This window comes from Canis lupus, chromosome 29, assembly GCF_011100685.1.
Source record: "Canis lupus familiaris isolate Mischka breed German Shepherd chromosome 29, alternate assembly UU_Cfam_GSD_1.0, whole genome shotgun sequence".
In the NCBI taxonomy this organism is placed as follows: domain Eukaryota; kingdom Metazoa; phylum Chordata; class Mammalia; order Carnivora; family Canidae; genus Canis; species Canis lupus.
The window spans coordinates 26420395-26492483 of record NC_049250.1 but is presented as its reverse complement, the minus strand read 5'-3'; the positions used below and the strand labels follow the sequence as shown (position 1 = coordinate 26492483).

Below are 72089 nucleotides of genomic sequence, written 5' to 3'. Positions count from 1 at the left end.
TTCTCTAAGCCTCAGTTTGAAAAATTTAAATTAGGAGTGCTTTTCAGGATTGTTTTGAAACTCGAATTACATAATATATGTTAAAATGAATGCAGTTCACTTTCGCTGTTACAAAGGTTACTAGGAAAATCAATCTAATAAACATCTATAATTTTCCTATAAAGAAAAAGAATGCAATCTAGAAATATTCTCCCTTATTTTGTGTATCCATTTCATTGGAAGTCATGGGCTCCTTCTTGCCATTTACCCAGAGACACATGAGCTTACCCACTCAATCATACTGGCATAAAGGACAAAGGATAGTCCTGGATAAACACAGAGGGAGATACGGGTATAGCGCTCCTTTATTTCCTCATTGCTATTGGCTTCACCTTTAAGGTAACATAGTACATTATAGGAACAGGCCAGATTCAAATTTAAAAACTCTTATCAAGTCTTGTGCTTTTTGTCTACAGTAGAGTTTTGCTTGATTTGAGGTGGACTAGGCCAAATAAATCCAAGGTCATAATTTCAATGAGTAAAAGTGGGCTCTAATGAATTGTCTAAGGCGGATCTCCACTGCACCAAAGAAAAGGAGATTTCTTCATGTCTCCTGACATCAGAGTCAGTTTGGATAAAGACTCATTTCTTAGAGTAGGCCATGAAAGAAAGGAAAAAGAAGAAGGACCCATAATTTCCATTATTATTACTGATGGTGGGAGCAAGGCTAAAAAGACTGGAAGGTAATAGTGTTTCTAGAGCCCTGGGCAAAGCACTGCTGTATGGGTAGCTGAAGAACTGAGGAGCAAGGCTACGGAAACAGAATTCTCTCTCACTTTGCGTCCATTTTGATCCCACCCTTTTAATTCTCTCTTCACTAGGAATTTGCCATCAGTCCTTAGAGGAAGTGTAGAAGGCCCTGTAGGATTCTGTCTAAATACCTTCTTTAAGGGCTGACTCAGCCTTCCACCAGAGGGTGGGTAAATTGATTGCTGATGTCTCACAGCTGCATCCTTCACGGGGCTTTGCCATGGGGGACAGAGAACTATATTGCTCAAGGTTATGCCCCTTGAGTGGCTGATGATAGAAAATATAGACCCATTGCCCTAAGTTGGTATAATTCAGAAGCATCATCTCAGATCTTCATAATACTGAGTCCTCCACTGTACCAAACTGAGGGTCAGCTTCTTCCCTCTCCATTCCTGTCTTCCTCATTTCCTAACCAGTGTATCTGCCAGTAGCATTTCCCAATAAACCTTTCAAATGTAACTTTCTGGGTCTGTTTCTGAAGAATCCAATCTATGATAGGTGTGCTGATAGCGTCAGTAATGGTAGAGGGGGCTGTGTTCGATTTTGGTTGCTTCCCAAAATATGAGCAAATAAGTTTATTCCTCTAAACTCAAGGGTTCAGGGGCACCTGGGTGGCTCAGTGGTTGACTGTCTGCCTTTGGCTCAGGTGTGATCCCAGGGTTCCGGGATCAAGTCCCACATTGGGCTCCTCACGGGGAGCCTGCTTCTTCTCCCTCTGCCTATGTCTCTGCTCTCTCTTGGAGTCTCTCATGAATAAATAAAATCTTTCAATAAAAAATTTTTAAAAAATAAACTCAAAGTTTTGATCTATAGGATCACTCTCATTTATTCTCTGGCCTCAGTTATTCAGTTATTCCAAGGTGGTATTTTCTAGATTAGACTATAATCTTCAAGCTTGGAGGAGTTTATGAAACTCTCAGAATAATTTCTACAAAAGAACATTGTTCTTCAGGTAACTGCTCATGGTTTCTAGGCTGAACCTAATTTAAGTAAGTTATCTTTGAGTGTTTTCTTAAACTTTGATGATATTCCAGAACAGCATCAACCCCATGTTTCTAATATTTTCTGCAGATTTGAGGTCAATACCCGATTAAGTCATTTATGGAAAATTTGCCTTTAGTATCTGATTTACATCATTAGAAAGATAAGAGTTACATTCTTCTTCTTTTTTTTAATTTGGATTTATTCTATGCAGAATTTACTTCAGGGCCATAAGGTTTTGTTTCTTCAGGTTCTTCTGGGATATCTTTTTCTTCTATGCAAGTCCTTTTCTGGTTTAGGAACAATCTGCTTTTTTTCAGTAAGAATCATCTCGATGTGGCAGGGAAAGCTCATGTATGGGGTAATCTGGCCATGAGCCCTGTAGGTTCTACATCATATCTTTGGGGCTTTGTTCACTTGGATGTGCTCAATGACCAGAGAATCTACATCTAAACCCTTAAGTTCAGCATTACTCTCCTCATTTTTAAGCATGTGCAGTAAAAATTCAGCACTCTTCTTGGGCCACTGACCCTGTGTCCAGCCCCACTGTTTGGCCTGTGCACACCCACCAACTCCACCATTGTAGTGATGGAATGGCACACACTGCTTCTGCAAAGTGACATCCTTCAGATACTTGGTGGCTTTTCGGATATGCATACCCTTGTGGCCTGGGCATTTTCACGCATGTTCTTAAAGTGAACACAAAGTCTGGTCCAGTGAGTAGCAAACCATCTCTGGAGGTCACCTCAGGCCGCTTGGGGGAAGAGCAGGAGTTATATTCTTATGGCTACAACTAAGGAACCTAAAATGATATTAGTGATACTTATTTCCTTTTCTGAATCGTAGCGGACTTATAACCCTTCTTTTTTACTAGATCAAATTCCACAGTATACCAAGAACCTTTTCTGACAAGACCATCCTCTTCATGATTGCCTTCAGTTTGAAATTCTGGTAGTCTATTAAATTATTATGACTCAGCAACTGCTAATATATGGACTTAATTTCCTTTACTGTTTCCATATCTCCCAAATTAGATTGAAGAATTTTTAGGCATTTTTACATTACTCTTGCATTCATTAGAATATCTAGCATTGCAGTTATTAAACTTAACAACAATCAATCAATTGTAACAATGACATGATGTTAATCTGTAAAAAACTAAGGCTAAAGAGGTACTAGTTATAAGCTTCTACTCTATAGAAAGGGATAACAGGGCTGTGGTTAGGAAGGGGCACTTTAACAACAAACGAGTTCAAATTGAAGGACCGCAAGATTCCATTTGGTGACTTTGGCAAATCACTTATTATCCTTGAACTTTAATTTTCCTTCGGTTAAATTTAGGGTGGTAAGATTTCTTATCTCCAAGTTGCTGGAAGTTTTATTGGCTCATTTAATAAATAAAAAGCTTTTACTGCATTTATTAATGAATGTTTTTTATTGTTAATTATTTAAAAGTAATAATAGGGCATAATGTTGGATTCACTGTTACAAAGAGGAGTGCACAGTATTGTATTAAAATGACATTAAACATCTTTCTATTTAACATTCTTCTATTTTTAAATTTGCATTCTAATTTTAAATCACTTGAGTCCACCAATAAATGGAATATTTTTAGGGACAGGACTGATGTCATAAAGTGATCATGAGAACCTTCCTTCTGGAGCTTCATTATCTAGGATATTCTTATCAAAAGAATTAAAATGTGTTTTCCCCCTATTTTGTTATGCTGAGTCTTCACCCTCTGATTGTGCCCATCTGACTTCATTTTGCCATTATTTATGATGTGCTATGAACTCCCTTAAAGACATTGTTTCATCTTCAATGTGTTTTACACTACACTTGACCCAAGACATCTCATCTCTCCATCCTCTAGCTTTAACTTTTCCTTCCCAAGTAAGGCTGGTGAAAGAGCTAAAGGAGATCCACTCTATCCATTACCTACTGCTGTGTTAGAAATCGCCACACATTTAGCAGCTTAAAACAGCAAACATTTTACTATCTCGTAGTTTCCCTGGGTCAACTATCTGGGCATGACTTAGTTGTCATGGTACCTTAGGTACCTCTGGGTAAGGGTTTCTTAGGAATGTTGTAGTCAGGTTGTCAGAGATCTCATCTAAAGGCTTTACTGAGGGAAATCGGCTTTCAAACTAGTGTAGTTGTTGTCAGGGTGTGGTTCCTTTTGGGTTATTACACTGAGGGTCTCAGATGCTTTCTGAATGTTGGCTGAAGTCCTCTTTCTTGTCATGTGGATGTCTCCGGAGAGCAGCTCACAACATAACAGATGTGGCATTCCATCACTTCTGCTGCCTTCTCACTAGAAGCAAGTCATAAAATCCAACTTTCACTCAAGGTAGGAGATTGCAGAAGGGCATGAACACCAGAAGGCAAGGATCATTTTGGTCATTGAAGAAGTTACCAACCACACCGGCTCATGATTGTGAAGCACTTTGTTCACCATTCTGTGCCTTTGGAAACACAGCAAATAGGATGCTGCCTATATATACATACATATATATATGTATATATATATACATATATATATATAAATGGTTAAACTTTTTAATGACGTATTTTTTATGATGTCTATTTCTAATTATTTTCTGAGGCTCCCTCATTTATATAAACTGAGTCAAACTTTCAGCATTTTAAAGATTGTCTGGGGCATTGTGATTCATAATGTGGACTGGAAATGAAAGGACTTGTTTATTTTTATCCTGGATGCATCATGCACTTACTGTTGACTCTCACTTAGAGAGTTGCTAAATAGCTGTCTCTTTTTTCATCTATAAAAAGGAGGCAACAATTTTAGTGTACAAATGGTGAGACTATAAAAACATCTTTTGAGAGTTCCATATAGTAGTGCTTTGAAATCATCTAAGTGGTCTTAATACCAGTAAATTTTAAACAACAAAAACAACAAAAGCCAACAAAAACAACTCTTGCACTTGAAGTTCACAGATATATTTTAAGTTGTGTAATAACAGTTTCCTGGCAGTAACTTCTTGATTCATCTTTCCTGATTTTCATGTATTTTTACAATAACTTTGTGAATTCCTATTAGAAAAAAGCACTTCATTTATAAAGGGGAAGAGTGCTAACAGAACAACTGATCAACTCAATAAAAACCTGATCAGAGAACTGGATTTTTAAGCCACTTACTTTATACCCTACAATGCCATTTTCTTGTCTTAAATATGAGTTTTGTGGACATTTGATGACAACTATCTCAACTCGAAAATGCGATGCCAATATTTCTTGAAATAAAAACAGACTCTTCAAGTCATATTTTGGCATTACAAAGTTAAAATTAGATCCCACTTCAAACAGGCTTCTTTAATTAGGAAGTATCCCAAACAAAAGACCTCACTTCCCAAGGAACATTGGACTATTATGCTAATTGGAATGGCCACTGTATAAGTCTTGGGTGGATCTGAAGAAAGTAGTTGTTATTCTGGCCTGAGTTTCCAACCACACTCATTTTGCTAAATTGCATTTCTTGAGGAGAGCAGCCTGATAGGCTACAAGTGTTACTAATTCTATTAAATACTCCCTTTCATTATTCTTTCATACTTAATGATCAAAAACCTTAACCACTGTCTATTTTTAAATGATATAGTTCCATAAACAGATTGAAATACTTCAGTAATCCCTTCATGATAATTTGGTTTTCCTGAGTGACCACCCTGTTCTTAATTTTCCCAAGCTGCAATTCTAAATTATGCAAATCATAAAATTGTATTTTGAAAAATATGTAATTTTATAGTTGGTTTGGATGATTTAATTTGCAGATTGACAGAAATGATATATATCTTTATAGACAATAGGTTCAACTCTAAACAGCCCTATAACAACGTGTTAAATAGTATTCTCTCTGTCTCCCCATTCTACCTTGTCTCCTGCTTTCTAAGTGTTTATGATCCAGAAAGATCTGTCCTTGTCACTGTTCTTCCGAGGGAGCATTTCTTTTTTTTTTTTTTTAAGATTATTTATTTATTTATTTATTCATGAGACACAGAGTGAGACACAGAGGGGGAGAGAGAGAGGGGCAGAGACACAGGCAGAGGGAGAAGCAGGCTCCATGCAGGGAGCCCAACGTGGGACTCATCCAAGGTCCCCAGGATCAGGCCCTGGGCTGAAAGTGGCGATAAACCCCTGAGCCACCCGGGCTGCCTGTGAGGGAGCATTTCAAGCAAGGTAAAGCCATGTCAGATAATCAGAAGTTAATTTAAAAACCATAAATTATTTTTAAACATGCCAAAAGAGAAGCAAAAGTAAATCATAAATTTTAAAAGCTTAATGAACCTAATTTTAATCTACTGGTGGACCCATTTCCAATATCTATACATTTGCTTATGTGTCAATGTGTCAATGTGAAATATTCGCCAATATTATAAACAGTCTAAAAGGGAAATTTTAACTGGATCATTTTGCATTTCTAATCAGAAATTTCCAGTGTTTTCTTTCCTTGCATAATTATGCTTCTTTGTACCCTTTTCCCATCTTTCCCCTAATTCCTTCTCTTTGTTTTACTTGACTTAATTCTTAATCCACATTTAGCACTTTGTTGTTGTTGTTCAAATGTTTTCTCCAAAGAGTCTCCATTTCTTCAACAGGACACATCAATTAGAGAGAGTTTATAAATTCTGTAAATGTGATTTTAAAAGAAACACATAGCATAGCAACAATAAATGTCTTAATTTCACATTTTTAAAAACTTGTCTTTTTTCTATTCTTCTATGTCTTTTTTCCCATGTAACATCATTTCATGTTCTTGTCATTCTTGTCACTTTATTATCTTTTCTCACTTGCATAAATCCATATCTGGCCACAAGTAACTAGAAGTCTTGAAGCAATTTTCTTCTTTCAATGAGTTTTTGTTTTGTTTTGAGTTTTTATTGAGTTACTTTCTTTATTCATGTCTTTATAAAGTAAAAACTGAGACAAAGACCATGGTTGAAAGGTACTCTTTCATCCTTTATTCTTTTTTTATTCTCCAGAACATCAAAATAAAAAATGCTGTGTATACAAGATTCTTAATCAAATGTTTCTTTATACTGTCCATTGAATTAAAAATGCAATAGTTAATGATTTATGAACACACATGTATACATAATTATAAATATATGTAATTCTATAAAAAATATATATACATATATATTCCAGAAATGACACCAATAAGAACTTGGTTTCCATCTTTTAAATATTTTTTATGATCATATAGCTCTTTATTTGTACATGTATACATTTTTAATGTGTGCATTTGGTATTTTATTTAAAAATTGGCTTGTGACCTACAAAATATTTTGCACATTATTTTCACTTAACAAGTTATTTTTATGCCCATATTTATAAGAAAGAGAGTATGAACTTTATTTTTCTAATCCTGAACTATGTGGTTGTGCCATAATTTATGTAATCAGTCCTCTGCTGATGGACATTTAGATTACTCCTAATGTTTTTTGTCTTTTTGTTTTGTTTTGTTTTTTTTTTTTGTTTTTTTGTTTTTTTGTTTTTCCTCTTATAAACAATATTGCAGTAGCAATACATCTTTGAAAATCTCTCTCTCTCTCTCTCTCTCTTTTTTTTTTTACCATGGGAGTATTCCTACATGATGGTGGGAATGTGAACTGGTGCAGCCACTCTGGAAAACTGTGTGGAGGTTCCTCAAAGAGTTAAAAATATACCTGCCCTATGACCCAGCAATTGCACTGTTGAGGATTTACCCCAAAGATACAAATTTCTAAATTAAAATTGTTGTGTCAAGTAGTCATACTAATTTCCCTTCCAAAATATTGTACTCATTTATGTCTGTTAATATAATGTGTGCGATCACCATCATTCTAATTTTGCTGACCTAAATCAAGTAAAGTAATATTTTGGCTTTAGTTTCTGGTCTTCGAGTTTTGATCCTTAGCAAAAGTGAACCTATTTTCACACATTTATTATTATTTTGTGTAATTTCTCTAAATATCTATTTCTTTTGTCCAATTTATTGTATTTTTGTTTTTTTCCCTATTGCTTTATATTAGATGCATATTTAAGATTTATTTTTGGTATATATTGCAGTGGTTCTCTTCCACATTCTTGCCTTTATAACTGGTGTAGGATTCCTTTTGGGGAACATCACCATTTAAAAATGAAGGGATTGAACAATCCCTTACAAACTAACATCTCTGATCTAATTGTTGAGTTACTCCTGAAATTTGTCCCTAACACTTACATTCCTGACTTATAGCATAGTCTGATGGGAAAGAAAGAAAGACAAAAGACAGAGACAGAAATATCAAGTACATATACATGATAGATTTCAAAGCAAGATCATTCACATAACATCGACCAGAATTTGTTTTATCTTGATGCATCTATTTTAGAATGGTTCATTGCACATTGTAGGGATTGAAAATATCTTTAAGTTCTCTACAAGGAACAGCTCAGATATATAACAGCATATTGATAAGCACACAACACACCAAAGAAAATCTATTAAATCATGCAAAAGAAAACAACAGTTACCATAAAGTCTTAGATCCAACAATGACTATTTTTAAATGACATTTTTACATACTGGGAATTTTTTAAATGAAAAATTTAAAATTTAAGTGACTCCATCAAACCCAAGTAGACTGGCTTCTGCAGGTAAGATTGTGCTCTTTCTGGAAAGGGTGTTTGTGATTTGTGTGCTTTTGTCTTCAATTTGTCAAGTATGCTATGAAAATTACAGTGTTTCACTCTTGGTATGTACTTGTCAGACTTCCTAGTTCTTGGAGTTTGGGACATGTTGACTTCCACAGCTGCTACTGCTGCTGCTGCTTTTCAACTCTCTCCCCTTCATCCTCTTTCCTTGTTGTTCTCCTTCCTCCCCCTTCAGCTATTTTAATTGATAGCTGTGCCAGGGTAATATACAGGTTATGAAGGTGCTGCTTGTAGTAAAACGTTAACATGTTTACTGTTCCTTGTCACACCTTGTTATTCTGTTTGTGTTGAAAATTTTTAGAAAAAAGTGGGATGAAGTTGGTCATGTGTACTTAGGTATAATAAAATATTCAGGGAATCTCTGCTCCTTTCTGGTCATTTTATTTTTTACTCAACAAGCACCTTCCAGAGGGCTGTGAAACCTGGGCCCATCTAACAAGTTTTCCTTTTTTCCCCTTTATCTTTATATAAAACTCAGAAAGTGAGAAAGTTGAAGATTCATTGTATGACAAAGGCCTTTTCTGTATTTCAGGGGTTTTGGTAATAAATTGTGTGTGTGCTCATGATAATAAATACTTCTCTCCTGTACAGTAAGTTTTGCATTTTGCAGAGTCAGTTATAAGAAGTTATCATAATGGGTACATGAGACATGGGTATATAGGAAGCTAGCCTGGAATTCTTCTGGCTTATCAGTTTAGAGTTGAGAATTGCTTTTCTGTCTTTACCCACTTATCCGTATCCATCATGCAATATACACATGCCCAAGAAAAACCTCCAGTTGTCTCTAACACTAAATAAATTTACTAACACTAAATACAATGGAAGCTTATAAAAATACTGCTGCCTAAAAGTTAAACATTTCTTAGAACTCTCATTACTTAATGCCTAGCATATATTGGTCAGTTCAGGTAAGGGTTATTTTTAAATAGACACACTTCTAGACTTTCTGAAAATTCCACTAGGTATGATCATTAGGAAAGGACAGAAATCTTGAAACTTAAATTCTTTTATTAAGCAACTTAATATTTAATAAAATATAATGATACATCAACAATAAATGTAAAATGTGCTATGCTCTTTAATGTTATGAAGATAGCATTAGATTGTATTTCATTACCCTAGAGATACAATCCATGGAAAACATTTCCCCAAGAACTATAGTAACCACAGTTGAGAATACATTGAAAGAGACACATCTGAGGAAAAACAAAACATTTTAATACTAATAATTTTGACATCTTTAAGGTCAGTGTAATATAATGAAAGTGTGCATGTGCGTGCATGTGTGTGTTGCTGTGTTTCTCTTAACTTGAACTGTAGTACTTGCTCATTTAACTTCTGTTTCCAACAGAGAGTAAAATATACTGAATGGGGGATTTATTCATCTCACTGTCAATGTGCTCATTAGTAGTATTTTTCATTCCTTACTTTGTCATTCCTGAATTTCAGGTAACACTCAGGTAAATCTCGCAGTCTGTCTCTTTCAAGAAAGATATTTAGTTTGATATGACTAACTTCCTCAAGAAGCCAGGGTGAGAAATGAACAGTAACTAGATGAATGTAAGAGAAATTCTCAATTTTGTGAAGACAATATATGAGTACCAAAGAAAACCAGGCCATGTGTTTCACATTAAAATAAAATTCCATATATAGTAAGGATTGAAAAAATGAGGATTGGATTCAGAATTTAATCTCATGCTATTTTTCAAAATGTTAACACTACACGAATATAGTGTATTACTAAATTACACTAATTTGAACATTCTCATGGATTTCTGTCTTGAAATATTTTGCTTTCTTTAAAAGAAAATATGATTGCTTTAAATCTAAATATCAATTTTTCATTGCTTTTTTATCCACATTTCTTTAGATGTTTTCATTGGATTTCTTAATTTTTTATATTATTTCCTGAGAATTTGTATTCATCCGCTAGGACTATTGTAAAAGATTGATAATGTCATTGTTTAGAGTCCCCTGCATTTATTGTCACATCAGAGTCTGGAAAACATATTTTCAAATATATCTTAAATACCTTAATTGTATTTCTTGGCAATATCTTTTACATTTATTTTATAATATACCTTCTCTTATTTTCTTAAAATTCACAACTTCTTGATATTATATTTTAAAATTAAATAAAGATGATTTCATGCCCCTACCCTATGGGAAAGCACTTCTTGTGCCAGTAAGAAGTTGGCGCTGAAGGGTATTCATGCATTTGAGAGTTCTAAGTACCTCTTAGAATATCTTGGTGCAGTCAGCTCTTACCACCACCAAATGGTTTCTTCTAGTTCTGTAGTATGTGGCAAATTTCACATGAGGCTTCTGCTGACTGTCTGTGGCTCCTTCATCTGTGGCTAAAATGTTTGTTGCTTTTGCAATTTACACTGATTGCTTAAGAAAAGAATGGTTTGTTTTGCAAAGGCTGCTTTTAGTTTAGTGGGTTCTGTGCATAGTTAGCTACAATGATTTTATTTTGTGGTAATGGTTCAGATTGTGTTTTTTGGAGGCATTTATTGCATTCTTACAAATTACACATGTTGCAGAAAGGTTGTTTTTATCCATACATGGAGAAGAGATACACACAGTACTTGATTGAGTAAAAAACCCAATGAAACAGGATCATGCCTCACTGTCAAATAAAGAAAAATGATGGAGTCAAGAAGGAACAAAGAAATACTTTTCTAGAGTGTTTATTCCAAGTATTAGAATATTTCCATATTTTAAATGCATTTAAGTACATTTAGTGTTGTTTTGAGACCCTTAGCAGTTTTAGGGGAAATATCAGCATGGATGAACTGTTCTGTGATAAATAAGAGTAATGTTAATATTATATTGTTATTGTATGCTATATATTATATGCTCTGTAGTGTGTGCTGGTGGTATTTATAAACATGGTCTCATTTAGGTCTCAATAAAGCATGTTGAAAATTGTTATTTTTATTGAGAGGGAAACCAAGCCTCTAGAATGTCACTAATTTGACTAAGTTTGTGTGCCTAGTAGCAGGGCCAAAATTTAAATTTAGTTCTGATTGATTCCAAATTCTTTTCTCCCTTCATTCTGTTCTATAATATACCTAACAGCAATTACTCCAACATATTTATATCGTCAGTTTGGGAACTCCTTGTTACTCCTATTTTTATGAGTAGCTTTATGATACGGATTTCTTTACTTACATAATTCAAGGAATACAATAATAAATCCAGCCCACAGAAATAAAATGTCAAATGTAAACACAGAATTGACTAGCTTGATGTCTGATATGTTGATGTTTCCAAGGAGATTTCAAGGAGAAAGAGAAGGAAAGAAAGAGAGGAAGGAAGGGAAAGAAGGAAAGAGAGGAGAGAAAAGCCAGAAGCTTTATACGTGAACAATATTTGCCAATTAACTTAAAAATATCAGTCACCACATCTTATCTCTTGTGAAAGTAGACATTATTCCTCAGATAAATATTGGCATGGGTTAACAACCCAGAATAATCCTTCTTCATATCTGACAGTAATGATCATGATCCTCTAGTCTTCCTAATACTTTTTTTCATATTTGTATGCATTTGTTCAATTGCCTATTAATTACTTTTCATATTTCTTTCCCCAACCAGACTGTGAGTAAGTTGAGGCTTTTTCAGATTCATAATTTTGTCCTCTCTGCTAGCCGCATAAAAGTATTTCTAGCGCATAGACTTTTTAACACTTAGAATTTGCAAAAAAAAAAAAAACTTGTTGCTTGGATCAATGTCTTTAAATTCAACAATGTAATGATAGTACTAGAAGCTGCCTTGTTGTCCACCTACACTTAGTATCTCTGTCATTGAGAATGTCAATACCTATTTTATCAGGGGTATTAGAACCTCAAAATTGCTGATTATTTAAATTAAGCTTTTAAAAAAATAATTTTGATGATGATGTTGGTGAAATTGATAACCATTATCAATAATTTCATCATCATCACCCCAATCTAATAAGATTACTACTATTGATTTATACTGAGGAGTAAAAATACAGCAGCATGAAAAATAGTGAATCATAAATACGAGAGAGTCATACACACATTGAGGTGAAAGAACATGAAATCTACCTTCTAAAGATCAGAGTGCTTATTGCCAATACTAAATAGATCAGTGATCATGGCTTGGTCAAATGGCCTTTTTTAAGTTTCAGTTTTATTAACTTTAAAATGTAGAAAATAATAATCCCTACCCTTTTTAAAGAGCTTCGTGAACTGCGAAGTATTCAGTATACAAATGCTAGCTAATATTATTCCTGTAATTCCTGGTCCAAATGTTTCAGTAAATGTTAATTGCTGGTTCTAGGGAAACTTCATCTCCTTTGCTAACCTGAGGTCAATTTTCCTTTAATATCTCACCAAGCAGATTGAGATTTAATTCCTAGTATGATGTAGACCATTAAGTACCACATATTCTCTCAGATGTTATATTTATCCTGAGCATTTTTCACTCTGATTTCCTGCCTCTGATGAATTCATGATCTTTGATATTTCCTTGCTTCCTATATCTCCAGGCATCTTTGTAAACATTTTCATCCTCAAGATATACCCTCCACTCCACCCCATCGCATCATCTGATAAAGCAACAGTAATTCAAGGATCTTCTGTTAAACAGATTTCTGATGATGATTTGGAGTAAAATTTTAGGGCATACATTAGATAGAAGCCGAAAATTGAATATCAGTCATTACTATTCTTTTTCTTTTTTTTTTTAGTCATTACTATTCTTAAAAAAAGAACAGTCATTGACCTTCATCCTGATGAAGTTTGTGCTATTTGTGTCTTCTTTATGTACTGGCTGCTTGCCTTTTCCACCCTCTCTTTCCATAGACTCTTTTCCTCCTCCCACAACTCCTGTGCATCCTCTTCTCCTGGCCTCCCTAGGGAAGAAGCGCTATACTTGTTAAACTGCCCTGCAAAATGATTGAATTCTTGTCTAAACCTATTCAATTAGACTCTACATTTATTTTTCAAAATCGTGCAAGCCAATGAATGGTTTGCTTTTAGTTTTTGTCGGAAAGGTAGGAAAGTTGTTTCAGAATAGACTGTGCTTTTTCTCTTCTGTGAACTCCTATAAGCTGAAGACAACTTTTAAGGTAATATTTTCTTTTATTTTTTTGCCTGATTATGTCTTAAGTATTTAAGACAGAAAGCACAAGTGACCCTTACTTTTCCTTTTCCACACAGCTTAATTTTGTGTGACTTTTGAAAAATATAATACAAGTCAAAATTTATAGTAATAACATGTTTTAATTTATTTATGATTTACTAAGCACTTTTTAGTTCCCTGTTGGCACAAACAGAATTCTAAAGACAAACAGCTATGTAATTTTTAAGTTTGTAGCATCCATGTTAATTTAAAAAGGAAAAAAACAGATAAAATTAATTTTAATAACATTTTAATTCAATTAATCTGAAATTTAATCCTTTTATCATCATCACTATAAAATAGTAGTGAGATATTTGATGTCCACTTTTTGTATTACATCCTTGAAATCTACTAGTGTTTTTAACACTGCCACTCTCAACTCACACCTGCCACATTTTTACCGGGTTAAGAACTATGTGAGTCCAGGGTCTACTCTATAGCCCAACACAATTCCAAGCACGCATGAATGTTGCATATTTTATCTCATACAATTCTCGTGATGGTCTGATTATTAATTCTGTTGACAAAGAAAACATAAAGAAGTTAGTTAAGTCGTTTAAAGTTACATATCCATACGAAGGCCAGAAATTTACACATGCAATAAAAGGAGAAAAACAGATATCTAACCCCGAGTTTATTAAAGACTTAGCCAAATATTAATAATAGCTAAGTAAAGCATAGAAGTAGAAGCATAACATTGAAATCAAAAACTCTCCAGTTCATTGAGACTGGATATCTGTTTTTCTCCTTTTATTGCATGTGTAAATTTGGTAAAGAACGCTGAATTGACATATCTGTGGACGAAAATGTTTTCGTGGTCAGAATGTTATTATAAAAATGGATTTAGGTTGCATAAGTACATGCTGTTCTTTTGAAATGATGTACCTTAGCAATGCCTAAAGGGATTTTATCTATGCAATTCTTGGCTCTGCTACTGAATCAATGAAAAAGGGAACTAATTTGTGGAGGGGATGTGGGGTTTACTTCAGTGGAGAGCTTTTAGTAATTACTGGTTTCACGTTAATTTGAGGAGTCAAAGTTTTACCTAGTATCATTATTATTTCCAAGTTACTTATATTTCTTTATTTAAAAAGAACATGAAAGGTAATGTTTGTGAGGTAATTAGCTCTACGGCAACAATATTCTTTTAAACATTTATCTTAATTCTGTTTATAATAGGATTTTTTTTTCAGGAGTGTTTATTATTTCACTAGGAATTCTAAGTAGATTTATTTAACTAGATCATTTAGCTTATTTTTATACATAAGGTGCCCAAAATATTTCAAATAGAAGCCTAAAATATCTCAACTGGCATTCTCATGAAGTGACTGTAACGGGGAACATTCTCCAGGCTATAGTTGTGATGTGGAGGCTGGGAGGTTCCCAGTTGCAGGGGCTTTTAGAGGTGGGACTGAGGGAGGACTTCAGATGGGTTCCATCAGCAGTCATTGTACATGAGTCCTTTCCTAGCAAACATTTTTTTCCAGATTTCCCGGGGGTCCTGGAGGTCTTTTAGTTGCATTGTGCTCATTGACATGTTGTTGCCTTTTGTCAATTTTCACAGTAAAACTGGGAGATATGCTGAAAGGCAGGGTGACAGCTACACATCTCTTTTGCTGACTGGCTGCATGAAGGATGTAGCAGAAAGAAAGTCATGTGTAGTTTACAGAAGATAGAATAAGTTCCATATGTTCACCATGCAGGCAGTCTTTGTGTCACAGTGAGGGCTTTCCCAGTGCCTATATTTAATTTCCACACAAAGTATGGGCTTTTCTAAAATGCTCACCACATTTTACTGTGTGCACAGTTCAGAATACTTTCCTTTATGAATCACACATTGAGAAAAATAGTGCTTTACCCGCATGAACTGTTAATTTATTTATAGGGGACAATTTTCTTTGTTCTTTCTCCTCCTCCTCTTCTTTCTTCTTCCTCTTCTTTTTCTTTTTTCTTCTTTCTTCTCCTTCTGTTTATCTCCTTCCTCTCCATCCTTCTCTTCCTCCTCTCTAACAAATTCACATTCAAGTTTGGGCTTAAGATGATAATTAAAAAAAAATTTAAAAAAAGAGTAGATTCACTTTACCACACTGCCTTCCTTCAGTTACTGGCTTCCCAGCTCTAACTCTCCTCTTTGGTCTGGGACTGCCACTCAACTAGTTGGTAAAATTCTGTGCTGTCTAACGTCTCAGTGGCCTAGTTCCAAAGGCCCAAGAAAATAAGATTGCTCAGATCTTCTTTGGCCAGGTTTATCAGTCTGGAAATTGACTGCATGTCAGTCAAGTGCCCAGTACACTCCCTGATCCAATAGGCTCTTTCTAATGGGCAGTTTTGTCCAAGAAGTGGGGTTAAATGTATAGATGATTACCTCAGATGGGGCAAATAGTAGACAAACTGAATTCCTGGCCTCTCTCTGTTTCAACCCTACAACTTGATTTCCTTCTCTCTTTCCTACTTTCTCTGGATGACTATCCTGGTGGCTTTCATATCCTGGAGGTGTGACGGTAAAGTAATTAAGTAGTAACGTAATAGATTCTTTATAGAGAAAGGAACTGTATTTATTGATAATATAATATATTCCAGGAATTTGCATCTCCCTTAATACTCACTTGAAGCCACTGAATAAGGTATTATTCATCTTCATTTTACATTTGATTAAGCAGGCACAGAAACAGCAAGTTACTTTGATTACGATCGAGCAGCTACTAATGGGTAGCAGTGTAATTTGAGTTCAGGTCTCTCTATTACTGCAACTCCTGCTTTTTCTGCCACATTCCTCTATGTTGTAAGCAGAAACTCAATCTACTTGAGAAACCAAGCAGGCTTTCCTTTTTTGTTCTATTTAATTTTCTTTGCAAACATTATTTATAACCAGAGAGTTACTTGAGAGAATATACCTCTCTTTCCATTCCAATCCCTAAAGAGGGAAAACAGTTGGATTAACAGGGGAAAATGGTGTGACAAAATAATTGCAAAATATTCATCTATTAACAATTTCCTAATGGTTTCATCAATATACTGGTGAGATAAGAAGGTGACATTCTTTTAAAATTATCTTCTATAATAATAATAATAAAATTCTTAGTGGAAATATTTCTTGCTCCCATAATGGATTTGTGTTGTTATTTTCTTCACCTATAATGCTTAAGCATATGAACCAGTTATCAACATTAACATAATTTTTTCCTGAAATCCAAATGACTTAAAGTTATGTTAAATATCCATTTTTATCTCAGTGTGATTTCTCCTATTTTTCAAATCACTATTAGAAAGAGAAAAAAGAGGTAATAAAGATTCTCTTATCAGTCTCATTGACATTACTGTTTGTCATGATCCTATGACCCTAAGTTTATGAAGACTTTTCAACCATTATTTTGTTTGCATCTAATACTATGTTATTCAAAGCCCTTTCTGCTTTCACTTTCCATATCTTTCCTTACAAACATCTCTTTTATTTCTGTAACTACCTTAAGGAAATTTGGCAGGAAAAAGTAGAGAAAGAATAAGAGATATATGAATCACTTCCTACCCTACAATTAACACATGAAGAGAGAATTTAGTGAAAACAATAATTCCCCAGGCATATGTGGCTTTTGTTTTTAAGCCAACATAGTTTCCCTCTGAGTTCATCAGCTGCCATTTTGTAAATGAACCTTTTATTTTCAAGAATCAACTTTAAGTGTTTTAGCAAATTAGAATTCACACTGCTCTTATCATTTAATTTAAGGGTATACCTGCATTTGATCTACAAGACTTTTAAAGAACCACCTCTACTGGCAAAAGCCCCAGGAAATCACTATAAATCTAGATCTCTGGGAAAAGCAACCTTTTAATGTTTGGTCTAGGAATAAAGTATATATTTATATATGTATTTTATTACCAATATTTTATGGCCATGCCAAAAATAAGTCCTAAATTCCACCATGTTGGTGATTTTCAAATTATAGGTGGACCATTATTTAATTCGTTAGATTATCAATTTAGTTAATAGTCATGAGCATTGAGAGGACAATATCAGAGTGCCTTGTACCTAATACAGGTAAGCCTTATAGGTTGGTAGTAATAAGCATCAAATTGATAAATATTAACTTGCATTGCTCAAAGTAAAATAAGCTCTCTACCATGAAAAAATTTAAAATTATATATACATGTATCTGTTTATACATGCATGTGTGTGTATTAGATTACCGTGTAATATATATTTTGATCACTGTAGAAATGCTTTGAAGGTCACAGAAATAAATCAACATGAGTTTTATACATAAGTAATTTTTTTCTTTATTGCTTCAGAGACTGGGTTACTAAATGAAGAATCTACTTTCTGTATGGTCAAATATAAAAAAAGGTTAGAGATCAACAATCTTCGATTTCTTGTGCATGCTCAGATTTTGGGCAACTGTGTTTTCAAATGGTTGGTTAGAAAAAGTTTCTTTGTTAATTTTGTGTTACTGAAAAATTTTCTGTATGATATTTTTAATATTCTTCAGGAAAAATAAATGCAATGATTTATAGAAAACCAAAGATACAAATAAATTAAAATTGAACTACAGTGGCTGTGATATGTATAGTAGATATCTGTGCATGAGCATGTATGTGTGGAGTGTATATGCATATGTATACATGTGTGAATATATATATATATATAGTATGTATATCAAGATTTGTATACACTCATACATACACAGGTATACTGTTTTTATTTATTTATTTTTTATTTATTTATGATAGTCACAGAGAGAGAGAGAGAGAGAGAGAGAGAGAGGCAGAGACATTAGGCAGAGGGAGAAGCAGGCTCCATGCACCGGGAGCCCGACGTGGGATTCGATCCTGGGTCTCCAGGATCATGCCCTGGGCCAAAGGCAGGCGCTAAACCGCTGCACCATCCAGGGATCCCCAGAGGTATACTGTTAAAGAAAAATTTCTCTGGACAAAATTAAATAGACAAAGTCTTTATTTAAAACTATTGCAATAAAAAAAACTCAAAAAACTATTGCAATAGAGTTAAGACTGTTGCAATAATGAGAGTTTGAACTCAACTTCTCTGAAGTACAAAGGCAGGAGAATTTTTAAGCACTGGAATGAGCTAGTGGAAAAGTAGAGGAGGATGTTGAGAGGCTGGTCAACAGCCATTGGTATTAGCTAATGATCACTTATCTAAATTAGCCTCCTACCATCCTGCAGAAAGAAGGAGACAGGAGAAGATGGGGGCTTTATCTTTCCTGGTGACTCTCAATGCCTTGAGAAAGATATTCTTGGATTATAAACCTGGCAAGAGGCTGAAAAATTTACATTAGAAAGAGAAAGAATTCATAATCGCAGTTTTGAAGAGTAAATGCTCTAAAAAGGGGGACTACAGTCAGGAAGAAACCTGTCTAAACTTTAGTTGAACTGAGCAGAACATCATACTTTCTTAGTCAACACACACACACACACACACACACACACACGCACATGATATGAGATTAAATCTTTCAACAGGCAAAAATTTCTGTTTCCATACGTGGGAATATATTCTCCCCGTTTGAGAACAGAAATGTTGAAGTTACATCAAGATAAGAAGTAATTTATTAACAGTAATGTGTTTTTAAGAATCTCAGGCAATATTTGAAGGAAGAATAACCTTACACTGTTACAGTCTCCATAAATATTATATACAATGGTTTAAATGTTAAAACTTTTGCATAAGAAGAACGGTATTCATATATACATTACAGCTTGCAAAGAACCTAAATGCTGATTTTTTGAAAAAGTGTTAGGACCATCAAAATTAAATTTTCCCAAAAGAGCTCAGGGATTATCATAGTGAATATATAGACAACTGGAAAGAACATTGATAAATGGTGGTTAGCAAGATTTCAATGAGAGATAGAAAAACATTATATTAAGAAAAAAAATCAAGGGAAAGAGGAAATATTAGTAAGCATTGTGAAGTTATTGGAGAAAATAGCAACTTTCTAGAGATCAGTTAATGGGAACCGTCATTTGTGATCATAACTTTGAATATTTTTTTTAACATAAGGCAGAAACATCTTTATTTTCCTATAGAACAAACTGCAATAAACATAAAAGAGAACATGGGCAGAGGATAATCACAAGAAAAATCAAGACATGACTAGTGAAGAGATGACACATATGGCAAAACTGTGTCTCTCTAGGTCTTATAAAGGAAGTATTAGTAATTGTTATCAAATGCCACTGTATATAATTTATAGCCTGTCCCATGCAATAAAACTTATAGTATAGAATTTAGTGCTATTTTTATGATATTCATTAAATCATTCTCAATAGATATTTTATATTTTCCAAAAGCCCTGTGGTTAAAAATTCCTTTCAATTTTAAGAATTCCCAACTGACAACTCCAGTCAACATTCTGTTTTTCAGCATAAGCAATACTGAGTAAGAAGCATTTAAATTTTTTTTCTGTTTAAAGGTCTATTCAATATGCAACTATACATAGATGTATATAAGTCACTCTATTATGAGAATCATGATAATTATATTGATTTCTAAAGCTTATTAATGAAATATTTTACATCTTTTTCATACCAAATCACTGAAATAAAGAGAAAAGGTCTAAAAATAATAAACTGAGATTCACTTATTTATGGGATAATATCAAGAGATAAATCATGCCTGTTTTTGAATCTCAGATAGAAAGGAGAAGTGGAAAGAAAGAAGAATTTGAAAATAAAGTGAGTGAAAATAATGTCAAAAAATTGAACTAATGAACTTTATTTAAGAAGTTTTATGCTCACAGCAAAATTGAGTGAAAAGAACAGAAGGTTCCTATTTACTCCCTGTCCCCACAAACTCCCTCACGAGTAATATCCCACACCAGAATGGTACATTTGTTATGAATGATGAACCCACACTGCTACATCGTAATCACCCAAAGTCATAGTTATATTAGGGTTTACTCTTGATGTTATACATTCTATATGTTTTGACAAATCAATAATGACATGTAACCACCATTGTAGTAGGACACAAGAATAGTTTCACTCCCCTTAAAATCCTTTGTATGCTGCGTATTGATCCATTCCTCTGATAACCATTCATCTTTTTACTGTTTCCATAATTTTGCCTTTTCCAGAATATCATAAGGCTGAAATCATGTAGCCTTTTTAGAATGGCTTCTTTTTTCTTGATAATACATGTCTAAGATTCCTCCGTGTTTTTTTCATGGCTCATAAATTATTTCTCATTAGTACTGAAAAATATCACACAGTCTGAATGTACCACACTTTATTTTATCGACTCACCTACTGAAGGGCATCTCCATTGTTTCTAGGTTTGGGGAATTATCATAAAGCTGCTATAAATATCAGTGTGGGTTTTTGTATAGACATGCCTTTTCGATTCATTAGGGTAAATATCAAGGAGTATGATTGCTGGATTTTTAGGTGAAACTATATTTAGTTTTGTAATAAACTGTCCACCTGTCTTCCAAAGTGACTGCACCATTTTGTGTTATGGCCAGAAGTGAATGAGAGTTCCTGTTGCTTCACATCCTCATCAGCATTTGCTATTGCCAGTGTTCTGGATTTTGGCCATTCTAATAGGTATGTGGTAATATCTTATTGTTTTAATTTGTAATCCCCTAAAGATGTATAATGTTGGGCGTCTTTTCATATACTAACTTACCGTAATCTGTGTATCTTCTTTGGTGAGGAAAAATGTCAAATTTGATTAAAAACTAATAAACTAATAAATACATCTCAATGAATTTCAGGAAACACATACCACCACTAGTACGTCATAATCAAATTGTTGAAAACAGAGACAAGGAAAATCTTTAAGAGCAGCCAGAGAAAAATGATGCATTATGTACACAAAATAAAGATGTGAATTATGGCAGACCTGTCAGATGCAATGAATGTAAGCCAAAAAGACTTAAAATGGCACCTTTAGAACACTGAAAAGAAAATCTTAACCTTGAATTCCTTATCCTGATTCTGTCTGTGAAATAATAACTGCTACAAGACTTCTGACTTCTTTAACAACTAGAAAACTGAGCGAAATATATTGATCATTTGTTTTCAGAAGTTCACAAGAGGTACCTAAGGACAGTGATCCCTAGGGAAAGTGAAGTGGAATTTGTACACGTATCTAAAACTTAGTAAGCCCAGCAGAAAATTCAGAATTCTAGGTGTTGTCTCATCCTGTGTATACCTCTCCTGTTCTGGTTGATATGCTTCTATTCATAAAACTTATGACTGTACTTTATGCTATTTTCTTTTTTTAAAGCCATTGTTACTCTCTAGTAGCTTAGACACTACATCTCGTAGGTAGCTTTGCCTTTTGCTTCACTCTTAGCTGCTATCTCTCCTAATTAACAAACAATTTACACATTGACTATATAGGCACTGCAGTTTGTTTTATTGATTTTTTTCTTAATCTAATATTTTATATTGATTACATGTTGAAATGATATTATTGAATATATATTGTTACATAAATTATATAGCAAAATTATTTTTACTATTCAATGTGTCTGCTATAGATAAAAAAAATCCTATGCATTTAATGTTATATTTCTATTGGAAAGCCCTACTTTAGAGAAATAACAGAATAAGTGAATATTTGTATGGAAAAAATCACCATGACCTGTATCTGAAATCATTATAAAAATAATTCTAATTAGGTCATAGATCTAAGTGTAAATACCCAATCTATAACACATCTAAAAGAAAATGAAGGGAAATATGAGGTCTTAAGACAGGAAAATAATTTTTGATAAAATAAAAAATTTGAGACATAAAAAGAAACATTATAGTTCAGAATTTATCAAAATTAAAGGCTTTCATTCTGTGAAAATCAAAATTAAGAAAATCAGCAAATAAGATATACACTTAGAAAAGTGTTTGCCATATAAATAAGAATTTGTATACTGAATAAAGATTCCTACAGTTTGAAAATCAAAAGACAACCCAATAGGAGAAAATAGCAAAAAGTATAGACAGACATTTAAAAAAAGAGAAAATATACAAATGGCTAATAAGCATATGTGAAATTACTGTAAATAAGCTGTTATCGAAGGTGTACAAATTACAATTATAATGGGATACTACTACAGAGTACTCTAACGTCTAAACTTTAAAAGACTGATAATTCCGACTCTTGACATGGAACTAGGGAAACATGAATTCTTATACATTGCTATTGGGTGTGTAGAATGCAAAATCACCTTACAAAACAGTTTGATAGTTCCTTATACATGTTAAATATATATATATATATATATATATATATATATATATATATATATATATTAGTAAATACTAATATTTACTAATTACCTTAGTAAATACTAAGGTATTTACTCAAAGAAGTGAAGACTTATGCCATACAGATTTGTACACAAAGTTTTGTAGCACCATTATTTAGAAAGTTAAGATTCAATAAAGAAAGAAAGAAAGAAAGAAAGAAAGAAAGAAAGAAGAAAGAAAGAAGAAAGAAGAAAGAAAGAAAGAAAGAAAGAAAGAAAGAAAGTTAAGATTCTATATAATCCAAATGTCCAACAAAATTTAAATGGGTGAACAAGTTGTGGTATATCCATACAACAGAATATCACATAGCAGTAAAAGGATTGAAAATTATGATAAATGCAACAAAAATGAATCTCAGAAACATTATGCTGAGAAAAAGAAGCCAGACACAAAAGAATATGCACTTTCCTTTTTTGTGAATTTCTAGAAAAGGTCAAAGTACCCTACAGTGACACATTAGTGGTTGCCTATACCAGGTATGGAGTGGAGAGTGGCTGCAAAGCGGAAAGAGAAAAGTCTTTTGAGTGTTAGGAAAATTGTCTATCTTGATGGTAATAAAAGTTACACAGATGTTCACATTTCTGAAAATGCATTAGTGTGCACACTTAAGTTGGTATATTTTTATATGTATTATACTAGGATGCATTTCTTTTAATTAAAAAAATTTGTGAACGGGTGGATAAGGGGCAAGTGGCATTAAAGCCAACTTTAGCTTTGTGAAAGCTGTAAAATAAAAAAGTATATACATATATAATTTGCTCTAATTTATTTATTTAGTTATTTTTATTATTTATTTATTCATTTTTAAATTTTTTTAATTTTTTTTTATTTATTTATGATAGGCACACAGTGAGAGAGAGAGAGAGAGAGGCAGAGACACAGGCAGTGGGAGAAGCAGGCTCCATGCACCGGGACCCCGACGTGGGACTCGATCCCAGATCTCCAGGATCGCGCCCTGGGCCAAAGGCAGGCGCTAAACCGCTGCGCCACCCAAGGTACCCATATTTTTTTAATTTTTATTTATTTATGATAGTTACAGAGAGAGAGAGAGAGAGAGAGGCAGAGACATAGGCAGAGGGAGAAGCAGGCTCCATGCACCGGGAGCCTGATGTGGGACTCGATCCCAGGACTCTGGGATCACGCCCTGAGCCAAAGACTCAACCACTGAGCCACACAGACGTCCCTATCAGTTGCTCTTAATTAAGAAAAAGACGGGAAAATGGACACAAGTTGCAGCATAGAGATTTTAATTTATTTTAATTGTAAGATTTTTTTTCAATTACAGCTTCCTAAAAAATACAGTAAGCTTGCTTTTGAGATGGCAATTTCCTTCTCAGTGAAGACACAAGTACCAGCTGATGATCATTTTTCAGATATATTGAAGAAGTATCTTAGAGATTAAAGTTTGTATTAACCAGTTTTTAAGATGATTAAATAATACTAGAATATATGGTGGAGTTCTGCCTATAATGTTTTCTAAAATAGCTCTTTTTCCTAAATATTTCATTTATTTGTTTGACACAGAAAGAGAGAAAGAGAACACAAGCATAGGGAGCAGCAGGCAGAGGGAGAAGCAAGCTCCCTGTTGAGCAGGGAGCCCGATGTGGGACTGGATCCAAGGACCTTGGAATCATGACCTGAGTCAAATGCAGATGCTTAACTAACTGAGCGACCCAGGTGCCCTAAAATAGCTCTTGACATTTCAAATGTAGTTTCCAGGGCTGCAGTTTTAGGCAACAATTTTATATCTCTGCACAATCTATTTTTTAAAGAATTATCTAATCTGGAAGAGAAGACAAAAGTGTTGTAGCAAAATGCAATACATTCCATATAGAGATATCTCCAAAGCTCTTATGTGACATTCTTAATATGTTAATGTGTTATCTCTTCCTGAAATATTTAAGTATCAATTAGGAATAATTATCATAATTAATTAAGGCATGAATTATTTATGGAGATACCAGTTGTTCGTAAAATATTTGGAAATTATGTTAACATGAAGGTATTTCTTAGAATATCACCAGTAGACTTCCAAAACATGTTTTTGAAAACCCAAACGTGTTTAGCATGGTTGTATAATCCAGGGAAACCTCTAAGAAAAATGTGAATGTTGCAGATTATTCACCATTTAAAATTTTCTAGGCTTTGGCATTCATTTTCCCTTAAGTATAAATAATTGACTATAAACTGTGCAAAGATTTGTTTCCCTGAATTTCTTTGAGACCCATCGGATATGTCAATTAAAATGAACCAATCTCTTCCATTACCACTACTCACTGTGCATGCTTGTACTTAAGCATTGGTGGAGATAGCACAACTCGGTTTGAATTTAAAATTAAAAGTAATGGAACTAAACAAGATAGTTATCTCCCTTTCTCCTTATTCTCTCTTAGAGAGTTTTTGAGGTCAGATATTTGTAAAATAAAAATATTAAACCAAAGTTAACAGTAAAGTGGATCATTGACCTCATTAGAGAAAGCAATCCCAGCTTCCGTTTATCCTGAAGTGTAAATTGCATATGAAAAGCAGCTCAAATTTAAATCATGTCAAAGTGATTGTCTTTCTCTCAGTTTTAGTTTGGAACTCATATTTGAAATCACTGTTCCTCATTCAACACCATCTTGATATTGATAGCTGGGTAAACAGTTCAGCAGGGACCTGGCCATACAGCAGTGCTATTTCTCTAAAGGACATCTTTGTTCACATTTTCTCCCAGTGCCATCACAGTGTCAACGTCCCTGGTATCATACAACACAATTTTAATACTAAATAGATCTTCTAATTTTGGCAGAAATCCACTTCCCCACTTTTTCACAATGTATTAACAAACAAATTTAATTGCATTTATTGTTACTCTTATATCAACAGCAAACATTCCTTTTTTGAAGCTCAGATTTTGAATATCGCTGTCCTTTGCAAGAAGCATTTACTCCTTTAACGCTCTTGCCCCCTTAACCTACCTATGTCATACATCAGTTAAGAAGACATTTCACCAGGGATGCCTTTCCTCATCTTTCCACATGAGAACAAGACTCCCTGATACATGGCTTATAGTATCCTGCCAATATTTACTAAAATTAATAAGTACTCATTAGACTGTATATTCTAGAAAATATGGACAATACTTGTTTTTCCCAGCCTTGTATTATCAGAATCTAATATGGTACCTGGGACATAGTAGAAGCTTTATACATATTTAATAATTAAGGAAAAAACGAAGGAATAAATGTGTTAGTGACTAGATAAATAGTATTTGTAATGATGGTACACTTACAAAGTCATTTAATTAATATTTACTTATTTATATATACTTTTATACCTTCTCGTTTATATATTTTAGAATCACATTTAATTTAATCAGGAGAGGTATAGGATTTAACTTGAGTAAACTCTGATGATACGTATCAAAAACATTTATAAATGAGTAAACACTATTCCAAGGTAAAAAAAATTAAAAGCCATGGTTACATTCTTCACTCAAGTCATACTCAATATGATTTATTATATATTGCATAACACACACATTCTCACTAGCATGGTATCACCTACATTATTATAATTTCTATTTCCTTCCCAATTTCTTTGAAGTCTATAACTGACCTGTCGTCTTATTGGATTGCATTGTTTTAAACCACTTCTCCAGTTTGTCAAGGTCATATTATGGTCATGATGAATTTTGATCTTGACATTCAGAGCGTTAATCAGTCTTTACAACTACAGAGAACTGTAAATTACTAAGTTTGCAGACTTTTCCATCATCTAAGTCAATGACGAAAATATTAAATAACCGCTGGCCCAAGATTGACCTCTACATAATAAAAGTTCTGTTTACCTTGGTTGATAAAGAACTATCAATGACCTTGATTTTTCTACCTACTTTGTTTTCAATAAATAGGCCTATGGTGCTGATCCATTTTTATCAGTTTGTGAATAAAGTCAATTATTAGTATTTCTATAATAGTAATATTGAAGACTGATTTAAAATTTTGGATGAAAAAAGCTAACATTAATGTCTAATTGAAAAAATTTAAATAAACATATTTTTATGTATTTTTCCAAGCACTCAAAAATAAAAAAAAATCTATTATTTGTCATTTTTTTTTGGAATCTCTTGGCTTCCTAAAAATATTTGTTCTTAGATGTTAGAGAAATATCCTTAGGAAATAACAAAGGTCAGGAGAGTGAAAAGCCACACAGTCTCCTCAAAAGCAAAAAATAAGAAGGAGAGAAGAAGAAGCTGCAGCAGCTGCAGCAGCAGCATGAGATTTTACTTGTCTTACCAAAAGAAAAAAATCATTAAATGGTCAGTATGACAAGATATCTATATCTATATCATCTATATCTATAATAGATGTATTATATATATATATAATTATCATCCATTTAAAATTTGGAAATAATGTGTATTACCACAACTGATTTGGAAATTTTCAATTTTAAGAGCTAAGTTTATGCTTTTGTACAAGCTTTTGTAGCCCCATATTAATACATTTTCTGAAATACATTATTTCTGAATAATACATTATTTCACCCCAACTACTCTAGATGCTTTCCAATGAACAGCAGGTGACTTGTTTATGTATTTGCAATGAATTTCAGTTAAAATAGATAAAAAATAGTGCACATTATTTGCACCTGAGCAAAATATGTTTTACTGTAGCTTGAATTTTATTTGCTCTTCTTTCTATACTGACTAACCTTTCTTCTTTTACTATAAAATTTGGAGTTTAATTTTTGATCTTCACATTTGCCTCTTGTTAAATTTCTACTGTTATATTTCTCCTATTCTGAGCTAAATTTTCATGAGAAAATTTGTTTCTAGAGATATTGAATGTTTTCATATTAGGAGTAATTTTAATATTTTAGTTTGTGTCTTGGATATTATCTTTAGGAAGGCTAAACAGAAATGCCATTTTCAGTGGAAACTTATGAAATATATTATACTTTGAGATGAGTTTAAAAAGATTATTCTAATGATTCAAACAAATATATTTCAAAAATATTGATAAGAATTTTCAAACTAAGTTGAGTGGTAACCAATAATTAAAGACGTAAGATGAATGCCTGCTATTTTAAAACATAATTAAGCAAAAGAGAAGCTGTGCACAACTAGCTAGCATGCTCTGAAAAAATAATTGGCTCATTAACTAAACTATAACAGCCCATTCTCATTTCTAGATTCTAATTGAAGAATGAATGGAAATAGTAAGGTGAGCTCATTGTACAATACACATAACCATGAGTCAATTATAATTTCTGCACAAATGCCCATATTGTTTGAAATCTTCTTAATATTATGGTGGAGTACAGTGAGTGATGCTGTGAGACAGGCACACATTTGAATATTGTATGTGTGTGCACATATGTACATGCACGAAATAAAGCAACATAGATGAATTTGAAGACTTCTTTTTTTCTCCTGTCTGCTCCATTTCACTCCTAATTTGGTATGAATACTTTCAGTTCATGCTATAATATTTTTACTATATTCAAATGAATCCATCAGCAACATATGATTGTTTTGAGTTTTTGAAGATTTTATACATGTCATCATGCCAAAATTGTAATTCTGTAATTGTAAAACATTTATTACATATACTTAAGTAATTCTTTGACTGAAGTATGGCATTGCATCTTTAAGATGGTTTATATATACCTTCTGTAAGTAGCATGTAACTGGAAGTTTTAAATCTATTTTTATTGTTTGTGTAATCAAATGTATTGTGCTTATTGATATATGTTGACTTATTTCTCCTTTATTTTTCCATGTTTCACCCTTTCCTGTATTATCTTTGTTCAGTTAGATTTTTTTCACTCTCTTTTAATGGGTCTACCTTTTTATGAATCATATATGCAGTATTCATTTTTGATATTTTCAAAAAATTTCAAATGCATTCCTAACTTCATATAGCCCAAAACTAATCATCTCAGCTTCTTCCTAAGCAGTTCATGGGTGCCCCAATTTTTGCTTCTGATTCCAATCTTTCAGTGTATTACCTAGTATTTTAGTCTTACTTCGTACCTATTCCCTATTTACTATTATTACTTTTTACACTCAATGGTTATTTAAGTTTATCCCCAAATTACTAATTTCTTTACTTCTCACTATTAAATTTACCCTACTTCTGTTTGCATTTATTTTCTTTCTTACTGAAGAACATTTCTGTAAAATGGTCTCCATTCTTGGCTAAAACACATGAAAATCATGTGAGAAGTTTTTAAAACTCTCAATATTCAGGCACTTCCCTGATCAATTAAATGAACAAATCTTGAGATACACATTCAGGTATCAGAATACTTCTTATTTCTCCTCCAGATGATTCCAGAAGCTGCCATCATTGCTTTAGTCCTTTTGGGGGGTTATAGTTTGCTTGTGATAATTCTTTCTTCTTGATGAATGAAGACATTTTTTACTTCCTGTTTTTGAGTGATTTTTTTAGAACTAGATATACAGTTTTAATTCAGATAGTTATAAGTCTTCAGGATTTTGGAGATATTATTCTATTAGCTTTCAACATCAATTTCCTTTTTGAGAGAACAACAAATATTTAAACTTAGCTTTTAAAAGCAAAGTGTATTGTTTCTAGTCCCCTCCCTTGAATTTATTGGCTTTATCTTCTACTCACTGCTCTAATGTTGAATATTTTTTCCCCTTAGATCTTGAGACTGGGGATTTCTGCCTCACATCTTGTTTTGTAAGTTTGTTTATTATTTGTTTATTTGCATTTTATCAGTTGCCATATAAAAAAGGAACACATAAAAACAAACATACATATATCTGTGTTTAGTTTGGCAGGAAGGATTTCCAACATCAGTGTAGCCTATCCAATGACTGAAGTCATCTCTCTTTCTTTCTTTTCTTTTTCTTCTCTTTTACAATTAACTTGAATACTATGACTTACATTCAATATACCCTTTGCCTTTCTTGAAATATCTATGCTTGATGAGAACATAACTCGATTTTTTCTTGTATGCAACTTCATGCAGAATTCCAGCCTGTCACATCAGCATAGAATAATCTTATACTTTATCTCTAATTAGCATCATCTCTCCCTATTTCAAATTTGCTTCTAAGTTTTTGTCTCTAACAGAAGGACTATCCTGAAACACTTTTATACCTTAATGGACCCAATTGCCTGAACTTAAAATAATAGATTTCTACTTTATAGTGGCATTTGTTTTTATAGATATAATTTATATTCTTTGCACATATTTTCATGTTAGATGCCCAGTGTAACATGAAGGAAATTAATTTATTAAATGTTATATTTGACAAAGAATACAGTAGAATAGTGTCATTTAGAGGTTTTCCTCCTATTATTTCTATAAATAACAACAGTAATAGTAACATACAAGATAATTTCTACCTATAGCAGTCTGACTTTTTTTTTAAATGCTGTAGAAGGTCCTTCACACTCTATTTGTCAGTTTGGCTTTAAGGTTTTCATTTTGTTGGCTAGAAGACAGATAAAGGGGATTACGAACAGAACTGAGCCTGGTTTCTGCTAATCTCCAACTTGAATTCTTTCAAGGGTTGCAAAATATGATTCAAGTATTTCACAAGCCTTTATAACCTGAGCCAGACTTTGTCATCTGTCTGGTATATGTGCCATCATGGGTGGATTTGGAACTGACATTTTATATCTCTGATCTCAACTGTATAAATATTTGTTTAGAGTGACTATCAACATAGCACACAGGCACTTTCCTCTCTGATGTATAGATGATAGAACAGTTCTTAACTGGGGCCCTATGGATTGGGCAGGCACAAACTATCAGAGGGCAATGAGACAAATTTTCAGTGAACTCAGATTTTATATTTTTCTATAGGCAAAATGTAGAGCAGTTGTTTCTATGCTGTTTCTATTTCTTATACTTTGGGTTACATTAAAGATATCTCATGTATGTGGTTATTTATCTGAATCTCTAAATTGCAAATTCGTTTTCCTAAATACCCTATATGAGGAATCTCTCTTTAGTTTGGAATTGATTCTTTTTAAGGATTGTCTTTTTCTATTGTCTTCCAAAGTACTATGTCCTAGGAAAACTGTCTTAAAGCATCAAAAAAATGTTTTAGGAAATATTGTCTAAATATCATAATCCTTATTAGATGAATTAATATTCTCAAAGATATGCTCATTTCATGAAAATAAGATTAAATTGATGTTATGAATATTATCATCTGTCATAAGTTGTTTGTTGATATATTTAGCATACAATATAAAATGTTATTTTAATAAGATGACCTTATATAGTTCAGGAAATCTTGAAAATGATAAAGATTAAAATCATATACCTGTAAAAGACACAGAAGCTTACAATGCTTGGAAAGAATTTAGAACCATCTATTTCTATCCTATTTCCCTCAGATTGGAAAATGAAGGCAGGCACCTTAGCATGATTTGGAAATCTCTCTAAAAATTTTATGACTTTACCTTAGAATTAAAGAATATTTAAGCTTTATGAACTGAGGAACTAATCACATGAATTCTATCATTTGTTCAGCATTTTTTTGAAAATCTACCTTTTGCCATGACTCTACATATACTGGTTTGCAGAAATGAATAACATTGCTCTTAGTTTCAAATAGCTATAAGCAAGAATCCCTAAATATTAGTCTACACTAAAGATATTAAGGATGGTTCTGTGAAAAATTCTGTCATAATGTCAAATTTATTAAGTGAAATAAAATATTTTTATATTAAAATGCCCAGTTTTCATTCTAATGATGCTGATGATAGTGTTTGTATCTTGTAGCTTTCATGGAGCAAAATAAAAAGTTAATAATGTGATATAAATTTGATCTTTCAAGGTAATTTTTATTGTCATTTCTATTGTTATGACTGAGAAATTTCTGTCAACTATTATAAAAAATGTGAAAATCAGTATCTAATGAAAAAAGGGCAATATAGTGGAAAATTAAAGAATATTTATAGTTAGTAAATTAGAAATATGCTCACTTGCTAAGGAAATCACTGTGGTAGAAGTTTTGCTTATTATAAAGCTTTAATAATGAATAAGGATATCTAGATTACTCAGGTGTGGGAAGTTATGCTAAAAACCAGTGTTGGATCTGCTAACAAAGTTTAGGACTGTTTCTTTTGTATAAAATTTCGCATAAGACTATGCTTCTAGCCAAAATGGAGTGACAGGAACTGGATTTACTCTGTTGGCCTAAACAATCAAAAAAGAATAAAATATATTAAACAATTATTTTTAAACATTGTTCTAACTCTCTGAAGAAAGTCCATGGTATTTTGATAGGGATTGCATCAAACGTGTAAATTGCCCTGGGTAACATTGACATTTTCACAATATTAATTCTGCCAATCCATGAGCATGGAATATTTTTCCATGTCTTTGTGTCTTCCTCAATTTCTTTCAGAAGTGTTCTATAGTTTTTAGGGTAGAGATCCTTTACCTCTTTGGTTAGGTTTATTCCTAGGTATCTTATGCTTTTGGGTGCAACTGTAAATGGGATTGACTCCTTAATTTCTCTTTCTTCAGTCTCATTGTTAGTGTATAGAAATGCCACTGATTTCTGGGCATTGATTTTGTATCCTGCCATGCTACCAAATTGCTGTATGAGTTCTAGCAATCTTGGGGTGGAGGCTTTTGGGTTTTCTATGTAGAGTATCATTTCATTGGCGAAGAGGGAGAGTTTTACTTCTTCTTTGAATTATTTTAAGATTTGTGTGGAATCAGAAAAGACCCCGAATAGCCAGGGGAATTTTAAAAAAAGAAAACCATATCTGGGGGCATCACAATGCCAGATTTCAGGTTGTGCTACAAAGCTGTGGTCATCAAGACAGTGTGGTACTAGCACAAAAACAGACACATAGATCAATGGAACAGAATAGAGAACCCAGAAGTGGGCCATGAACTTTATGGTCAACTAATATTCGATAAAGGAGGAAAGACTATCCATTGGAAGAAAGACAGTCTCTTCAATAAATGGTGCTGGGAAAATTGGACATCCACATGCAGAAGAATGAAACTAGACCACTCTCTTTCACCAGACACAAAGATAAACTCGAAATGGATGAAAGATCTAAATGTGAGACAAGATTCCATCAAAATCCTAGAGAAGAACACAGGCAACACCCTTTTTGAACTCGGCCATAGTAACTTCTTGCAAGATACATCCACGAAGGCAAAAGAAACAAAAGCAAAAATGAACTATTGGGACTTCATCAAGATAAGAAGCTTTTGCACAGCAAAGGATACAGTCAACAAAACTAAAGACAGCCTACAGAATGGGAGAAGATATTTGCAAATGACGTATCAGATAAAGGGCTAGTTTCCAAGATCTATAAAGAACTTCTTAAACTCAACACCAAAGAAACAAACAATCCAATCATGAAATGGGCAAAAGACATGAAGAGAAATCTCACAGAGGAAGACACAGACATGGCCAACATGCACATGAGAAAATGCTCTGCATCACTGGCCATCGGGAAATACAAATCAAAACCACGATGAGATCCCACCTCACACCAGTGAGAATGGGGAAAATTAACAAGGCAGGAAACCACAAATGTTGGAGAGGATGAAGAAAAGGGAACCCTATTACACTGTTGGTGGGAATGTGAACTGGTGTAGCTACTCTGGAAAACTGTGTGGAGGTTCCTCAAAGAGTTAAAAATAGACCTGCCCTACGACCCAGCAATTGCACTGCTGGGGATTTACCCCAAAGATACAAATGCAATGAAATGCCGGGACACCTGCACCCGGATGTTTCTAGCAGCAATGTCCACAATAGCCAAACTGTGGAAGGAGCCTCGGTGTCCATGGAAAGATGAATGGATAAAGAAGATGTGGTCTATGTATACAATGGAATATTACTCAGCCATTAGAAATGACAAGTACCCACCACTTGCTTCAACGTGGATAGAACTGGAGGGTATTATGCTGAGTGAAGTAAGTCAATCGGAGAAGGACAAACATTATATGTTCTCATTCATTTGGGGAATATAAATAATAGTGAAAGGGAATATAAGGGAAGGGAGAAGAAGTGTGTGGGAAATATCAGAAAGGGAGACAGAACATAAAGACTCCTAACTGGGAAACGAACTAGGGGTGGTGGAAGGGGAGTAGGGCGGGGGGTGGGGGTGAATGGGTGACGGGAACTGAGGGGGGCACTTGACGGGATGAGCACTGGGTGTTATTCTGTATGTTGGCAAATTGAACTCCAATAAAAAATAAATTTATTATAAAAAATATAAACATTGAACAACAAGCAGCACAGGGCAATGGATTGTGTAAGGCTATTAATTATAGTAATAATCTATATAAGGCTATTAATTATATTAATAATCTCTAAAAACAAGTAACATAATATTTTGTAGAGTATAGTAAAATGTTGGTGTTTGAACAGCCTCTGGTCATCTGTACAAAATAAAGCTAGATTGTTTTCACATTTGCTAACAAATGAGATTCATGTAGAATGAAATATTCAAATATGTTAAAATATAATTATCAGAAGAAAACATACTTTTATAAATTTTGCATTTATTGCTATAAGAGTTTTGCAAATATAATTTGGTATAATTTAATATATGCAACATCCACCAAAGTATTCAATACCCATACAGTATTCACTAGATACAGTCTTAGTAATGGGGCCAAATTAGCCATAGACTAAATTCTGTCTCAATTGCACCCTAATGAAACTTATTTTTTGAAATATTTTATTTATTTATTCATGAGAGATACAGAGAGAGAGAGAGAGAGATATTGGCAGAGACACAGGCAGAGCTGGAGAAGCAGGCTCCACGCAGGGAGCCCAATGTGGGACTGGATTCTGGGTCTCCAGGGTCACGCCCTGAGCTGAAGCCAGGCGCTAAACCACTGAGCCACCCAGGGATCCCCCCTAATGAAACTTATAAGCAAGCCTCAAAATGATCAAACTATTTCTTAGTTACATTCTAGACCAAAGCTCAAAAATCCTTAAAATAATACAAAAATACTCAACAACCGATAAAGTAAAATCACAATATCTGACATGCAATCTATAATTACCAGAGATGCAAAGAAGGAATATAACCTACAATAAGAAAAATCAGTAAATAGAAACAGCCTGAAAAATGTTGTGGATGATATAATTAGTAAATAAAGACATTCAAACTGTTACTAACAACTAATTTTCATGGGTTCATAAAGCTAAACGAAAGCAACATTTTAAAGTGACATGGAGGATATAAAAATAAAACAAATTGCACATCTAGTGATGAAAAACACAGTTTCTCAGATGAAAAAGAAGCTGAATAGGATTGAAAGAGATGAGATAATGCAGAAGTAAGATTAGCCTCCCTGGAAAAGAAATTATTGCCGTTTTGAAATATGGAGTCTGAAATTATGAAAATTTTCTTCAAGTTATAAAAATTAAGTACCTCTCAATGGTATGAATTGTCTTGCATAATGAAAATATTTAAAATGTAAATACTCAAATAAAAATGTATATCACTGTAGAATGAAAAGAAAATGTCAAGGTACAACTCTATTTTTGGAGAGATATAGTGAAGAAAAATAAAATGATTTTATTTTATACATAAATTAGTAAACATACAAATTTTATATTATAAATATAGTCAATTTATACAGAAGAAAACAATGATATAAGGATTAACATATTTCCTCTTCCAAGTAACAGGAATTTTTCTTAAAGATTTTATTTATTTATTCATGATAGACAGAGAGAGAGAGAGAGGGGGGCAGAGGGAGAAGCAGGCTCCATGCAGGGAGCCTGACGCAGGACTCCATCTCGGGACTCCAGGATCACACCCTGGGCCAAAGGCAGGCGCCAAACCGCTGAGCCACCCAGGGATCCCCAAGAAACAGGAATTTAAAAGGCAAATTAACATAAAGAATGATTAATTTTAACACATTATCAGTCTCTATTTTTTTTTTTTTTTTTTGGTCACTGACAACATCCCCTGCAGAAAATTACAAGATTTTCAAAATACTTGTTGAAGGATGATATGCCAAGATTTTTAATGGCTATGGGAGAAAGTGTTAGCAAATCCTTTCTTTGAAACTCAGTTCGAAAAATAAGCCCTTGTGCCAAGTGAACTCATAATAAATAACTGCCTTTCAGAGCAGCTCAAGAACAATAAGGTGCACCATTCTGGTGCTCTCCTATATATCCTGAATTCTATATATTGTGTGTCTATGCTATGCATCTATATGTACATCTAAATATATATCTATATCCCCTAAAATACTATTTTGCATATAATGAAGTCATGTTTACCATATAGCTGCTTCAGTAGTCGTTGACAAATTATTATTATTATCATTCCATTTATCTAAAAATATGCGAGATGAGAGAAATATGCTAAAAGCTTGAACCATCTTTTGAATGGACTTGGGTTATCAGTAATTTTAGAAAAGGAAATAATTAATTTATTATAAATTATTTTATTCCTCACTTATTAGATAGAAATATCAAACTGAATCTGTTGGGGCTGGATGGACTTGTCTCAGAAGATAATATCTGTGGTTCTCACCTTATGGTAAGACATATATCACTTGTGAACAATCAGGCAAGTGTATACATTATTAAAATAGGTTATTAATTATGGTTTTATAAACAAATGTTATAGAAATAGTTTATGATTAATTGCATAATCAGTTTGAAATGCCATTGAAACATAAAATTATTAGTATTATTGATGTTTTTCCCCCAAGGGGAGAAAATGACATTCTCACTGTCACTTTCTATATATTCTTATAAAGAAAATATGAAGGTAGATTCCATCTGGTACAGTTCTCTAAATGGGCTGTTGAAGTGATATGTCTCTGGGTTTTTTTAAAAGAAGATTCAGGCAAGAAATGCACTGGTTTTCATTATACTCTTGAAAAGGGTGTAAATTTTATATGTTTTATCTAACATTGTGATTGCCTGACAACCACCATCAAATTAAGCTTGCAAAAATTAAGGCAACTGGGTGCATGGACAGGTATGCATGAGAACAGACATTATTCATCCTTTGATTACATTGATTACATTGTCACCACTGTCTTACTACAAAGAAATTGTATCCTAAACAGTGATGAGATCCAGATATTCCTACTGATTTGAATGCTCTCAGCTATAATATTACTGAGCATAAGTTTTCTTCTTCTTGTATAATGCTTTCTTCTACTCAGACTGCCACTTGGTAAAGTTTTACAAAGGGAAAGTAATCTACTAAAATAACCCACTTGAACAATAGTTTCTAGTATAGACCAAAGAAAGTATCTAAATCATCACTTTCGAGCCACTGTGACTTCTGTTCTGTGCTTTCTCAGTTGTCTTTCTCCCACAGATTTTTATAAAGATGGTTCCTTCAGGGCATTGAGGTTTCTAATAAAAAAAAAAACAACTTCTATTAAGATATTCTGTTACCACTCACCACATCAAAATTAGAACTTCATTCCAATCTTGTCCATTATGTCACTGACTAGTATATTATTTCATAGTACTTATTTCTGTTTGAAATTATCTTGCTCTTCTATGTGTATATTTTTTTTTGTTTTCTAATGACCAAAGCAAAACTATAAACTCTGTGAAAGTAGGGATTTTGTCTCTCTCTAGGGCCTAGAATATTGCCACACATGAAAGACTCACTCATGAATTATTTGTTCTTGAATGAATTAATGAACTATTGAGACAGGATTGATATGTTGGTTGACAATCTGACCTTTTGTCACATACAAATTATTCAACGAGAAATATATAGAAAGCCAATAAGATAGCAACTTTCTATATATAAAAACCTTAATATATTTAGTGTGCCTCTCTGATTGAAAATATTTAGAAAATATTTAGCAAAAAGTTATATGAATACATGAAACTTTTGTAGCTGCATATTTCTAGATCAATGAAAGGAAAATTACAGACTCATCAACAATATAAAACCGTAAAGAATGAAAAACATCGATCATCTATAGAAGGTAAAAATAGCATTTGAATACAAGGAAAAAATACACTTGGGGAAGACAGCAGAGTAGAAAGCATCAGTAATCTATCTCCTCACACAACAATTGCAGTGGCAAGATCTGTCCAATGTAATTATTTTGGAACTCGAATTTCTATGAAGGCTTGCAAATTCCAGAGGAAGGTTTAGACTGTAAATTGCAGTTAATTTTAGTCAATTTAAGCTCTTTGCTCAGCAACAAGTTACCCATTTCCCACTTCAGAATCCTGTGACAGGGCTCATGCATGTGTCCTCCCGAGCAACTTGCATGCATTATGTGGGAGCCAACAACGGACAACCCAATTAAAAAATAGGCAGGGGATCCCTGGGTGGCTCAGCGGTTTAGCACCTGCCTTTGGCCCAGGGCGCGATCCTGGAGTCCCGGGATCCAGGAGTCCTGGGATCGAGTCCCTGCGTCAGGCTCCTGGCATGGAGCCTGCTTCTCCCTCCTCCTGTGTCTCTGCCTTTCTCTCTCTCTCATAAGTAAGTAAGTAAGTAAGAAAGTAAGTAAGTAAGTAAGTAAGTAAATAAATAAATCTATCTTTAAAAATAATAATAATTAAAAAATAGGCATATAACTTAAATAGGTATTTCTTCAAAGAAGGTGTAGGAATGACCAGCAAACACATGAAAAGATGTACAACAGCAGTAATTATTTGGGAATCCAAACAAAACTATGAGATATCTCATAATTCTTATTAGAATGGCTACTATAAAACAAACCCAAAACAAAACAAAACAAAACAGAAAATAAGATACGGATAAATTGAAATCATTGTGCTCTGTTGGCGGAAATGTACTGTTTTGTGGAAAACAGTATGGTAGTTCCTCAAAAAATAAAACATAGAATTATCCTATAGTCCAGCAATGCACCCTGAGTATATGCTCCAAAGAAGTGAGAGCAGGTTCTCTATGAGATATTTGTACAACCATGTTAATAGCTACCTTATTTACAATAACTCAAATGTGAAAGCAATTATAGGTATCCATCAATAGATGAATGGACAAGCAAAATGTGTCATATACATAAAATGGAATATTATTCAGCCTTACAAAGGAAGGAAATTCTGACACATGCTATATGGAAGAACCTTGAGAACATTATGCTAAGTTAAATAAACCTATGACAAAAGGACAAAGATATAAGGTACCTAAAGTAGTTAAAATCATAGACAACAATATGAATGTTCTTAATACCACTGAACTGTATTTATATATTTACTGTATTTATTAGTCTCCAATGCAGTGGGAAAAGTGATTATTTCAATAAATGAGACTGTTTCAATAGTTTTCCATATGGAAAAAAATGTGTAAAACTCCTTTCTCCACCCACACAGAAGTGAATTGCATACAGATTGCATATTTAAATATGAATTTTAAACAATGGAGTGTTTAGTAGAGAACTGGAAACATATCTTCATTACTTTCAAGTAAGCAAAGATTTCTAAAAATGGACATATGTGCTAGACATGAAGAAAAACAATCAATAAGTGGATTTAGAATTAACAATTCTTCTTAAAATGCCCATTAAAAGAGAATGAACAGTGGTAGACATTATTTCAACAACATGTATCTTGGAAAGGAATATACAAACTAATCCTGCAGATTTGTAAGCAAAAGACAACCAAATGCTCCCCCCGCAACACACATACAAAAGACAACAAAGCAGAAAAATTGACACACTTCAATAGATAGAGTTTTCAAATGCCTGTGAAATGGTTGCTCAACCTATTAATCATTAAAGAAATGGAGATCAAGAATATAATGAATTAGCACTGCAAATCACTTAGAAACACAAGACTGAAAAATAAGGAATGTGTGTATTATTGAAGATGCAGAACAACTTATGTAACTACTTCGGAAAACTGTCAGCATCTGCTAAAACTGAACATATGCGAAGCCCATGACTCAAAATTTACTCTTCAAGGTATAGTTCCAACAGAATATGTTCAAATGTTCACTAAAACACATGTATCAAAATGTAAAATTTTGATACATTCATAGGGCCCAATTCATAGGGCTGTACACATTTCTGTTTTTATCTTATTCTTTAATAAATAGATAAAATTCCCTAGTGAAACACCAGAATGTTTTAACTTATGAATACAACTTGTAGGAGTTTCTCTGCTCTGGTCTTGTCTTAATTCTTTAGAACACCTCCTGTTGCCTCCCTTTTCCATTTCATCATTCCATGTTCCTGGAACGAAGTGCTCTGGCCATGTTGAATTTCTTGCGTCTTTCAAAGGCACTAAGTTATAGTATTTACTAAGGTACATTTGTAGGTTCACCTTTTCCTTTTACTCTTTGCACCCCTACCCTTCCTCATCTTTTAAAACTATTCTTCAAAAATTGTTATTGTTCTTACTAGCTCAGCTCTCACTACCCTGAGACTTCCTTAACATTCTTGCATACTGCTCCACCCCAAAAGGAGTGTGTGCTCTTCTTAGATATAACTCTGTCACTTTCTGCACATAAATATGACAACACTGGTCATGACTGGGTATCTCACTAGTGGTGTTTATTCACTATCAGATTATAAATCCATTGAGGGATTTGAGGAAAGGATTTATGGGCACATTCATTTATTTTTGATCCATCAATCCATTGTCCAAAGCTTGTTAAGAAGTAATTACTAAATAGGCATTTGCTCAATGATCAAGTGAATTATTAAGAGATTTCCCCTAATGAACAAGAAGAATTGGCTATTTCAACATGCATAGTTTTTATTCCATCTAGGAAATGTATGAACCTCATCCTTCAGTTCAAGACAATATATGATCCAGAATAAAATTACAGCAACATTTTCAATGTGTGATTCAGGGACTCCTGGGAGTCTGTAAGGTCAAGATAATTTTTCCCAATAACACTAAGATGTCATTGTTTTTTTTTTTTTTCCATCATTGTTTCATAAGTAGAACCTTTCAGATTGTGCACATCCTGTGATATCCCAAACTAACTGGATGCAGAAATAAATATGAGACTCTTAGATGTCTTCTACTGAGCCAGATATTAAGATATCTGTAAAAATGTGAAATAATGCCACTTTTCTCATTGATATTTTTCTTCCTGAAAATATAGCTTTATTCATAAAAATACACAATTTATACTCATATGTAATGGACTTATTGTTATTTCAAAATCAATTAAAAATTCTATTGTAAACTTCTAATATGGGAAATATTGATAAATATAGCCCACAAGAACTAGATCTTTGAGGTTTTCAATACAAGTGTGAAGTGTCCTTGCAGTTAAAAAACTGGGACTTCTGAGTAAGATGGAGTAGGAGAACCCTAAGCTTATCTTGTCCTGGATACAACTGGATAATGGCTACATTAAGTAAATAACCCAGAAAACAACCTGAAGACTGACAAAACAGACTCTTCACAGCTAACTATAGAGAGGAAGCTGCATTGAAGAGGTTAGGAAGGGGAGAAGCATCATTGGGAGCTAAACAGACACATAGGACTGTTCACAGGAAGGAAGACATGGGGAGGAGTACAGACTCTCAAACCAGGGAACTTAGACAGGGAAGATGAAACCCCATAATACTTAACTTTGAAAACCAGAAGGGCCAAATTTTGCAAATTCTTAAAATTACCAAGATTTAAAACCAGGAACTTTAAAAATCAAAAGGCTGTGGAGAGCAAGAGGAAATTGAGTCTCCATTGTTAAAGAGACAGCACAACAAACAGCCCTGTGGAGTTACAGTATAAAAGCAGTAGTTCAAAAAATGCTAGGGATATACAGGATGGAGATTTGTTTACTAATCTCAGAGAATGTGGAGGAGGGGTAGGGATCATTGGGAAATTTCTCCAGGAACAAAGGAGCTGGTGGGCACCATTTCTTTCCCTGCTCTCCAGCACAAATACAGGAACACCTATAGGAACCTGCATAGCACCAGCACTGGCTACCTAGCTTGTTAACACCATGCCTTGCTCCCACATTCTCCTGTGGACATTCTCCTCCAGCCAGGTTTAGGCAACAGGTTGTTTCCCACAACAGACCCTGGCAAACCTTGCTTACACGAAGTCCAGCTCCTGTGTGTTTCTGTGGATTCTCTTGCTTCAACCTGGCCTTCCTAGGTTCCTGGCAGCTTCAGGTCCCTTCCCACCTGCACAGACCTTTCTGGCACCTATTGTTCCACCTCTCCCTTCTTCTGTAGTTTGGTGCATGTCTGGCAAACACCTAGTCTGACTCAACTTAAGCCTAATGTAGCCCCAGAATGGCCCACTAACTGATTTTTCAGCAGAAACTTTGGAGGCCAGAAGAGAGTGGCATGACTAACACAGGTATCAAGGGCAGCCCACAATAGGCAAAAAGAGCCACTGCAGATGATTAAAGGCAAAAGGGGCTCAGTTATAATATCAGGGCACATGCAAAATACATAGGAGGCATCCCTGAAGTGCCAAATTCTAGTGAACAGGGAGTATTGCACTGCAGGGCATTACAGGACCTCTTTGCTTATAAAGGTATTACTTTCAAGAGCAGGAGACATAGCTGATTTCCCTAAAACATAGAAACAGACACAGAATTAGACAAAATGAAGAGATGGAGGAATGTGTCCTAAATGAAAGAATAGGACAAAGATCACAGCAGAAGACCTAAATAAAAGGGAGATAAGTAACATACCTGATAGAAAACTTAAAGTAATGATCATAAAGATACTCACCGGACTTGAGAAGAGTGAAAGACCTGTGTGAAGCCTTAACAAAGAGAAAGAAAGCATTAAAAAGAACCAATTAGAGATGAAGAATTCAATAAATGAAATTAAAAATGATCAAGATGGAGTAAATAGTAGACTAGAGGAAGCAGAAAAATGGATCACTGACCTAGAGGACAGAGTAATGGAAAGTAATCAAGCTGAACAAGAGAGAGAGAAAAAATAAATGAAAATAAATTCAGCAACTCAGTGATACCATTAAGTATAATGACATTCACACTATAGGGATTCCAGAAGTAGAAGAGAGAAAAGGGCATAGAAAATTTTTTTGGTGAAATAATAGCTTAAAACTCCCCCAATCTGGGTAAGGAAGCAGAAGTCCAGATCTAGGAAGCACAGAGAGCTTCCATGAAAGACAACCCAAGGAGGTCTACACCAAGACACATAGTACTTAAAATGGCAAAAAGTAGTGATAAAGTGAAGTTTTTAAAAGCATCAAAATAAAATAAAATAGTTGGATATAAAGGAAACTGCATTAAGCTATCAGCTGATTTTTCAGCAGAAACTTTAGAGGCCAGAAGAGAGTGGCATGACATATTCAGTGCTGAAAGAAAACAAAAACAAAAGAACCCCCTACATCCAAGAATACTTTATCTAGTAAGACTGTCTTTTATAATAGAAGGAGAGATAAAGACTTTCCCAGACAGGCAAAAGTTAAAGAAACACATGACTACTAAACTATCCCTACAAGAAATATTAATAGAAACTCTTTAAGTGGAAAGACCATAAGTAGGAGTAAGAAAAGTAGGCAGCACAAAAGCAATACAAATAAGTATATCTATAAAAATTAGTAAATGTATTCACAAAATAAAAGGATGTAAAATATGACACCATATACCTAAAATGTAATGGAGAAAAGAATAAATAATGGGTTCAAATTTAAGTGACCATAAACTTAATACAGATTGCAGTATGCAAAAGATGCTATGTATAAACCTAATTGTAACCAGAAATAAAAAAAAACAGAAATAAATATGTAAGAAATAAAGAGAAAGGAATCCAAGTATAACGTTAAAGTCAGCAAACTATGAAAGAAGAGAGCAAGAGGAGAAAGAAACAGAGAACTATAAAAACAACCATAAAACACGTTACAAAATAGCAATAAGTGCACACTTATCAATAGTAACTTTGAATCTAAATGGACTAAACATTCCAATTAAAAGATATAAGGTTACAGAACAGATAAAAAAGCAAGACTTATGCCTATGCTGCCTAAAAAGACTCATTTCAGATCTAAAGACACATGCAGATTGAAAGTGAAGGGATAGAAAAGGATTTATCATGCAATGACAGTAAAAAGAAAGCTGGAGTAGCAATATTTATTGTTGGAAAAAAAGACTTAAAACAAAGACTGTAACAAGAGACAAAGAAGGAATCTATATAATAATAAAGGGAGTAATCAACAAAAATATATAACAATTGTAAATATTTGTGCACCCAACATTGGAGTACCCAAGTTCATAAAGCAGCTAATAAGAAATGTAAAGGAAGTAATCAATAGTAAAACAGTAGTAGTAGTGGAATTCTACACCCCAGTTACATCAATGGACAGATCATCCAAACAGAAAATAAACAAGGAAATAGTGGCTTTAAATGATACATTGAACCAGATGGATCTAACAGAAATATTGAGAACTTTCCATTCTAAAATATCGGAATACACAGTCTTCTCAAGTACACATAGAACATTCTCCAGAAGAGGGATCCCTGGGTGGCGCAGCGGTTTAGCGCCTGTCTTTGGCCCAGGGCGCGATCCTGGAGACCCGGGATCGAATCCCACGTTGGGCTCCCGGTGCATGGAGCCTGCTTCTCCCTCTGCCTGTGTCTCTGCCGCCCCCCCCCCCCCCGTGACTATCATAAATAAATAAAAATAAAAAAAAAGAACATTCTCCAGAAGAGATCACATTAGGCCACAAAACAAATCTTGACAAATTAAAAAAGATCAAAGCCATGGCATGCATCTTTTCTGACCACCAACATCATCAACATAAAACACAAGAAAAAAAAAATCTGAGAGAAAAAATACATGGAGGTTATAAACAATGAATGGGTTTATACCATTCATTAACTAAACAATGAATGGGTCAAACAAGAAACAAAGAAGCATCAAAAAATACATAGAGACAAATGAAAATGAAAACACATTGGTCTAAAATCTTTAGGATGTAGCAAAAGCTGTTACAAGAGGGAAGCTTATAGTAATAGACTTACCTCAAGAAGCAGGAAAAATCTCAAACAAACAATCTAACCTTACATCTAAAGGAGCTATAAAAAGAACAAACAAAACCACAAACCAGTAGAAGGAAAGAAATAATAAATATATATAAAAAAGAAATAATAAATATTAGAGCAGAAATAAATAAAATAGAAACTAAAAAAAAAAAAATATATAGATTTCAATGAAACCAGGAGCTGCCTCTTTGCAAAAGAGCAACTGAGATTTATTTCCAAGATTCAAGAGTGGTTCAATATTCACAAATCAATCAATGTGACACATTGCATTAACAAAAGAAAGGATAAAAACCATACAGCCATTTCAGTAGATACAGAAAAATTATTTGATGAAGTACGATGTCCATTCATGATAAAAACTTTCAACAAAGTAGATTTAGAGGGAACATACATCAACATAACAGATGCCATATATGAAAAACCCACAGCTAACATCATACTCAATGGTGGTAAACTATGAGCTTTACCCATAAGGTCAGAAACAAGACAGGGATGTCCATTCTTACCACTTAAATTCAACAAAGTATTGGAAGTCCTAGCCACAGCAATCAGACAAGAATAAGGAATAAAGACATCCAAATTGGTAAGGAACAGTAAAATCTTTGCTATTTGAAGATGACATGAAATACTATATAGAAAGTTCTAAACGACTCTACCAAAAAATTGTTAGAATTGATAAATAAATTTAGTAAGGTTGCAGAACACACAATCAATATACAGAAATCTGTTGCATATTTATAGATGAATAAAGTAGCAGAAAAAATTAAGAAAACAACCCCATTTACAATTACACCATAAATAATAAAATACCTAGGAATAAACTTAACCAAGGAAGTGAAAGACTTGTACTCTGCAAACTATAAAACATTGATGAAAGAAATTGAAGATGACACAAACAGAAAGATATTCCATCCTTATGGATTGGGAAAACAGATATTGTTAAAATGTCCATACTATTCAAAGCAATCTACAGATTTAATGCAATCCTTTTCAAAAAACCAAGAGCATTTTTCACAGAACTAGAACAAATAACCCTAACATTTCCAGGGAATCACAAAAAAACCCCAAATAGCCAAATTATTCTTGGAAAAGAACAAAACTGGATGTATCACAATCCCAGATTTCAAGATATAATACAAAGCTATAGTAATCAAAACGGTATTGTACTAGCACAAAACTAGATACATAAAACCACGGAACAGAATTGAGAGACCAGAAATAAACCCATGATTATATGGTCAATTAGTCTTCAGAAAAGGTGGCAAGAATATGAAATGGGAAAAACACAGTCTCTCCAACAAATGATGTTGGTAAAACTGGACAGCACATGCAAAAGAACAAAACTGGGCCACTTTCTTACACCATACACAACACTAAACTCAAAATGGATTAAAGTTCTAAATGTGAGACCTTGAATCATAAAAATCCTAGTAGAGAATACAGGTAGTAATTTCTCTGATATCAGCTATAGCAACATTTTTCTTAATCTGTCTCCTGAGGCAAGGGAAATGAAAACAAAAAGAAAATACTGGGACTACATCAACATAAAATGCTTTTGCACAGTAATGGAAACAATCAACAAAGCTAAGAAATGACTGATTGAATGAGAGAAGATATTTACAAATGACCTATTCAATAAAGGTTTAGTATCCAAAATATATAAAGAACTTATACAACTCAACACCAACCCCCCCCAAATAATCCAATTAAAAAATGGACAGAAGACTTGAATAGACAGTTCTCCAAAGAAGACATATAGATGGACAACAGACCCATGAAAGATGCTCAACATCACTCATCATCAGGGAAATGTAAATCAAAACCACAATGTGATATCACTTCACACCTGTCAGAATGGTTAAAATAAAAAACACAAGAAACAAGTGTTGACAAGGTTGTGGAGAAAAAGGCATTCTCAAGTACTGGTGGTGGGAATGCAAACTGGTACAGCCACTGTGGAAAATAGCATAGAGGCGCCTCAAAAATTAATAATAGGACTGCCGTATGATCCAGTAATTCCACTATTTGGTATTTACCCAAAGAGTATAAAAACACTAATTTGAAAAGATATAGTCAAATCTTTGTTTATTGCAGCATTATTTGCAATAGTCAGATTATGGAAGCAACCTAAATGTCCAGTGATACATGAAGGAAAAAGAAAATGTGGCATATATAATGGAATATTAGCCATAAAAAAGAGTGGAATCTTGCTATTTGCAACAACATGAATGGAGATAGAGAGTATAATGCTAAGCAAAATAAGTCAGAGAAAGACAAATACCATATGATTTCACTTATGTGAAATTTAAGAAAGAAACCAAAGAACTGTGGAAAAAAAAAAGATAAACCAAAAAACACACTCTTAACTATAGAGAACTAACTGATGGTTGCCAGAGGGAAGGTAGTGGGAGGATGGGTGAAATAGGTGAAGATTAAGAGTCCACTTATCATGATGACCACTGAGTACTGTATAGAATTATAGAATCATTATATTGCACAGCTGGGACTAGTATAGCCCTGTGTGTTAACAGTACTGGAATTTAAAAAAATGAAAGCAAAGTATTAATCTAGAAGATTTATTAATATTGTTGGCTCTGACTTGGTCCATTAATTCCATGAATTTAGAGTTTAGTGATAACTTTCTGTAAATATGTCCAGCATGTTACTAGAAAGGAGAGATAGTTTTCCTGCAGAAATATTTACTTTTTCATAATCATTTTTTAAAAAATTACTGAAAAATGGTATTTTCCTGTAAAAAGAAACATGAGAATAAGTTTAGAATATCAACCAGAAAGTGCAGTTATATATGTACAATGCAAAATGATTCTGTCTTCTGTTTTTTCTAGTTTTCTTGAGAATTTGAATAAGCACAAGAATAATGTTTTTCCTAATAGTTTGCATATGGACTAGACTGAGGATGCTGAAATTATTTTATATCTTCAGAATGGATTATTTATATACTATGTGTTTGGAAGTTGTGATATTTTTTGGCTTTCAATTTAACTTTGTGCCTTATCTCTATGGTTTTTGAGCTTCTATGTGGCATATATGTATGTATATAGATATACATACATAGTTTCTATTCTAGTATAATATAAAGAAATAATTTTCCTCAGTTATTTGTATACACAAAATACAATTTGATCATTACTTTTTGAGCATTTTAAGAATCCTCTAATTCAATGTTAGCTATTCCTGTTTCAATGATTACTACTTCTTTGATTCTATAATCATCATATGCAGTATAATTTAATATTGATTCTTGGAAAGATGTATAATAAAAATTCCATTTTATGGTTATGTTTTAAAAATAATTATATTATCATAAACCACAACTTGTGTTTATACATTAATGCTGAACATTCTAGTAATTTCATGACATAATTTTCCAGTTATCATAAGTTTCAGGGAAAATTAACCCTATTTATCAGAATTTTCTGTCTTCCAGTACATTATTTAGTTTAAGTAGCATAGCAACATATTTCTTTTTAACATCAATATAGTAGAATTGAATTTTAAAATGATATAGTTTCAGAAACAGAGTAAGAATAGCGATAGAAGAAATTATGCAAATTAGCTGTTAGACTTTGAGTTTTATACTCTTTCTTATTTTTAGATTTAATTATGAAAATATCCAAGGAATACAAAAGTAAGAATAATGATATAATGAATTTTGTATTCTATCCCAAATTTAGCAGTTATTAAAATTCTGCCACTTGGTCTTAATTTATCCTCTGTCTTTATTCTCTTTGTTGGAGTTTTTAAAATCAGAGTTTCTATCATTTTAGTGCTCATAGAAATCACTTGGGGATCTTCCTAAAATGCGAATTCTGATTCAGTAAGTCTGTGATGGTCACTGAGAAGCTACATTTCCAAAATGTCTCAGGTGAGGCCAGTGTGGCAGGTCTAGGGACATGCCCTGTAATGCATTTGTAAAGCATAGTTCAAATATCGCACTTTTTTATTTTTTAGCAGTACCTACTTCAATATACATTTCTAAAAATATGAGTAAAAATATGAGCTTTTTTTTTTTTACAAAAACATATATTGGCCTACTTAAAAATTAGCGACAATTCCTTAGCATCATCTAATTTCCAGCCCATAATCATGTTTCCCCAATTATCTTGATTGTTTCTTTTTATGCTTATTTGTACAAACCAACTTGAGAACTCAGTGCACAATTTATCTTGCCTCTTGAATCTTGTTTAATATATAATAATCTCTCATTCTTTTCTTTCTCTCTTTTTCTTTATTTTTTTAATCCACTGACTAATCCTGTAGAATATAGCATACCTTGGGGGTTGTCTGTGAGGTTTTATGTTTTTTGCTTTTTTTTCCCCCTGTCTTTTAGCTTGTCCCTCTATTCCCCCTCATAATTAGGGCAAAACAGAGAAATTTCATTTTGTTGCTGTCACTTTTTCTCAGTGAATGTACTTTTTCCAGTTTATCTTTTTTTGTTAAAGGTATAGTTTTTTGTGGGGTCCTCATTTCAACACTTTACTGTTACTTGAGGCCTTGTTTTTTGTCCCTTCCTAAGGTTCCACTATCCTAAAGACTACAATTGCTTGCAGAAAAGAAGGGGTTCAATCGCCACAGATCGCATTGTTCTCAGACCTCTCTTTATCTAAAGATCCGAGTGTTCCCTTTGTTTCTCAAATTTTTATTATAGACAACTTCAAACCTATACAAAAATAAAGAGAAAAAGATAACTTATGATGAATTTCTATATACACATCATCAATATACAAAAGTGATCAATTTTCCAACTGGTCTCATTTTGACCTACAGCCCTGCCCACCTCTCCAAAATAACATTGAATCAAATCACAAATAACCTACCAATTTATCTGTAAACCTGATATAACTAAAAGATAAGAACTTAAAAATTTTTCAAAACACATCAAAAATATCATCTTACACCTAACTATTCATAATGATTTTTTAAAAGACTATATAGGGGTGCCTGGTGGCCCAGATGGTTGCGTTTCTGCCTTTGGCTCAGGTAATGATCTCTAGGTTCTGGGATCAAGCCCCATGTTGCCCTCCTCGATCAGTGGGACATCTGCTTTTCCTTCTCTCTCTGCCTCTCACTTTGCTTGTGCTCTCTCTGTCACTCTTTCTCTCAAATGAATAAATAGTATCTTTAAGAAAATAAAAAAAAAGATTATTTATTTATTTGAAAGAGAGAGAGAGAGCAGAGGAGCAAAGGGTAGGGGCAGAGAGAGAGGGATAAGCGGGCTCCCCATTGAGCAGAGAGCCCTGTGCTGGGCTTGATCCCAGGACCCGGAGATCATGACCTGAGCTGAAGGCAGACTTTTAACTGACTGAGCCACCCAGGTGCCCCTGTGATATCCATGTTGTATTCACATTGTACCTATTGTCTTATAATTCATAAATAGAGTTTTATTCAAAGTACAAATTAAGTTCTATATTTTGTAATTGGTTTATTTGTTGGTATTTCTGTTTAAATTTTTGTCACTCTCCCTTCCTCTTGCTTTTATGTTGCTGATACACTCGAAAAAAACCCAGAATATTTGTCCTGTTTCCCATACTCTAGATTTTGCCAACTGCATCACCATGATGTCATCTGACACATTTTATTGTCACTATATTTCATGTAATTCGGTAACTAGATATAGAGGCATAATCAGATTTAGGTTTGATACATTTGGTTGTATTTTTATGACTCCTATCATCAATTTTTAAGTTAATCTGAAGTATGGAGGTTCCGTTTTTTTTTTTTTTTACAAAAATCCAGAAAATGCTTGATCTCCGTTTTCCCTCCTTGCTTTCCTCCTCCTCTTTTTTTTTTTCCATAAAAACAACAACAACAACAACAAAATAATGTTCAAAGTAATGATTTGGTTATCTATTTTCTTCCAAAAGTGACCAATCAGGCTTTTGTCACTGTTGTTTCATAATGCTAATAGTAAATTCATGAATCTAAACATATTTGATGTTTTGTGAATTCAGTTTTGAGGATTCTTAAAATATCTCAATTTTGTATATTAACAACCTATTCAAATTTGTTTCTTGAATACTTTTGACAAGACCACAGTAGTTTTAGATGGAGTCCATGCTTTGTTGTAATAAGGAGAATAAAATGCTGCACCTTTTTTTTTTTTTTTAAAGAAGTTGTTTAAAATGACTTTTTTTAAATCCTATACTTTTGCCTGCCATGGGGTGAGTTTGTGGAAAGCAGGTTTAAGGGGTTGAATCTGATAAAAGAAACTAAAGAAAAAGTACTGCAGCATTTCTAATTTATCAGTTTACATGAGATTCTGGAAATTGCCTCTGGGTTCTAGGCTATAATTTTTCTACCCAAGAATATTGTCATATTTTGCTGATGAGCTATATACCAAATTCTTGTATTCCATAAAGGTTACATTTTATAGTACATATGCTTCAATTGTTCTGTGTTCTTCCTTTACTATACTCATGCTGGTAACAAGGTCACTGATTGTGGAATAAACTGTTTAATCTCAATACTATATCAAAGAGGCTGATTTTTCTAATTACTAAACCCAACTATTTATGTACCAGTGGCTTTCAATGGGCTTAATGCTATGCCATAAAAGATCATAACATACTTTGTGGCATATATATATATGTTCCCTATTTTATTAAAAATATATTCCCTATTTTATTAAATATATATTCCCTATTTTATTAAATATATATTCCCTATTTTATTAAAGATTGATTAATTAATTAAAATTAATCTGTCCTTCAGGAGACCAACTTTCTTTCAGGGGCATATTTGGAAAATTTGATTATATGATTGCCTGGAGATAAAGTGTGGTTCAGGTAAATATATTTATTTTAATAAAATAGGGAATATATATAAATACTTATATATGCCACAAAGTATGTTATGTTCTTTTATGACATAGCATTAATTTTAATGGCTATACATATTTAATACAATACTGTGCCTTGGAAAACAATTGCCAAATGGATGTTAAAATTTAAAAAGATTATTTTAACTGAGAATATTAAAAATTCCATAAAGTGTAACTAAAAGTATAGATATTAGTTATTTCATAATTACTAAAATAATGTAAAAATCTTGCATTTGCTGTGAATTAGCCAATTCCATTTTGTTTTATTTGTATTTCCACTGGGAGAGATTTCACTTTCAGAAATATTTCAAAAATAAACAACAAAGTTTAAAGCTTGCACTTATGAGGTTATCTAGCATGTTACTCTTCAAAATGGCTGCAACTGATATAAGAAAATCAAGGAACACAATAGCAAATATTTAGAGAAGTCATTTAGTGCTCACTACATTTGCCTCTGCATTGCTTTAAATTCCTTTAATAAAATAGAATAATGATTAGGCCTGAATACTTCTCTTATGCCAGTTGCCACATTAGCCTTCTGTTTTTGACTTCACCATGTATTTTCAGTCCAAGTAAAATCTAAGCTTTTATTTATAATTAAGTGATTCTTGGTGTTTCAAGGGGGAAGATCAACATCTTGGCAACAAAGAAACCAGGAAATCATCTGAAATCTCCTTATTTTCATTGTCATTATCCAAGAAAATTTTTTTAAAGAAAATATGGAAAAAAAAGAAAAGAAAAGAAAATATGGGAGCAGCTCGGATGGCTCAAGGGTTTAGTGCTGCCGTCAGCCCAGGAGCTGATCCTGGAGACCCGGGATCGAGTTCCACGTCGGGCTTCCTCCATGGAGTCTGCTTCTCCCTCTGCTCTGTCTGTCTCTCTCTCATAAATAAATAAAAAAAACCTTAAAAAATAAAGACAATATGGTTTATCATTGTAGGAGAATTGCCATTGACAAGGATAGTAATTAGTCACAAATTATCTTGACCATAGTTCACATCCACACATAACAGAATAGAAAATAGGAGTCTTAGACAAACAATCCTGGTAGAAAATCATTAAGATTCCCACTGTGACATGCCATGTGAAACCATGTTGATTCAAATTTGTCATCTGTATTGTTCTATATTTTATACTATGGAAGGTATCAACTCATTTTACAAAGCCATAGCTGCTACACATTATGACTGAAGTAGAATGCTGCACATCCCCACTTATGAATTGCATTGCAAACATTCTAATATGTTTAACTAATAAATGTTATTTGCAGTGCTGTGTAGAATTTTCACTCTATTAATTGTTTTTCAAAATTGAGTTTTAAATGTATAGCTTCTTAGTGTGACTATGCAATGTCTGACAATATTAAAGTTGAACGAGGAAGATTTTCTAGATCAGACATTTTTAATTCATCAATTTTTAAATGGGATAAGGAATTACTTTGGTTTTAGTACCTAAATAGCTGGGTTTAATAATTAGAAAGGAAATATGTAAAGGAAAGCATGTTTAAGGGGCTGAATTTGATAGAAGAAACTAAAGAAAAAGTATTGCAGCATACTAGACCAAAGGAGCATAGTGTTTGAGGGACAAAATCATATATGTAGATGATATAGATACAGATATATTTTTGTTATTATTAATGGTGTATCAAAGAGTCTAACGTAAATTAGTAAAGATGAGTTCAAGAGTTGAGTTCAGAAAGTAAGTTGTGACTGAAGAAAAGCCTTGTTTAACAAGATATGAATTCCACATTTTAAGAATGCAGATAAATTAATGGATTTAAGACTTTGTAATTATTTTACATTAATTAAAAAATCACTATGCTCAAAAAGTAAAGGCAAAGTAAAAAATACCACATATAACATATATATTATATAAATATATTTGTATATATAATTTATTTTTTCTCCTTTGAAACTAATAAAAATATAAGAATTAAAAAGATGAGAACTTAATCATCAAGTCAATGTATATAATAATATGTAGTATTGTTGTATATAACATACAAATAGTAAATACATAAGAAATTACATATTATATATATTTACCTTCTTGTATCCTTAAACCATATAAGGATAAGCAGCTATTAATTATTCCTTCCAATCACTGGATATTTGTTTGAACTTAAATTATGTAAAGAAGTTCTTTCCTCAAATACAATTTAAATATAGGTTCTCCTAAAATAAGTTCCATAGCTCCAAATAGTCTACCTAATGATGATTTCATTAATAAAATGAGATTTAGAAGTGTGGATGAGTGATATAATTTTTTTAAAATTTTCTCTTTACAATCCAGATTGATATTGTTAAGTATCAAGTGATGTTACTAAAAGACAAGGAAAAATATCACATGCTATTTTTCATATCTATAACTCAGATTCCTAGCTTAAAATCCCTCCTGGAGTTTAAGGGGGAAGAGTGTGGTGAAACAAAAATGCACCTGATCAAAACACACTGAAAGCCTTTAATACAGGGAACCTTTAGAACTCTCCAAAGGAGGGAGATCATGTGTTCCTGAGGCCAAGGGAATAATATATTTATTGAGATAGTTTTAGTCATAGTATGAGCCTTCATTACACACTATTATTTAAAAAGAGTGGACCAAGTCACAAATGAATAATAATCCTGAGAAATACACATAGAATCTATAGATAGTGCAAAACAAAAGGAGAAAGAAAGTTAAGTAAACAACTGAGAAAGGATAAAGAGGAATTTTCTAAGAAAACAATTTTATTAACAATATATACTTTCTAATAAAATAATATTAGAAATTATTATTTCTGATAATAATAGGGAATATTAAGAAATTAGAGCTAATATAGGTGATTGTAAGGACAGAGGATATAAGTTAACTAGAAGACATCAGAAAAAACATATAAACTGAAGTGATTACAATTCTGGAAAACATTAGAGAGAACAAAAAGTAGAATGAACATCACTAAAATGATAGGGGGTACAAAGGAAATTCAGCCTATGCCCAATTGAACAAAAATATCTCTTAAAAGTGATACTAGAGAAATCCTCCTTAACGTTAATGGCATATTTTTCAAATATACACACATGAAATGGAATGATCAATGCCAATCTGAATATGCAACTTCAGAGATGAATAGGAATTAATATAGATATATATATATATATATATATATATCCACACACAAAAGACAAACCATACACTGAAAAAAAATCTCTGGCTTGATTTATTTACAATAATACTTAATGTTTACATTTTCCAAATAGAAAATTTACTTAATTTTTGTTTTACATATGCTAAGCTATTATAAAAACAATAAAATAGTAATTTTTATTTAATAATTAGATTATATGCAATAACTTACAGATTCAAATGAAAATTTATTTAAGTACTATTAAAGAAAATCAGGAAACAAATGAAAATGAAAATGACATAAAGAATGAAATAAAAGATGCAAGAGATACTTGCCACTCCAAGTACCATTCCACTTGGAAATGTGAAAAATTCTATTGACAACCCTTCAGTGAAAGATAAAATAGAGGTTAGAAAATTTCTGAAAAAAAATTAATAACACATTTCAGAGTCTTTAATTAAAAAGTAGATGTATTAAAAAATAAGTCATGGATATAAAAATACAGTATAGGGAATATACTCAATATTAATGTACAAATTTTGTGTGATGACAGATGGTAACTATACTTATTATGTTGAAAACATTGTAATGTATGTAATTGTCATGACACTATGTTGTACACCTGAAACTAATGTCAGCTATACTTCAATTATAATTTTTTAAGAGTCTAAATAGATTTGAAACAATGATCTGAGGAAAATCTGTAGCCCCGAATATCTGCATCAATAAAAAATGAAAGAATTAAAATAAATGACTTAAATTCCCAGGATGGTTAATTTTTTATGTCATTTTGACTATTCCATGCTGTGCTCCAATATTTGGTCAAACATTATTCTGGGTGGCTGTGAGAGTATTTTTTTTTTTTTTTATGAAATTAGCATTTGAGTTGATAGACTGAATAAAGCAGATTGTCCTCTCTAATTTGACTGGTCCTCAATCAATCAGTTGAAGACCTGAATAGAAGAAAATCATAACCTTCCTGCAAGTTAGAGAAAACTGCCAAAATCTTGATCTGGAATGTTGGTTTTTTTTCTTGCCTTTAGATCTGAACTGATTGGCTCTTCTTGGATCTGGAATCTGCTGGCTGTTTGACTGGAACTTACACCATTGGATCTCCTGTTTGCTAATTGCAAATCTTGGGATTTATCACCCTCCATATTCATGTGAGCCAATTCCTTATAATACAACTCTTTATTTTTAAGAAATGGTTCTGTTGGTTGGTTAGTTGATTCTTCTTCTCTGGACAACACTGACAAACATGAGATTCCCAACAAACAGGTCGTGAATGAATACAGAAAAATGGAACATAAGAAGGAAATTGTAAAAAGTAGAAATTAATAAGGTAGAAAACAGAAAAAAGTAGTAGAATTCTATTTCTGAAGATATCCTTAAAAGAAGAAAAATAATTAAATTTTAAAGGAAGAAAGCAAATAAACAAATAGGAATTAACTATTAAAAATTAAAAAGTGATAGTAGACAATTTGCACACATATATGTAAAATAAATTTGAAGCATACAATAAATGGTTGATTTATGGGGAATAAGAGAATTTACCAAAATTCACTTCAATATTAATAAGAACCTTATCTTATAAGGTTTCTTATAATGTATAAGGTATAAGTTTCCTTATAAGAACCTTATTCTTATAAGGTTCCTTATTCTTATATTGGTTCTAATAAGAACCAATCTTCATAGATGTAGTGAAAGTTATGAAAGATAAGTCATCATGTCCATATTATTTAACTTGGGAGTTCCACTAAATCATTAGAGATCACATAGATCCTCTGATACATAAATTCTTTCCAAGCACAGAAAATAAAGGTAAATTTCCAAATAATTTTTTTAGAGCAAGTGTAACGTTGATACCTAAACTTGACAGCTTCCCAAAGGAACATTACATATGAGTATCTATTATGAATATCAGTGCCAAAATACTTGACAAATTAATGGGTGACTTCACCATCACATTATGAAAATAATAAACGATAAGCAGGTGTATTTTATTTATTTATTTATTTATTTTTTCTTTTAAAATTTATTTATGATAGTCATACAGAGAGAGAGGGAGAGAGAGGCAGAGACATAGGCAGAGGGAGAAGCAGGCTCCATGCACCGGGAGCCTGACGTGGGATTCGATCCCGGGTCTCCAGAATCGCACCCTGGGCCAAAGGCAGGCGCCAAACCGCTGCACCACCCAGGGATCCCCAAGCAGGTGTATTTTATAAGAGGAATGCAAGAATAAGGCAATACTTGGAAATATATTAATTTAGTTAATTTTATGAATAAGTCTAAACAGAAAGATCACTATGATTTTTTTTCCATAGGTCCTGAACATCACTGACAATATTTATTGGCCATTTCTAATAGAAACTCAAATTTTGATAAAACAAGGAAGAGGGTTCAGTATTAGGTGGAATTTTTGCTCTCATCACTGTCACCTTCTGTTACCTTACATGTCAAAAGAGACATTGCATTTGTAATTATGGTTACTTATTGCCTGAACTTAAATTAGGGAGATTATCTTGGATTACCCAACTGGAACCCATGTAATGACATGAGCATTTATGAGCAAAGGAGAAAAGTGGCAGAAAGGAGATATATATGTCAGAAGAGATAGTAAGACAGAGTTGAAACATGAGAAGGATTTGGCCCATCATTGCTGGCTTGAAGTGTTGAATGTATTCCTTTGTGGATGTATCTCAGTCCTAAAGACAGTATGTTAATAATAGCTATTCAGTGGGTAAGCCCTGGAAACATTCCATTAAGTCTAGGAAAAAGGCAAGGATTCCCATGATCTTAACTACTACTTAACAATATACTGAAAGTATGAGCCAATGCACTTAGATGACATAAAACTCTTAAAAGCACAAAAATAAGACAAATAAATTTTTCTCTGTGTGCAGATGCTATGATAATGTAACTGGAAGTGAATCAGTGACAATGCTTATCTTAATAAAATAATTCAACAATATGTCATAATATAAAAATCAGTCACAAATTGCTGAGCCTGGGTGGCTCAGTTGGCTAGGCACCTGACTCTTCGTTTCAATTCAGGTCATGTTCTCATGGGTCGTGGGATCAAGCCCAGAGCCCTGTGTCTGGCTATTCACTTAGTAGGGAGTATCCTTGAAATTCTTTCCCTCTTCCTCTGTCCCTTCCCCACTCATACTCTCTCTCCTAAATAAATAAATAAATAAATAAATAAATAAATAAATAATAGATAGATAGCACTTATAGCCATAATTAATCACCATTTAGAAGTTATAAAAGATGAGAAAACCTGATTTTCATTTCCAGAAATATAAAATATTTATGAATAAACTTAATGAAAAATGTTCAAAACCTATCTAAAAAGAAACATAAAATACTTTTGAAAGACAAGACACAAAAATAGATGTGAATAAATGAAAAGACATTTCTTATTTCATGATAAAAATATCTCAATGTGGAGATATGAGTGCTTCCTAAATTAACATATTAACTTAATTAATAAGATCCTAATAATATCATACTGTTGTTTGACTTAGATTATCTGATTCTAAAGTTCATTTAGAGTAGTTTTCAAAATGCAAGAATCACTTGGAAAGCTTTAGTTGTGGAATATGCAAGAGAATCCAGGAGTCTGTACTTATAATGAATAGATAGTTAAGCAAATACAGAAACATATAAGAAAATGGGAGAGTTTTGCCTTACACTAAATTGTTAAGTGATGTGATAATTATGGAGAAAGTACGTGCTTCACAAAATTATCAATTTTTCAACAATCATAGTAGAGATTATTGCAAGTAATGACATATGCCTGAGCAATCTGGGAGAGATGATACACAAAGAAACTGTCCATACTCTGGCCACTTAGAAGGAAGTAGGGGTCATTTATTCTTAAATTTGTCATGTATATGGCTGAGATAAAATCTGGAGACCAAATCTGAGATGCAAATTTGGTATCTCAATGGTACTGCTCTGAGATTTTTCTCTGTAGTCTAGGAAATGTTGCTGAATTCTGAGCTGTTGAGAGTTCAGAAGTATCTTCCTGAGACCTTCCAGTTTTTCTTTCACAGTTGCAATACCACATATAGCAAATGTTAAACAGCCCAACAGACTAAGGCATCTGCTATGTAGTATAGACTATAAAGTATCATCCAGCTGTGAAATGGGTTGTCTAGAGGATGTGACTGGTACCTTGGAGTGGATGACTGGAAAGCTAGGCTCAGGTGAATTTGTGTATCAAAACATTCACATGTGATGATCTTAGAGTAGCTGAACTTTTTCCATTGTGGCTCAGGGTTTCCATAAAGGGTGTTCAAAGGTCCACACAGTGGAAATTACCAGTCTCTGTAGACCTGTGTGTGAAAATTGCACAGTGCCACTTCTGTTCCATTATTTTAGCCAAACTAGTCACACAAGCCAGCCCAGATTCAAGGACAGGAAACTCCACATGTGAAGAATTTGTGCTCATCTTTAATCAACTACACGTTTGTTTACTAAATATTAGAAATTCTATAGCTCTATGTTCTCTTAAATATATTTATTCCACTTATCCTCACTACTTCATTCTTACTCTGACTTTTATATGAATTAAGTTATTGTAATCAAAGGACTTTGCCATACTGTCCAAACTTTCCAATAGTTGCTCATTACTAACAGAGAAATATCTGAATTTTTAGCAAATCATACCACTCCTTCTATGATCTTGTTTCTGCCTCATTACCTAGCTAAATAGTTAATGTTATTTCTGGCTTGCCATCTACGCTAAACATTTACTTGACCTATAGACCAGGAAAAAAAAGCTCTTTAGAATTTTCAGGAGACAATAATTTTCTTTAACTTCTTATCTATACTCACCTTTTAAAATTTTGTTCTAGCTTGAATCTTCTGTGAAGTCTTTACTAAGAACTCCCAATTCTAAGGTAAATATGATTACTCCCTTGTTTGTACTCTGTTGTTCATTATAAATATTTCTAACATCATAATTTCTCTGCCTTTATCTTTACGTAACTATACTAATTTTTTAAAAGATTTTATTTATTTATTCATGGGAGACAGAGAGAGAGAGAGAGAGAGAGAGGCAGAGACGCAGGTAGAGGGAGAAGCAGGCTACACACAGGAGCTTGATGTGAGACTCAATCCCGGGACTCCTGGATCACGCCTTGGGCCGAAGGCAGGCGAATAAACCACTGAGCCACCCAGGGATCCCCTATACTAATCTTTAAGATCATTGAAAGGGGATGCTATGTTACTATGTTTTAGTCATATTTGTAATCCTGTCTCAGTACAATTTCTTTTGTTGATACCTAAGATAGTTCTTAATTAGGTAAATATATGTAGAATAATGACCAACCATTTCCCTCCTTTAAGCTGAGTCAAGCAGGTTCATTTTCAGAAAGCAAACATAAGTGAAGGAGAAAAAAAGGATAATAACAAAGAATTAGGAGATTGGGAAAGAATGAAAACTTCAAGACAAAGTATAAGACTTGGGCTAAATATTAACTTCCGAATGTGAGTGAGAATTAATGCTGTCTTAAATGTCTTAGTGAGTAAGTTTCTCTGGCAAGAACTAATTTGAATGAATCCCCCTTTTTTTTTTTTTTAAAGATTCTATTTATTTATTCATGAGAGGACAGAGAGGGAGAGGCAGAGGGAGAATCAGGCTCCATGAAGGGATCCTGATGCAGGACTTAATCCCCAGACCCAGGATCACTTCCTGAGAAGAAGGCAGACACTCAACCTCTGAGCCACCCAGGCTTTCCTGAATGAATCACTTTTTGCTCAACTTTAGGAACTAACATAATTCCAGTTATGCAGAAACAGATGAACAAGTCTTTGTATTGTGTAAACAATAAAATGACCCAAGTTAATCTAATTGCTCATTATAGTTTGATAGCAGATGTCAAGCACTTCCATCATTCTAAGAAGTTTAGGTAGAAAGTGGAATAAATTTTATAGTATATCTCTGGAATGAACAAAAATGTAACATAGTTTTAAGGATGACTGGGAGCAAAGACTTGAAAATGACCAGAAGTATTTTCTTTCCTCCAGTCATTAAAACCTTTGCAGGTTGTTTCCTTTTTCTCTGGCCACCTTCTCTGTAGGGTAGGAAATAGGACCACCAAAGAGCCCAGGTTGCATCTTTGATTATATCACCACTTGGGAATTAATATTTTTTCCCTTTCTCTCCAATGCTAAGTTCAAAGATCCTTGAAACCTTTGAACATATACAACTTCAGACACATGAACATTGCAAAATCAATCAATAATAATTGGGGATGGGAGTAAGGATTAAGTGTGTTGTTTTGTACAGCTTTGTTCAAGTGGTGAATCAATTAATCAATTAGTAATGGAAAGAAAGGCAAAGCTTTATAGAAAGATGACAGTTATTATTGGAATTATATAGCTGAAATAGGGGAAAAATTTTTCCATAAAAATGAAAGTGGTATTACAGAAAGACAACCAATGGTACACACCATGTATCTTGCATCTGCTAGGAAATTACTTTGGCTGTTAACAACAAAGACATAATATAATAATAACTTCAAAAAATTGGATTTTCTGCCTCTTCTTTATTACAAAATTATATCCTAGTATTAGGATTGTCATTTCTCGGTGATCTCATGGACTTAGGCTCCTTTGTCTCTCTCTTTTGTCACCCTTATTGTGTGGTTTCCATATACAAGCTCTCTTTGTGCTAAGATGATTGCAGGAGCTCCAATAGTTGTATATGCAATCTATACAGGATAAAGGAGAAATTAGCAAGCATAAGAAGGAATTTACTATTAGAGACACATTTAAGAGCTTTCAGAGAAGTCTTATCCAATGCTAGAATTTTTTTTTGCCATCTCCTAAAAATTTCAAGAATCCCTAATAAAAGGAACAACCAAGAGTGGATATAGGGCGAGCAACTAGCAATCTCTGCCTATATTTCAATTTCTCAGACAAGATTCAGCATAAGCCTTAAGTCATAAATATCTCAAGAAGTAAGAAATGCATTACAAGTAAAATTTAAATTTGATTGAAAGTAAGCCACAAATTAAACTATAAATCCAAAATTTTTATTATTCTAAAATATGTCATAGTCTGAGCTTCTTCCAAGATCATACTTCCTCTGTTTCTTAGATTAAGTAAATAAAATCTACATTTTCTACTATTGGCAAATTGTCAGTAGTCTATGATCATGAACATGTGTATGTGTGCAAGCAAAGTTAAATATCAGGAAAGTTATAGATAAACTTGATTTTCCAATATTATTAATTCAACACCCTTTATGAAGATGGATGCACACCACCCTGCAATTTCTATATTTTTCTCTTTCAATTAAGAAAGAAAAAGCTACATGAAACATGACTGTTTTTTTGCGCCAACAAGTATGTTTTTGTTTTAGCTATTACTTTTATGTCCATTTAGAGAAACAAAAATATTCTGTTATAAATCTTTCCAAATGTCTTGCACATACTATAACTTGGTAATGAAATTTGAAGATACCAATAAGAAAGAGATTTTTAAAGATTTTATTTGTTTATTTATTCATGAGAGACACAGCAGAGAGAGAGAGACAGAGACACAGGCAGTGGAAGAAGCAGGCTCCCTGCGGGGAGCTCTATGTACCGACTCGATCCTGGAACCCCAGGATCACGCCCTGAGCCAAAGGGAGATGCTCAACCACTGAGCCACCCAGGTGTCCCAAAAGAGATTTTGTATATGTCCTATCATTTGAAAGCAAATGGTTAAAAATAAATACTTTGTATCAAAAGGAGACCCACTTTTAAGGTACTTTCTTATTGATAATGTCATTGCCTTTAAAGTTTTTAAAATAATGGGATCAACTATTTCAGGAATTTTCATTTCTGAAGAATGTCCCAGGGTTTTCTGAGTTGCCTAACCCCTAGAAGACTCATCATCCTGGCTATTCATTCACTCACATTATCTACATTGATTGTCAAATACCTGGACAAAATGAAGTGACATGGAGGTCTTCAAGTTGTAGGCTATAATCATATATTTTGCAAACAACCATAGCTCATTAAAGTATATTTCCTGGCAGAAGTGTTGTGACTTAGAGCCAATGCATTCTACTACAGGGAATGGGGAGGGATTCTTACGGTTATCCTTTCATGAGTAAATTGGTACCAATTCCAGGAAAACAATTGGCATGCATGCTGACAAAAAAAAAAAAAAAAAAAAAAAAAAAGAAAAAAAAAGAAAAAAAAACCAACAACAAAAAAAACAGTGAAAAATCACTTGCCAGACTCTCACATAACCAAAGGAGCTTATGTAGATTCAGAAATTTTCCCCTAGTGGATTAACAGAACTGTCCTCAGATTAAACTCTAGCAGAAAAGAATAAGGGAGGCCTGTGCAAAGTCTTGTTAAATAATATCAATTTATTTCTGGGAAGGGTTTGTGTGTGTGTGTGTGTGTGTGTGTGTGTGTGTGTGAAAGAGAGAGGGGGAGAGAGAGAGAGAGAGAGGGAGAGAGACAAGAGTTTAAATACCAATGGTGACAACTTGCTGAAATAGAAGCAGCACCAGATATGATTCTCAACTAGAGTTATGGGTGAAGACATGGGTGGAGTACCAAAAATATATTGGGTAAGATAAAGTAAGAATACTCTGCCTTTCTCACTAAATGCCCCTATAAAACCTGAAAAGAATAGTTGGAAAAACTATTTGGAAACTCTGAAAAGCAAATAATAGCCAGAAGATTGCAGGAGAGTAAAATTCAAAATCATATCAAACTGGTGGTGGATTTACTATTTTTTCCTCCTGTATTCTCAAGCCTAGTTTGAACATGGCTGGAAACCCAGAAGTGAGAATTAACCCTGAGAGACAAAGCTCCAACAGCCCTCCTATAGTTCTGCTGTGAGAATTTGGAAGGGGGTCTCCTAACATTCAAAAAGAGTATGGGAAGGTCATCATTGTTTTTCTTTCTTTTTTTTCTATTCTTTTTGTTTCAGCTACCAAGCATTTCCATGGTGTTGGTATCACAGGGACCTGTCAGAGCCTTTAACTGTGAAAGAGACAAAACTTCCTTCTCCTTGAAAGAACTGTGCTCCTAAGGGTATGGTGCTATGTTTTCTTTTTTGGTCTTTCTCCCTTCCTCTCTGACTACTTGCTGTTTATCCTACAGTTGTGGGAAATATACAGCAGTGCAAGATTAGAAAAATCTGCAGCTTTCTCTCCAGAGAAAATAGGAGCCAAAAGAGGAGCCCAGGGTACCAGAAAATATCGGGGAGATTGTGGAGAGGGAATAGTTTGGGAAAGTGACCCCCTTGATTTGTCTATGAGCTTTTGTTGTTGTTGTTTTTTAAGATTTTATTTTATTTATTTATGAGAGACCCAGAGAGAGAGGCAGAGACACAGGCAGAGGGAGAAGCAGGCCCCATGCAGGGAGCCCAACGTGGGACTCGATCCAGGGACTCCAGGACCACACCCTGGGATGAAAGCAGGCACTAAACCGCTGAGCCACCCAGGCATCCCTGTCTATGAGCTTTTGTACTTCCTCCTATTCATGGACCTGATCCTAAACAACCTATCATGGATGTTGAGAACTGAACTTAAGAAAGACCACTGCCTAGGTCACAGACTGCACACTGGGTACTACATATGTGTGACTGGTCTGAAGAACATTGTGGACACAGACTTCATCCTACAAAAAGTAGCTGAAATTGTGGTCTGAACTTAATAGGGTTAATTGCTTGCTAAAACAAATATATCAACATTCTCTATAGAATTTAAGTATGATCCAGTGTCTCATAGTATAATATTCAAAATATCTGGGATGAAATGCAATTTATTCAGCAAAATATGAATAAGGAAAACCTCATCTCACTTGAGAAAAGATATTCAACAGCTACCAAAACTGAGATGACAAAGATATTGAAATTATTTGGCATAGACATTAAAGCAGCTATTATAAAAAGACTCTAACAGGTAAGGAGAACCTCATAGAATGAATGAAAGGTAGAAATATTATCAAAGACATACAAGGCACAGGAATGCCTATGGAAATATTTAAATTGAACTAGATAGTAATTGGAATAAAAAATTCCCTGGTTGGGCTCAACAGCCAAATGGAAATGCCCAAAGAAAGAGTCAGTGAACTGAAAAATGTATTTAGAAAGTATCTAACCTGAACAAAATAGAGGAAAAACAATTAAAAATGATAAGGGCCTCAAAGACCTTTAAGACAGTACCAAAGGTCCTGAGAATCATGTCATCACAATCTCAGAAAGAAAGAAGTATGCAATGAAAAACAAACAAAAACAGAAAAACAAAAAAAGAGGCTGGGGAATTCCAAAATTCAGTAAAAGATATAAATCTACAGATTCAAGAAGTCAGTGAGTCCAGAAAAGATAAATACCCATGCCTGGTTATATCATAGGCAAACTGCTGACAATTGAAGATTGAAGACAAGAAAAATACTTTGAAAGAAGCCAGAGAAAAATAGCACATTGTTTATAAGGGGAAATGATAGGAATGACTGTGGATTTCGCATTGGGAACCATGAAGTCCAGGAATAAGTGGACTACCATTTGTACTGTGTTAAAGTAACTATCAACCCATAATTCTATATCCAGAGGCAATATGTTTCAGGAATTAAAAGCAAAGACATTCTCAAATGAAGAAAATCTTAGAGAATTTGTTGTTAGGAGATATGGTCTCAAATAATTGTGAAAGTAAGTTTTACAGACAGAAAGGAAATCAACCAAAGTAAATTTGGAACATCAAGAATAGAAAGAAGAGCAACTGAGATGGTAAATGTACAGATTAATATAATTGACTGTTGTTTCCTTTTATGGTGCTTTATTACATGTGTTACAGTTGAGAGCAAAACACCTAAAATTTTCATGTAATCCAATGTACATCCAAAATATGTAATAAAAATGTAAGTAAACTGTAATAGGTGGGTAAAGAGAACTCTATAGTGGTTAAGTTTTATATATTTCAGTTGAGGTGCTAAAGAATGATTCCAAACAGACTAAAAAGTTAAAATTATATTGTGATCCCAAGAACAACTGTGAACACAAATATGCAGATATATTTAAGAAGACATTAAGTACACTAAAAAGATTCAAATAACCCAAAAGCAGGTAAGAAGGAATAATGAGGGAATGAAAAACAAAGGAAACAGAGAGTAAGACTTCCAGAATGGTGGACTAAGGATCCCAACAAATCCTTTCTTTAAAACGATATGGAGGGGTACCTGGGTGGCTCAGTGGTTGAGCATCTGCCTTTGGCTCAGATCTTGATCCTGGGGTCCTGGGAATGAGTCCTGCATTGGGCTCCCCTCAGGGAGCCTGCTTCTCCCTCTGCCCAATGTCTCTGCTTGTCTCTCTGTGTCTCTCATGAGTGAATAAATAAAATCTTAAAAAAAAAATCGAAATGGTAAGTCAGATAAAATTACAAAAATCCAGTCACTTAAAGCATCTAAAATTGACCAAAGTCATATAGCAAACTATGAAATATTTTTTCAAGACATTATACTGAACCTCAGTAAGAACAGTGGGGCCTGTGGTATTTTAGGCACCTCTCCTTCCTCCAACTCTATGGCACAGCAGTGAGGCCAAAGTAATGGGAGGGGCTGACTGCATCTGGAGAAGAATGCTGGCAGTGCCATTATCTGCAATGTTGTCTAAGTAAGTAGAGATGCCAGTGGCAAACAGTCAGGAAAGGCCAGCATCTCAACTAGCCTATGACTTCAATACTAGTTGGGATAGGCAATAGACTAGTGGACTAACTAGAAATTAACAGAAAATCTGGGAACTAAGACAAGCAAACCAAGCCTTGATAAAACCTGGCCTGGAAGGTTGTGGCATATCCAAGTCTATGTGCACACTCAGGAAAGACTGGGAAGGGCCTTAGTGAGCTCCTTGTACATGGTTGGATGTGAGGGCTTGAGAACACAGACAATAAAAAAGGCATATTATAAATTGCCTTAACTTTCAATGAAATGTTGAGACAGTTTTTTGGTTAATCTTTATTAAGTTCAGGGGGATCCCCGGGTAGCTCAGTGGTTGAGCACCTGCCTTCAGCCCAGGGCGTGATCCTGGAGTCCCGGGATCGAGTCCCACATCAGGCTCCCTGCATGGAGCCTGCTTCTCCCTCTGCCTGTGTCTCTGCCTCTCTGTGTATCTCTCATAAATAAATAAATAAAATCTTTAAAAAATTTTTAAAAATAATATTTATTAAATTCATATATTACTCTCTCTGCTTGACCTGAATTGGCCCAACACTGTATCATCTTTTTAGTTAGCTTTTTTTTCTTTTTTTTTTAGGTGGTTTTATTAAAGCATGGCCACAGGATTCATGGGTGAAAAGAGCTGCCTCAACAGTATATCATCTTAAAAATCTAGCTTATCCAAAGCTTTTATTTAAAAAAGTAAACGTTTTTAAAATCAAGGAATAATTTCCATTAGTTGGGTAATAAATAAAATAAAATAAAATAAAATAAAATAAAATGTCATTAATTTTCCTCAGAGTTCTAAGTTACTAACTCCAACAAATAATAAATGATTTCTATAAGGAATAGAAACAGAATAAATAATGACTTAAAAAGAGACAGGAAACAATGTCACATACGACTGTATTGGAGCTTGCGCACAGTATTCACATTTTTGCTGGAAATAGTTGGAGAAATAGAAAACAAGGGATGTTAAATTTGATAACAATAGTAGTCAGGAATTGCAAATATGCAAAATTGCATATTGCTACCAGAAGAGAGTAATCCAGAGGGTGTCACTCAACCACTGTAGGTATCAAAATTTCTACTTTCACCGTGTGGTTGCAGAGAAGCCAATCAATTTGCTAACCTGCCTTGTCATCATCCACTTATTTGTCTATTAGTGGCAAATTTTCTTACCTGAAATGTCCTGTCTCCATCTTTTTCGCATCTTTTTTATTCTGTCCTTATTGGAATTCCTTATGTAACTCTTACTTTTGTGTCTCCACACAGTTGATTGTTTATGATAAGACTTGTTTCAGAAAATGCAATGACTGGCAAGCTACTATCCTAGATGCTCTAGAAGAGGAACAGAGGTAAAGATAGTGACTTTTGAAGACAGAGAGATGAGGGTTTGAAATCCAGCTTCACCATTTATGAGTTATGGGACCTTTGATTTGCCTGAGCTTCATCTATCTTATCCATAAAATTGGGAATAATATCTACTTCACAGGGTTGTGAGAATTAAATAAGTGGATAGGACAATTCTTAATAGATAGTAGTAATGGCATCATAATGAAGTACAGATGATGCATTTCAAGGCTCTCAGATAATGGATGTGTTAAAGTGCTGTTTTGTTTACTAGTTCTTTTGAATTTCTTATGCCTTTCTCCAATGGTAAGATTACTCCTCATTTGTGATTATGCTATGTTTAAATAATTTGCATTTTTACATGTTACTTCCTCCAAGCATGTAGGGTTTAGTGATGAACACACTACCTATGCACCCAATGATTCATAAAGGAAGCAGTCACATCTTACAATAGGCAAAGTCTCTTAAATGCTGAATTGTCTGAGTAACTGATTCAAATCGTGCTTGTGTGTATGAACATGTCCATACATTACCCCCAAATATACAGAAATAACTCGGTATAGTGCATTGAAGCCATGGAGTGTATTTAATGCCCTCCCTTTTTAAACAGACTGATTTTAACCCTACTCACAAAATACCCATACACACAGCAACTACACATCCACACACACACAATGTGAATAATCTTATAATCAGAGGGTAAGAAGATAACTTTGTCTCACAGTACTGTTTCCCTACTTGAAGATAGCACTAGACATGGCTCTACAGCTGTATACAGAAAATGGAATTGAGCCAAGATACACTCAAGTGTGGAAAGTGGTCCAGATGTCACTGCTACTGCTGGAGAAAATTCTCCAGAGGTTGTCATCTGGGCACTACCACTGCCAAAATTGCTGCCTTGGCCACAGCTGTTGGCTTTCTTGCTGGAACATGATGGAGCAAGAAAACATTTGAAAGTCTTGCCAAAATAGTGGGAGGCAGCTACAGAATGAGTACACACTAGTGTAAAAGTCACTGCTCGATTTGCTTTGCCACAAATCTGATATAAAATGGATTTGTCTGTAGATTAATTGTAACACCATGTTTATATGTATAGACTTTGTATTTGTTTATAGGCTGCATTGCAGTATGGAAGGCATAATTTCAAAGCTCATGAAGTCATGATCAACTATTGGTTGGGTTTATTAATGATCTGTTTAACACGATGTTAATCTAGCAGTGTCAGTGTATCTGAAACTGAACTTTGAGATAGATTAGAAAGTGTATTATTTCTCCACACTTCACTAAAATTAATATTTGTTTATGGATAACTTCTTATATTTGTATCTGTGATGGTGCCTAACAAATTGTATTTCTTATAGTAGATTTTCAGTACATACTATTGGGGTGATGTGACCAACATTTAATTGAACTAAATGGAATTAATCAAATCTTATTAGTTGGTGCTATGAATTAGTTTTTGGTCTTTAATTTTGCCATTCACATTGGTAATTATTTCTTATTGTCAGTCACTTATAGGATTTTTTCTATGAATATCAATATGCAAAAAAAAAATTGAGGCAGAAGTGAAGAAACAGTGTGGTCTAGATACCTTGGAAAATGCACTGCCACACATTCATGTTAGTTTATTTTTTTTGACTCAGTATTTAATGTTTTGCTAAATTAAGAATTATGTAATAGATATCTACTTATACATGAAAATAATAACATTTTTGTCTTAGGATAAATGAGAAAAAATAATATTTTTCCATGGACATGGAGTACTCTACTTCCTGTCATTCATTTATTTATTCAACAAACATGTTTTGAGCAATAACTTTGCTGAAATAGTCTCCTTGAGGATACAAAAAAAAAAATGAGTCTTCCATTCAAAGGGTTCCCAGTGGTATGGAGAATTCATATGTAAGTGTGTGTAAGTTATAATATATACGGTAAAGATTGTGATGGAAATATACATAGGAAATCTGTTTAGAAACAAAGGTCAGGGAAAATAAGTGGGAAGGTGAGATTTGAACACAGTTTTGATAGGAATGTAGAAGGAATCCAGATACAGGGATAAGGGGAACAGAAAGAACAGTCCAGATAAAGGGGGCAAGCATACATGAAGTCAGGAAAAAAACATGAAACTGCATATCTAGGTCACTAAGTTTCTTTCTTTTTTTTTTTTTAAGATTTTATTTATTCACTAATGAGAACACACAGAGAGAGGCAGAGATAATGGCAGAGGGAGAAGCAGGCCTGTGGGGAGCCTGACACGGGACTAGATCCTAGGACCCCGGGATCATGCCCTGAGGCAAAGGCAGATGCTCAACCACTGAGCCACCCAGGTGTATCATCACCAATGTTCTTTTGCATAATAGTATTAAGCATGTGTTTTCTTTCTCTTCCCTTCTTTCCTTCCTTCTTTGTTTCATTTATTCATTCTTTTTGGTAGTATGATGTAGAATTTTAATTCAATCTTAAATAATGAGACTTTGTTCTCGTCCAAATCTTGAAAAAGACAAGGACACAGATTCAGCCTGAACTGCAGGCAGAATTTTCATCTTTCTTGTCTAGTGTTTCTTGTATTTTCGCTTTATCTTTTCAAACTGCAGAATGGCTTTACCATACGGTCAAGATCAAGACCACAGGTGTTCACTCTATTCCATCTCTGAATCTCTGAGTGTTCCCCAGAAGTTCCAACTAAAAAAACATTAGGTAGGGTCATTAATTGGCTCTAGTTGGGCCATATGCCAATATCTAGATATATCTCTGAGGCCAAGCAGGGAAGTAATATGATTGGCTCCATTTCTTACATAGCAAACTTACCCTACCACACCATAATTGGCAATATTTACCACAATTATATGGAATTTAGGAGAAGTTTGCTCTAAAAAGGGGGGAAAAATGATACCCACTACTTGAGGAGGCCAGACTCCTGCTCTGATAAACATATCAAGTATGTATCTGATTCTATGAAGGAGTTTGGAATTTTTCCTTTAGATCATGTGGAATTGTTGAATGATTTTGTTTAGAAGAGTAATTTGTTTGCTTGTTTGTTTTGTTAGGACCTGTCTCAGTTATCCTTGTGGGAAATGATGAGAGAGTCTACATTGACAGTGGCTGTATAAAAATATACATGGAATGTGTTTGAGAAACAGGAAGACAATTTAGCCAAACAGTAATCAATTAAATGGCGGGTAGGTTTGGAAAAGGAGAAGGTGGTATAGGAAAAGAGAGGAACCAAGGTTCCTCTCATTCAGTTACTCACCAATTCAAGTTAATTTTATGTTAAAATGCCTCTTCTATCTATTCCTTCTTTTGAACTCTGTTGTCATTTCATTTAATTTAACCTTCATCATCTCCCCCCGCCCCCCAGAATCTAGAAAATAGTCTTTTCAACAATCTGTGTGCTTCCACTATCTTACCTTTCCAGTATGTTTTCATTCTGTAATTCTTTTTTTTTTTTAAGGATTTATATATTTATTCATGAGAGACAGACAGAGGCAGAGACATAGGCAGATGGAGAAGCAGGCTCCTTGCAGGGAGCTAGATGTGGGACTCTCAGGATCATGCCTTGAGCCAGAGGCAGATGCTCAACCAGTGAGCCACCCAGGCATCCCCCATTCTGTAATTCAAGGTATCTTCCTAAAAAAAGGAAAGAACTGAATTTTTGTTGTTTAGATACATTAAGTGCTACTTGGAAACCTAAGGCTGGGAGAAGATCCTAATTTTTCTTAATGCCATACAGATCTGTCATAAAGAGCAAGTCTTCATTCCACCCCATGAGTAACTACATCACACTAGAAATTATACACTACAATTGAAGATGAGGTTGTCGGAGGCTTCTCAATACTACCTTCCCGCTTTCTATGCTCTCTCAGCTGGAAGTCCAGAAACGTTTTTCCTATAATCTGTAAGAAGAGGGTCAGGTTTAGAGTCTGAAAATTAGAGACACTAATGTAAGAATTAGAAGGAGGAAGGTGACCGAAGCCTTATTAGAATTCCTCCGGTAGCAGTGAGCAAAACATGGGCTTTATCAGGCACAAAATTGTTGCAATCTCCAGTAGTTTTCTTGCAAACCTTCTGCCTCATGTCTGGAGCCAGATGTGTCCATTGCCAAAAGTTTCTTGTGGTTCATGTGACCTCACAGCTCCCCAAACATTGGTGGCAAATCTGCGAGCTCTCAGCAGTTTTCTAGAATCTTGAAATGTCATCGATTTTGCTTAAAAAAAAAAAATCTCTTCTGTATTCAATCTCCTTCCATTTGAAATATCTAGAATGGTTACTGTCATCCTCACCAAACACAGACTGAGAATTTTATTATCATAAGTGGTTCCATGAAG

At 33.7% G+C, this 72089-nt stretch overlaps 1 long non-coding RNA gene and 1 pseudogene across 1 annotated transcript; one reads left to right on the top strand and one right to left on the bottom strand.

The window, feature by feature from the left end:
• Positions 1-1987: 1987 nt before the first annotated feature.
• On the bottom strand, positions 1988-2465 carry LOC100682703 (annotated as a pseudogene).
• A 33859-nt stretch (positions 2466-36324) lies between these two features.
• On the top strand, positions 36325-67142 carry LOC111093169. Its single transcript, XR_005381110.1, has 5 exons — positions 36325-36400; positions 55786-55905; positions 59605-59649; positions 63689-63792; positions 67010-67142. It is a non-coding gene; the product is annotated as an uncharacterized LOC111093169 (long non-coding RNA).
• Positions 67143-72089: the final 4947 nt, after the last annotated feature.